Source organism: Nestor notabilis, unplaced genomic scaffold (genome assembly GCF_000696875.1).
Source record: "Nestor notabilis isolate BGI_N333 unplaced genomic scaffold, ASM69687v1 scaffold8116, whole genome shotgun sequence".
NCBI lineage: Eukaryota > Metazoa > Chordata > Aves > Psittaciformes > Psittacidae > Nestor > Nestor notabilis.
The window spans coordinates 1-72,089 of NW_009931417.1; the positions used below are offsets into that span (position 1 = coordinate 1).

A 72,089-nucleotide genomic window follows, 5' to 3' on the forward strand; every position below is an offset into this window, starting at 1 on the left:
GAGCGGGGCCTCGCCCGCCTGCGGCTCCGCGGGGTTCTGTAGCTCCGGAAGCCCTCAGCGCGCCTGGGGGAGGGTCTTTGTCGACCCGGGGGAACTGCGGCGCTTCTGCCCTTTAAGGTCACGGCCAACAGTATCACCGTCTCACAGGCCCGTCTGAGCCCACTGCCTGGCAGCCTCAGCCATTCAAGAGCTGTCTGTATGTACTATGGCCGTGGAGTTGCTCCTCAGGGGCTAGTGAAAGCTGCTAAGATTTGTCAGGGGGAGCGCATTCTGGGTTTGTGTTGGTGGCTGGTGATGCCTGAAGGACTGTCCCCAGATAACCCAGATGGGTATTGACAGGAGCTGTTCACTTCCGGTTTGTTTCATGAGAGACTTGAATTCTGTGTGCAGATGCTGAAACAATAAGTGCCACAAGAATTAGCAGGAGTCATCTGTTTTAACAATACCAACTGAGAACTGAGTAAGGGCTCAGGACTGTAAAGGCACTGCTGTCTCTCCTTACTCATGGATCTTCTGTGGTCCCTTCTGAGCACTGTGTGTCTCATACCATTCTTTTCCAGTAAGGAAGTGCTTCACGGATTTTTAAAGAAAATTAAGCTCCTTTTGACAGGGTGAAGAATTAAGCTTTATAGAGTTGATGCTTGCTATTTTTAAAAGACCTTGTGCAAAATAAAGGAGTATTTCTATCCATTGTTCCAGAGAGAAGTTCAAAAAGAAACAAACATGGCCAGCAGTCACAGACCTTCAATAGCTCGTCCTTCTTCAAGAGCAGGAATAGGGCTGACCACAAGGCCTACCAGTTCATCAAGGACTCCATCAGCAACCAGAATAGGAACAGGGGTATGTTAAAAAAAAAAACACAACCACAAAACAACCCAAAAAACATTAACTTTGATATATTTAGTTTTTTATCATTATGTTGGGGTTTTTTGTTTGTTGTTTGTTAGCTTTGGTTTGGTTTGGTTTTTTTTAGTACCATGGCTGGAGTGATAGTTTCTCAGGAAGAGTTTTAAGATTTCAGTTTTGTGGAGAGTTTTTGGTTTCGTATTTTTTCCTAATTTTGACTGAAAGGGGTCAAGAGGTCAAGAGAACTCTTTCATCAAAAGTTCAACTGGGAGACCTTAATAGCATTAATGTTGCAGACAGAGGGAACAATAAAAAGCCCTTCAAAGGTAATCTCTTACCCTTCTGCAGCAGAAATTTGACTCAAGCTTTGTTTTTCTGAGGAGATGTAAATACTAAAGGATTCTTACAGGAACAGTATAGAGACTAGCTGAAGTTTTCCATTGCTTTGACAGTTGCATAAGGATAATAAAGTCATAATTCAATGTTGGGAGGTTTATAGTTTGGTTGGTTGCTTTTTTTTATAGATGCCTCCTAGTACATCAAGACCTGTTTCTCGTGGTGGCTCTTCAGCTACTGGAGGAGTCTTATCATCTCAGATCAAAGTTGCAGACCGTCCAGTGACTCAACATGGTTTAAGTGGAATGAAAACTGCAGTGAAAGGTATTTTTTACTGAAAGTAGCTATCAAGGTGTCTGCAGACATTTTAAAGGAATACGTAGGTTTCTAAAGGCAACCTTTTCCTTGCTGTACAAAGTGCAGAGCGAATAGCTATGAATGATAGGAATGGGAGAAAGGAAAGGAAGATTAAAACATCCCTGTTATTTTCTTTGCTCTTAGAAGTCATAGATGACAAAGGCTTTTCTGTGCCTGAGCTGTCTTTCAAAATCATTCAGAAGCATAGAAGAAGACAGATTGTGTCTTCCATCACTGCAGAATAATTAAAATACCGTGTTATGTAGTAACTATTAGTACAGCTGAAAAAGTAATGTTTATCTTCACAACAGTGTAAAATTAATTTCTGCTTTGATTTGTTATGATGAAGTACTATCTTTTTAAGAACACTGATAAGATGGCAGTTCTCTGCCTGTAAATTCTGCAAATTATTTTCATAATTTACACTTCATCAAAATTAGTTGTTTTCTAACAAAATGTCATCTTACTCTCCTTTGTCAGGTCCTCAGAGACAGATAATGGATAAAACGTATTACCTTGGTCTTCTGAGGTATGTCTTAGCCACACATTAAAACTGCAGGAGGTTTGATGCTCTGTTCCCTTTCTGACATGAAATTTGTTGTGTTTAACAAGAACGTGAGATAAGCAGTGTTCACTTACAATAAAATGTGTCCTCTTATAAAAGTTAAGGTCATTTTGTATATAGTTTGTAGGAGGGAGGAAATTTTACGCTGATGTTGAAGTCCAAATATGTGCCTTTGACATTTTGTGACTAGAATTGCTAAATTGCATGCACTCCCACAGCGTTAGTAAAAAGATGGTCAGTGATTTTGAGCTTCCATCTCAAATGAATGCTTGATAGGTCTGATAGCTACATTTGGAACAAGTAGCATCACAAACTGAGCACTTGTAGTGTACATTTCAGGTGGTTTACTTGGATTATGCATTGAATTAATGCTAACAAAGACAAGGCTTCGTGGAAACTGTATAGTATGCAATGCTACTTTGTCAGTTGATCGTATTGCAGTATTGAATGATCAGTCCTAAAATACATCTTTTTACATAGGAGTGATATCCATATTCTGTGAAATACTATGATATATACCATGATATTGTAATCTTTTTTCCTGTCCACTTGAGAGTAATTCACATCTATTTCACCAGCAGGGACACAGCTAATTAAAGCATTTTATTTCATATCTGGGTTTTCTAACAACTGGTTACTATTTTATCTGATAGAATCAGTCATCTTTTTTCCTCACTTATCCAGCTCTTCTTTGAAATATTGATTTGAAACATCATGCAGTGTGAGAAAGAGATACTGATTGCACAGCTAGAATACAATATAATTTCTGTTCTGTGTTTTAGTTGTACATTCTAATATTTTGTTTATTTTTTTGCAGAAGCAAAACAAGTGAACTGACAACAGAAATTAACAAGTTGCAGGAAGAAGTAGAAATGTACAAGCAAGAGAAATCTGTCTACTTGTCATATGAAAAAAGGTGAGATATATTGCAGTTAATGCAGTGCTAACTTTCTCAGTAACAAAACTATTCTCAGGTATTGTGCAGCATTCAAGGAACCATTAAATTTTTTTTTTTTTGCATTATTTTATTTTTGCATATACAAGTCTTCCATGCTTAAGTTTGACTTTGTTTTATATTTAGGGCAGAGGCTCTAGCTGGAGAAATCAAAGAATTTCAAGGTCAGCTAGCAGACTACAACATGGTATGCTGCTATCAACTTATAATACTGAATGCTCTCCCTTATCTCGTTTACTTTCTATTGCTTTTGCTTTACATCTTTTTTATTAACTTATGTCTGTAAAAACATATTGGTTAGTACAGCCTCAGTATTAACAATAAAGTATACTGGTTAATACTGCCTGAGTAAATTCAGTTATTGGAAAGTAAAACTATGGAAACTAAGGAAATCATAAAAAAAAAAGTTTACTATGCATTAGAAGAAGCAGTTACATATGGATTTAAGAAATTACTGCAGCATAATGTTTGTGGGTTATGTACAGCTACGTATGATGATAATAATTTCTGAAAACTTGGAGTACTGTGTGCAGTTCTGGTGTCCTCAACATAATAAGGACATGGAGCTGCTGGAGCAAGTCCAGAGGAGGGCCACGAGGATGATCAGGGGCTGGAGCACCTCCCATATGAAGATAGGATGAGAAAGTTGGGGCTGTTCAGCCTAGAGAAGAGAAGACTGTGTGGAAACCTCATAGCAGCCTTCCAGTATCTGAAGGGGGCCTACAAGGATGCTGAAGAGGGACTCTTCATCAGGGACAGCAGCGATAGGACAAGGGTTAATGGGTTTAAACTTAAAAAGGAGAAGGTCAGGTTAGATGTAAGGAAGAAGTTCTTTACTGAGGGTGGTGAGGCATTAGAACAGGTTGCCTAAAGAAGTGATTAAGTGTTCCATCCCTGGCAGTGTTCAAGGCCAGGTTGGACGGAATGTCGGGCGACATGGTCTAGTGTAAGGCATCCCTGCCCATGGCGGGGGGTTTGGAACTAGATGATTTTAAGGTCCTTTCCAACCCAAACTACTTTATGATTCTAAAACTGCATGTATTCAGATTCCCAAATAATTTTTTTTCCATTTGCAGTAACACAAAATTGTTGTGTTTTCGTAAGTGCTTTGTGAGTTACTACTTGTCTGGGTTTTTTTTGTGTAATTTAAAGCATAGAACAATAATAGGTTGGAATTCTGTCTCATTTCAGGTTGTGGATATACTTAATACTAGTACAGATATGGCAGAAGTGATTCACGATTACAATATGGTAAGAAATAAGATATATGCTATGTTTGAAGGGTGAAATAGTGTGTTGCTTTCTTGGAACTTTGAACATATAACGTATCTAAAATGGCACAGCACTAATTTAAAACTTACCCATTTTTCCAAGTTCAATTAACCATAATATTGGCAACATGTTTGCAATGAGACAGTTGTCTGAAGTGTTGCATTAACAGCCCCATGATATTTTTCTTTGGTTTAGTTTTGAGAAGGCTGTCGTCTCAACCCAAGTTTTGGGTGTTAAGATAAATTCTTTATTTGACTTGGGAACATAGAACACTATTAGTCTTATGAAAGGCAAATTTGCTAGACTGCACTGCCGTGTAAAGCCACCTCGTCTTCTGGAAATGTAGTTATATTGTGTCTTCAGCCTTTTAAATGACTCCCATGTAATAAATATTAAATAGATCTCTGACATGGCCAACCACAAAATCAGTGAGCTTTGTTTTTCTTTCCTTTCTTTATTTTCTAATACAGATAGAGTGTTCCTGTAAGTCTTCAGACATGAGTGTCATTAGGCATTTTCTGTTTCTTAGAATAACTTTGTCTATAAGCAAAAGAAACTAGTTTGATTTTAGAATAGGTTATTTTGGTCAAAACAATATTTCCCCCTGCATTTGATTGCGCAATAAAGTCACAATGTCTGTGTCATAAAAAAAAGAATGCTTTGCAAGTGTTACATTTTCATCCTGTCTGTAGGCTTAAACAGTATTCTATTAAATGTGCAGGAACAGATGCCACAGTAATAGTAAGTGAACTGATTTGTGACAAACTTGATTGTATTTTTCAAACAGAGAGGTGCCTTCTTACTTCATTTGGTTTCCAGTAGAGGACTGCAATTTCAGAAGGCCTTTCCTTAGTATCAACTGTGAAAAACCTCTGGAGCAGGTGACCTCTGCTGCTCCTTCCTCTAATGCATTCTCAGCTGCTTCTTGCTCATTCAAAGGAAACTTTCTGTATATGTGTATAGAATGTGTATCTTTATTACTGTATAGTATATCAGAATATCTTTTCTTTTTTTTTAAGTTAAAGGTTCAGAATGACCGAGACACTCAGAGTGTGGATAAAATTTTCACAGAAAGACAAACGTAAGTACATGAAGCATATGTTTCTCCAAAGCTGTTAAAATCATAACTCGACTTGGCAAAATTGAGGTGTTATCTGATTCAAAAGTTCCTTAACAATTGAAAGCATGCCACATGTGATACCTGAGCAATTTCAGGATGGTATATTAGTGCCGTACTGCAGCTGGGTTCTAGCTTTAAACTCTTCTGAGCAACTGCTTGAAGGAGATACTTACCATGTCATCCAAGAGGAGTTAGGTGGCAGTGGAGACTCCTGTCTTTTGGAAACCTGTTTCCAAGGTCCTGAGTTTTGGGGATTGTGTTGTGGAGTACAGAGTGGGAAAAGTAAGCAGAAGCAGGAACTAGAGCTGAGTTTCCTATCTGGTTAGGTAGGGGAAGATGAGGATGGCAAGATGCTTGCAATAACAATTTGTACGCCATGAGAATGGCTTATGTAGTGATAGGCTGAGAGGCTTAGTTTCTGACATGTTTCATTTAGGCACCAGAGATGTGCAGGAGAAAGAGACACAATCTTGCTTGTTGCAAGCAAGAGCAATCTCAGTTATGAGATTCTATGTATAAGTAAGCACTTTTAAAAAAGTTTGCCGTTTAATATGTCACTTTTCAATAAAATTGCAGTTTTCAGCAGCTCACAAATTGTCTGTTTTATCCCTGAATGCATTTTTAAGGAAATATGTATGAAAAGAAGAAACTTGGTTCAGTAGCATACTATGGAGTATAGGCATCAGGTATGCAGTAGTGATAACGGTGTAATGTATGTAGGCTCACTTAAGGGAATGGAGCAGTTGGTCTTTCCTGCTCTGCTGATTTGGGTAGAAAGAAAAATCCCAACAAATGCTCTGTTCTCTTGATGGTGTTGGTTTAGCCTAGTAGACTACTGAGCTGTGACACCATTGATTTGGATTCAGTCCCCAGTCTGCCTGTGATCTGCTGCAGCATTTTAGAGAAATTATTTTTCCTTTCTGGACTTACTTACAAATAAAGCATTAGTGATTATGCCAGCTTTACAAGCTACTTTGTAAAGAGTTCCTTTTAGGCAATATATGTAAGCTCTCCCGCTTCCATAAGTAACCAAATAGGTTTTTATAACGTGTGGGTTCTGAGTATTTTTTGCATGTTCTGAAATACTTGTGACACTAATGCATGCACATATCACCACATTTTTTTAGCTTCATAATTCGTGCAGCAATACCTTGTTATGGATTTGACAAGATGAAAGGAGATGGACTGTTAAACTTCCTTCTGTATTGTACATAAGTAATGTAATATAGAAGTACAAGTGTACTACAGTTTTGAGAAGCAAGTTCATCATCCATTAAGACATTATTAACTCTTCTCAGTTACGTAAGAATCAATGTATTTATCCTCAATAAATCCATCTTCCCCGGGCACAAATGTATGAATTTTCTCAAAGGAAATGGGATCTTCATTGTTTATATCCGATACTGTAGGAAAAGAACTTGTGTCAGCTGAGAATTCCTGTTCAAACATCTCGGAGTCATTTTCTTCCAGACGACGGTGGCTGTAGCTTATCAAATAGCGATACCATGTTGGGCATTTTGCAGCAGTAAAAATCAGGAGTGTAGTGCTTAGGACAAACCCTAGGACACCTGCTAGGAAGGTCCAGCTTTTGCCAGGAAGTGGTAACTCTTTAAAACAGACAGAAAAAAAAGAAGAGTCATCTTCATGAGGAGTACCAGCAAGAACTCTAGTATGAATTTTTTCACAGTTGAATTGGCAACTCACAAAATAAACAATGATTAGGAGAATTACTGAGTATGTCCAAAGCTTCAGTAGAATTTTATTGTTACATTGTTAGGGAGTTAGCCACGTGACCTGACCAAAAAATGCATGTACATCTCATATTTTTTAGCAATATAAATTTATCATGCATATTTATAAAAAATAATAGTTTCAAAATCAGATAAAATTCTGGGGACATATAAACTAGAAAATAATAAAACAAAATTTGAATTCCAAGGTTGGGCTTTGGGAAAAAAAAACAAAAAAAACCCAAAACAAGAAACAAACAACCCCAAACAGTAATTGACTTCAAATTCTATTTCCCAGGCTTAAATTTCTGTATGGTGGTGATGTATGCATCCTAGAATATTACATCTTTTGTTTGGCATATCCTTTTAATTGTATTTCATTTAAAATAAAGATTTTGATAGACTGTATTGCCAGGAGTCTTTATTTAGAAGCTGGTTTTGTGTGCTGGCCACTGTCCTAAAAAAGAATCTGTGTGTTATGGTGAAAGAAGTGTACAGCAGTGGTGGTTTACTGTTTATGTATGTATCTGGAAAATAATATTTCTTCTGCTTTAGTCAGAAGCAAGAAATAAAGCATTTCTGTATGGAAGAGTAGAGATTTGCATATAAGAAAGAAGGAAGTGACTTTACCAAAAGAAAAGCTAGAATATTACAGAGTGATTGTGAAATTAGCATTAAAAGGGGTAGAAAAGTAAGGAGACTGAAATTTTGAAAAAATACGGGATGGGCACATCTGTCTCCTTTACACTGAACACAATTGAAGACAGTATTAAAATTATTGCTCACTGTTGCTTACTATTTCACATTGACAGCTACTTCTAGAAATCAGTTATTTTCAAAGAAGTAATTGAAATTTTTTGAAAGATCCTTCCCCAGTTTTGCTAGGTAGATGTGGGCAATTACCTGAATTTCAAGACTTTGAAATGTCATCATCAGTTTGTAGTATCATTTGAGAATTCAGGTGTTGTTTATCAGTTTTGAACGCTTACTTAGCAAGGCTTAACATTCATTATAGTCTGTATACAGTCTACCAAAACCTGAAAATACACCTTTTCCATAATCCCAGCTTTTATTGAAGAATTACAGCATATGAAGTGTACAAATGGTATGAAATTGTGGAATAGCAAATCAAACAGCTTGTAAGCAGTAAAGTGGAATATCAGTATATTACCTGCATGTGTCCCATTGTTTTCAGTGATGTTTGGAGTCAGAGCTGTTAGGAAGACACTACTTTTAAGCTTAATGGCAGAAATGGAAGTTACAGTGTTTTCTAAAGAAGCTTGTTTGATTTTGCAGTCAGATGGTTGAATAGCTGCCGTTTTGATGGAGAAATTTTCCTCGGTGTTTGGGAACGTACATGTTGTGGTGTTTTCATTTTCTGTGAATGTGAGCAGTGGAAAGGCTATGAGATATTGTTAGTTAATTGGCACTCTGATCTAAAAAAAAACCATAGGTGACTAATGTATTATTGCAAAATACAAATAAGTTGGTAGTGGATATTATCCAGATCAGGAAAAAATAAGATAGGGCTGTTGAACGTAAACAAGTGTGAAATGCTGCTCTTACCAAAACTTACCCATTGTCACATTGGAGGCAGTTAGCCATATCTGTAAATCAAGGAGGTTACAGGAGCAGATCCAGGGGTTTCCAGCTAAAACAATTTTGATCAATTTAAAGGATGATTTTATATGAAAGTATTTCAAAGAGTTATACTGTAGATTTAAAACTGTCAGACTTTTTAGAGAAGTAAATATATCTGAATCTAGTTGAGCAATCATGTTATAGGATAAATTCAACACTGACAGTTGATTTAATCCTGCAAAGGCTGCCTTATGAACTGTGCTAATATGATTGCTGCTGATATCCAGAATTACAAGTTTTGTCAGATTGCAGAAGCTATTATTATACAGTACAGTAATCATGTTTTCATTCAGGTAAAGTTCAGTGAGGTTAATAAAACTTCGAAGAATCTCTTTGTCGATATCTTTTAAAGTGATTTTATTATTTTTGAGGCTTAATATAGTAACATTTTGGAAAAGGTTAGTGGGTATATTAGAGAGGTTCTTTCCAGACTCCTCACAAGTGACCTGTTAAAAGAAAGAGGAAGGCAACAATTAAATACTATAGGGAAGCCCAGTGAAGGTGTCTTACTGATGTCACTTAAGGGCATGAAAAATCTTTCTTGTATTTTTTTAATGCCAGCACTTTAAAAGTTCTACTGCTCTTCATACAGTTTTATTTCTATTTTTTTTTAATATACTCATGGTCTGGTGATAGAGGGGAATGAATGCTCCTAATGTATAGAGACCGGAAGTTTCAGATCACTCAGTGCTTGAGCAATGTTTGAGACACAAGGTTCTTTATGTGATGATTATCCAAAATATATCAGTTTGGCATGATATTTTGGAATTAGTAGGGCTCTCTGTTTTAGGATTCTATGTGAAGATTGGCTAAGTAGAAAAAGGATTCATTTCCCACATAATCTGGAAGTAGGTGTCATAGAGGAAGTGGATCCAAGGCTGAAAATTAATTCAAATATGCCTTTTCGAATGTATTGTTTTATTTTAAAAACAGCTGTGTTTGCTTTTTAAAACATGTTTGGAGTAGACCTTCAACATAACATTTAGTTCGGTTTTTGTTGTTGGGTTTTTTTTTATCATAACATTTAATTTTGGTTTTCTGGGTTTAAGTTTAGGATAGCTGCAGTCTTTTCAGGTTTGAGAGTGTTAACTCTCTATATCTTGAAGGACTTTTGTTTACTGAGAAGAGCAGATTTCTTTATATGTACATGTATGCATCAATGTAAACACTAGTTTAGTGTCAAGATGCTTGAACTGGGTTTAAAGGAGATTCTAAGTATTGGAAACAGATTAGTTGTATTACTTCACTTCCTAAATAAGTAGCCTACATTCAGCTTGTTACTACTATGACCAGGTTGAGTCCAGCTAGATAGCTGGTTTAAAAACAAATGTAGTGGAGTGCCTTTTCTACACTGTTCATACCCACTGAGTGGTTTTTTTGTTCTTTGTCTTTGTCCCAAAGATTAACAAACAGTAGATACAGTGCTGAACCAGTGGGCAGTGAGTCAGAGCAAATAGTGCGATACCAGTTTTATCATTTGACTGTTAATCAAGTTTTCTTCCTTCCCCTCCATTCTTCAGTAAATAAAAGTCCATTACATTTATCTCCAGAAAAAAAAAAACAAACCAGACCTTTAAAATTTCTTATATACATTTTAACCTGACTTGGGCAAGTACTAACTCTCTCAAACTTGAGCAGTTTTTGGCCTTGTCCAAATAACTGTTGCTTTTTAGGTCTATTCCAAAATAATGTAAACATAAAGGAAGCACTCCTGTTGACAGCAAAGGGATATGGCTGAGATACAAAGCCATCTCAAATATGTTTCAATGTTATTCACCCACTTAAAATGACTGCCAGCAGCTAGTTGTCCATTTCACAGAAAGCCATGTAATCTTACTTGCCTCTATGCGCTTCTTTCTTCAGGAATTCTATGTTTACATGGTGGGTTTTAAAATGCCTTTAGCTTCTAGTGTAACTTTCAAAAAAAATTACATACATATAAAACTTACAGTTGGAGAAGTAATGTTGCAGTCAGTAGTGACAGGGTTCAAAAACAGCGTTCCAGCACAGATCACAAGCCAAGAGAGTGTCATATTTAGAGCCTAGTAAAAGGCAACACTTTTGTATGCCAATATGAGAATACCGGTGTCTTCTGTAGTGGTTTCTACAGTGGTTCTGAGTTGAACAAGTTAATAGGTATAGTTATTTCAATGATAATTTAATAAATTTTCTTCTACACAAATACTACGAAATGCAAAATTAAGAGGAAAAACATAGGTTATCAGAATGAATGCATTCAGCTGTCACTTTGTTGAGCTAAACCTAAAATCCAGTGACTAGACTGTATGAGAAACTAGAAGAGGGATATACTAGACAGCAGTTTCATATATGGATAAAATGGATAGGCATGGATGTACTTATTAATTCCCTGTTAAAGCAATTGCGCGTACTGGAAGATAATGATAGGAGCATACTGCAGAAAGTATTCAGACTTGTGTGCTCTCCCTAAATAATTTCTTATGTTGCCACTGACAGAGGCAGAATACTGTGCTGGATAGATTGTTGGTTTATTCATTCAGATGTCCATTATATTCTTATGTAGGTTATTAAGCATTTTTTGTGATTTTTTTAGTTAGAAGATTGATCTTCTAATGTCTTTATTATCTATAACATAACATATATTATAAGATGTAAACCAGGTCCTCTGGTTATTATAAAGGTATAGTTGTTGCCCTGATCTTTGGAACTAAGTAAACATTGTTCAGTCTCGGTCCTGGGGGTTTTGTATGAACCTGAACCTTATTGTTTTGAGAGTTGGGAAAGCTTTTCTGACCAGTGGTGTTCACTGTGGCATTAACATCTCTCAGGGAAAGTGTCACTCATCCATCTGCTTTGAATCAGGCATTATTTGCAAGATCTCGTAGAACAGCCGGTTGGAAGAGACCTCAGGGATCATCTAGTTCTAGGCAAAGCATGGCCTGGACTAGATGTCCCAGCACTCTGTCCAGCCAAACCTTAAAAGTGTCCAACACCAGGGAGACCACCACTTCCCTGGGGAGATTATTCCAACAGCTGATAGTTATCACGGTGAAAAATTTCCCTGTTATGACCAATTGGAATCTCCCCAGGAGTAACTTGTGCCCATTACTCCTTGTCTTTTCCATGTGACTCCTTGTAAAAAGGGAGTCTCCGTCTTCATTTAGCCACTCTAAATACTGGGACACGGTGATACGGTCTTCACTGAGCCTTCCTTTCTGCAGGCTGAGCAAAACCAGCCTTTCCTCATACTACAGGCTTCCCAAGTCTTTTGATCATCTTTGTGGCCCTTCTCTGGACCCTCTCCAGCCTGTCTACATCTTTTTTGCATAGCAGGGACCAAAGTGCCTATTGTATCTTGAGCTGTAGAGAGTATCACTGAATTTAACAGAGAAGAGTGGGGGAAATTATGTAAGGAAGCTCAATTGCATGAACAATGCTAAATATAGGCAGCCAGGAGAAAAAACTCCGCAAATCTTTAAAAAGAGTGCCAGGAGGCCTTTGCCAGTCAGCATGGAGTACATAAGGTCACAGGACAAATTGGTCAAGTCTAACTGATTGCTTCTGTACATTCATGTGTCTATGGACTGACCTCATTCACCTAGCTGAATCAGCCTTGAAACTTACTAACTTCTTCGAAATAAGAAGATAAAAGCCATTTACACTGTTCTTATCCATTGTGTATTTCTGCTGATGTTGGAAATCTACATTAAGTACAAAAAGAATTCATAAACCATTTTGTTAGACATTGTCAGTGGCAGAGACAAGGCGTACTAGCAGCAGCAGCCACAAAATTGTAGAATCAACTAAGTTGTAAAAGGCCTTTAAGATCATCAAGTCCAACCATTATGTTCTCTATTAGGTATTGTTCTTGTCAGTGACAGTGCTGGTGAACTGAATAATTCAGTTTTTGAGCCAATTTGTATATTACTAGTAGAAAACATGTTGCAGTTTGAGAACTCCCAATATAGACTATGTTAATAGTTGGATCTTGTGGCATACTTGGACCTTAAAGATCCTGCTTCCAAGATTTTCAGAAAAAGAGTGGCCTTAGCCAGGCAGTATAGAAATAGAGATTAATAATATTATTGTAGTTTGCAGATTTCCAGAAAAGTACTGTCTCTAATAGAGTGGGAAAAATATATTAAAATATTATTTTAAAATTAGTCTGTAAGTTGTTAACAAATAGTTTTAAAGTTTTTTGAAACTTCAAGGAAAAAGTTAAAATGTCTGAATTAAGGAGATGCCATTAACTTAAAAAATCCTTTTATGGTCTAAAACTTCACTCTGCATAAAAATTTATTCTACGTATGTCTAAAACATAGTTCCTATTTTTTACTTTAGTATCTACTGAAAAGTTAGGGTTTTCTTTTTACAAGTTTGATTTCCTGTATTGTATGTGTGGGAACCTGTGGAAGAACAGTAGAATAAGAGGGAAGTAGCTGTAATTTTAATTGCAGTTTAGCTTTTTACTAAAACCAAACTTCAAAAATTGCTGTTTAAAGTAAGTACTTTGGAAAGAAACTGAGCCTGGCAGTACATCGGTAGTATCCTGTAATTAGAAACATTTTATTAAAAAAGTTTTCCTATAAGAATTTTTGAAGATTTTATTGTTCAGTAGTAATGTAATTCCTGTTGCATTTGTAAAGAAAAAGGCAGATTTTGGGAGGTAGTGGAGTTTATGTAATCGGCTAGGCTGTTTTCCGGAGAAGACACAGACTGTTCCCTGGCTTTCTACTGAAATACAATTTACTCAGCAACTTGTCATGTCCAAGGTTCATAGTAATTCCTGAACTTTTAATGTATCTCAAGATGTATTGTTTTTCCACTCTAGCAATAAAATTTTACTAATAAATCTTTGCCTACATTTTGAAAAAGATGTGGCGTCTTACCTTTCTGTTGCTTGTTAGAGCAGCATATGTACACAAGAGTGGATTTTTCAATGCACTGACAAGAAATAATATGATGCAACAGCACCTTGTTTTTGTTCAACCTTTGTACCTGATGAATAAGCAGGCAGTGTAAAAAAATAATAAACCTAGAAGATCCTTAGCAAAAGATTGACTAGGTTGAGCAACATCTTATAATCATCTTGGATTCAATTGGATCTGCAGCCAATAGGGAAGTCTAATAGTAGTATGCTCAGGTGTCAAGTTCCAGATCATATAGAAAGTACTGAGTTAAAATGCCACAAGGAATTTACAAGCAGGTTGGGTTATAATCAATTAAATGCTGGAGACAGCAAAAGACTTGCATTTTTTTTATGTGATCAGTCATCAAATGAAGAAAATGTCAAGATATTTGCATAGTGAAGTAAGGATCTCTGGTAGTTAAATTGGTGTTAATTCTTGTGGTTTGGAAAAATATCAGAGGAGCTGCAGGGTGTGATACGTAGAGTTCATTGTTTACAAAGAATTACAAGCACGTAAGGACATCTGTCTGTTTCATGTAATTTCTACTATAATTTCTAAGAAATTCCTGGAGGCTAAAGGAAATTTGCAAAAAATCCTGAGACTATGAAGAGTGTACCTTCCTTCCCTTCACAGTTCATGAAAGATTTTTTAAACTGTGTGCTTGTTTCCAAGTGATTTCTACAACTAAGAATGGCAAAATCAGCTGGGTACCTGCCTTCAGGATTTAGAATCATAGAGTAGTTAGAGTTGGAAAGGACCTTAAAATCATCTAGTTCCAAACACCCTGCCCTGGGCAGGGATGCCTTACACTAGACCATGTCGCCTGACATTCCGTCCAACCTGGCCTTGAACACTGCCAGGAATGGGACACTTATCACTTCTTTAGGCAACCTGTTCCAATGCTTCACCACCCTCAGTAAAGAACTTCTTCCTTACATCTAACCTGACCTTCTCCTTTTTAAGTTTAAACCCATTAACTTTTGTCCTATCGCTACAGTCCCTGATGAAGAGTCCCTCTTCAGCATCCTTGTAGGCCCCCTTCAGATACTGGAAGGCTGCTATGAGGTCTCCACGCAGCCTTCTCTTCTCCAGGCTGAACAGCCCCAACTTTCTCAGCCTGTCTTCATACGGCAGGTGCTCCAGCCCCCTGATCATCCTCGTGGTCCTCCTCTGGACTTGCTCCAACAGCTCCATGTCCTTCTTATGTTGAGAACACCAGAACTGCACACAGTACTCCGAGTGGGGTCTCACGAGAGCAGAGTAGAGGGGCAGGATCACCTCCTTTGACCTGCTGGTCATGCTCCTTTTGATAAAGCCCACTTTTTTTTTTTCTTCTATTTTTCATTAACTCTTCCCAAGTTGCAAGATTCAAAAAGTTTTAAATTGTGTAACCAACAGTTATCAGTTCAATGATTGCAGCCAAGAATGCCCTTAGGCTTGAAAGATGATGCACAATTTCAGGGTTAGGGAATACTGAAAAATTAATGGAAGCAGAGTAGAGCTGATATTGAAATGAACTTCTGACGTCATTTGGACCAGCCCTACTGCTCCTAGAGCAAGTTGTCAGTGAGGCTGGAGGAATACCAGAGTTTGAAATAGGTGCTTAAAACAAACATCAACTAGTAAAAGTTACAACTCCATTCTATTTTTACAGCACAGAAAAGTTAATTCAAACTGTAGAAGAAGATATCGAACGTGAAAAGGTTGTAGCAGAAGACATAATAAAAGACATGTCACAGGAAAATCAAGCTAAATATATGGAGATGAAGGCTGCAAATGAAAAACTCTCCCAGGTTAGTTGGTTTCATTGTACTTACCTAAAATGTTTCTCAGCCTGGCTATGTTGGTTCCAGGTACAAATTAATTATTAAAGCGCTTGAGAACAGAGTAATACAATAAAAAGTTTGCTGGTATCTTAATCAATTGCAGAATTGCCTTAAAAATAAATAGAGCAATTGGCTAAAAGAAAATACTTTGTCTTTTTGTATTTCTTATTTAGAGAACCATTGATGCTCATTAGTTTCCTTTTAAATTTGGGGACTGATATGCAGATTTGAAAAGCCACTGTAGTGCTTGGATGTTTCATCCTGTGTAAAAAGCAAGCAAAAGGGAAGAACAACATCAACAATTTTTGTAGTTCACTTGTGTAGAAAGTTTTCTTCCTCTATACAAAAGTGAATCTGGGTTTTTTTGTTCTCGTACATCTCAAGGTATCAGAAAAACAAACTGGGCTTTGTAAAATTTTTGTGACTTCACTAATTGTATTAGCAAAAGCAATAAGATTTCTAGGTTCTCTGGGATCATCTAGCTTCAGGCATACAGTCTTAGAAACTTCCTCTGTATGGTCTATGCAATGATAGATGTCTTTTGAGGTCTGTGCTTCCCAGCTGTTTTGGGATGAGCTGAACCACTGGTCAGGGCCTACCTGTCTCTTTCTGGATTATAAAGAAACTGAGGTGGCTAGTTCACATTTTAAAATCTAGCTTTAAACTTCTGATGCAGAAATGATAAATTCCACCCTCAGTACTAATTTTATGAAAAATAGTGGTTAAAGGGTAAACACGTTTTTCGTCATAGTCTGCAAATAATGGTAAGAGTTTATTGGAAAAGCTGGAGGCTGAAAGTAAGTGAATATTATATCTGGGTCACTTGGAGAAGCTGGACACAGTCTTTTAAATTTTTAAGAGCAGCAATAAGATGTTTTACAGCTTTTTACTAATACTAAGTTGCAGAATGAAAAAGTTACCAAGTAGTAATTTTTATGTGAATTTTGCCTTTTTTTTTTTTTTTTCTTAGTTCAAGAGCAGGAATTGGATGCACTAAATACAAAGGAGGAAGCTCTAAGAGCTGTATGTATGATAACGAGTGATCTCTGTACCAATCTTTGCTGAACTCTAGTGTGAAAAGTAATGCAGAAATTATTAGTGGAAATTTCTATGTTTTGGGTAAAAATTGTTTTTGTAGACGCCAAGTATAAAATTTTTATAGAATAGTGAGGTGTGTGATTTTTGATTAATTTGGAATTACTCTCTAAAGATAGACATGACATTATCATTCACATCCTTAAGGATTTGTGAGACCTGATTTTTCAATATGTTTTCAGCTTTCAGGCTGTGGGAGAATGGTTTTCTTCTTCCACATTCCATTTTAAAAGCAACTAGCACTTGAAACACAAAGTAGTACTTGCTAAGATATTTTTTATTCCACATGCATACATAAACAAACACTTCTTATACACTGCCATATTGCTAGATTGAGGAGAATTTTCTTATACTGGGTCTTCTATGGATAAAAGGATCTGTGAACTGAGGTACAAAGTCATGTATATATATTCAGACAGTATAATTTTCAGAAACTATTAGGCATTTTTCCAGTCCTTTTGAATACTGTATATGGTTCGTATTCCCTTAGAAATGATGAGATAGTAAATCTACTCAGAAAATTGGCTTGAGGATGAACTAATAGAGAAGAAGTAGCTGACTGGGATATTGCATTCCAAAAATTCCTTATTGAGAATATGGATTATCAAATTTATTGTTTATGCTGTCTCTGTGCTGTTTATAACAAATAAGCTTCGGTTTCAAAGTATAGGTAGGTGTTGCTTAACTAAAGCATAATTTCTGCAATGCTCTCTTGACAGCTGAAAATACCTGGTAGGTGTTTGCTTTTCCCAACAGGAAATAGAACACTCCCAGGTGAAAAAGGAGGCTGTGCAGATGTACGAAAAGCTACATGAGCTTGAGGAACGTCGAGATCAAATGATTGCTGAGGATAAGAATATGGAATCTCCGCAGGAGGAAAGAGAAAGGTTACTAAAGCAGGCAAGAATATAAAATGTTATCATGTAAAAGATTCTCTAAGGCAGTATTTTAAGGGATGATAATATTTTAAAATGCTTTGGTTTGAATCTTGCCTTTATTTGCTCTTTAAGCAGCAGAAACCATCTAAAATTAAAAACAATTAATGAATTGGCTGGATGGGATGTTTCAGGTTCAGGGAAAACAAAATCGGCACAGTCATCAGTCATGTTGTTACGGGAAAACTGATCCTACTGAACAGTTTCATAACATAATTCCAGACAGTATCCTTATGGGGTACTGAGCAGACACACTAATCCAGGAACAATTGAATTAGTTTATAAGCATCTATGCTGTGTTGTGTAACTCTCCATATATACTGTACAGATTATTCATCTGAACGACACTGGTGTGTCTGATTTTTCAATATGTACTTAGCAGGAGAAAGTCTGGAAGATGTAACACTTATCACTTCGGTGAAGAGACATTGTTGGACAATGTGGCAGCAAGTTTGTGGTTTCATATGTTGAGTCTCTGTTCCCTGTATACTGAACTAAAAAATCTCTTTTTTTTATTTTCCTTTTTTTTTTCATATGTAGATTTTGTTTCATATGTTGAAGTTGTTAAATTTTTTTGTAGGTTAAGGATGACAGTCAAGAAATAGCAAGTATGGACAGACAGTGAGTAATCCCATTATACTGTTGCTACAAATTGCATTTAGAGCCTAAAGACAGATAGCTGAATTCCATTATATGTTTCTGTGGACTTGTAGAACATCACCACATTTTCCAGCCTCTCGTAGTGTTAACCTTACACAGAGAATAGAAAATACTCTTCTGTTTCAGCTAAACAACTTTTGTAGTGATAGGACATTTCTTTCTGTATTGTAAGATTCCTCCTATCCTTATGAACATGCCTTAAGAATATAAATTGGCAATAGCATTGTCATAAACTTCTTCAATGCTGAAGAAGACATTCATCCATAACAGCTGCTTATCTGGACATCTGTGAAGTTGAGCCGACCTTACGCTGCAGTAACATTTTGAAGGCTTTATTTTTTATGTGTTGTTAAAACCTAAGAGTTATAAAGTTGCTTACAGAAATTCCATTCTAAGGAGTAACAGGGAATTGGTTCTTGATTCTTGGGTACTCAACCTTTCTGAAGATTTGCCAGGAATTCTGGAAAATGCTACAATAACTAGTAATGCATTGGCAGGGGTGAGGTGAAAGAGTACAATGTTTTTGTGAATTCAACCTTTTACTTTCTCTCTTTTACAGAAAAAATGAGGTAATCCTGAAATCTTCTAGAAACAATTTTAAGTTCTTTAAAGCAGTATTCCCAACTGTAATCATTCATTAATTTTTAATGCACTAACACCTTTGATTGGGTAATTATATAAGTTGCTTAACAGATTTTTTTTTTTAAAGAAACAATGACAGAGAATTATACTTGAGAATTTACATAGTTTTTTTTTAAGGTGATGATGTAATACCGAGTTTTACTTGGCAATTTCTGAACGGGTTTTAGTGAACACGTGAGCAATTTTTCAGGAATAGAGTTCCTTGCTGCATTTTACCAATGACGTTGTACCTCTGCAAAGTGGTATAGCAACCAACAGAGGGACCAGTTGAGTAAGTTAAAACTACTGAGGACTCAAAACAGAAAAGTGATACTAAACAGAGCAGCAGTACTTACATTTAATAGATACAGGGACTTCAGTGACAGGTGCTTTAGATAAATCTTTTATAATAACAGAAATCTTCCTGATATTTTTTTCTGTTTTCGTAAACCTAGGTTTGCTATTTTTATTCTTGATTTTTCTCTCAATTTTTGTGTAAATAAATAAGTATCTTACAACACATTTTTAACTGTGGATTTCGTTGTAAATTTTTCAGGCTGGCAGAAGTAAAAGAAAAAACAAACCACTTTAAAAAGGTCATTCAACGACTGGATATGGATCTGGAGAATTATCAAGGTAATATGACTAGAGTTTTAGCAGCCTATGCAGAGCTGCATCTGTATTATAATACATATTGTTATGACATTAGTTGCTTACAACTTTTAGGCTTAAGCAAATGTCTATTATTCACCATCAGAAGAAGGTTTTGTGTTTAGGAGTGCACACTTCTCCTTTCAGATATGAGAAGTGGGGAGTGCCCACCTTTAGTGGTCCATTCATCAAGTTCATATTAAGTAGTAAAAATACCCTATAAAATAATAATACAGCTGTCTGGTTTTCTGTCCCAGTTTTATTTTTAGGACTACTAGAGAAATAGGAGTTTCTCCTGATGGCAGAATTGCAGAACCAGCTCAGCTTTGGAACAGCTTTTATTTATTTGACCTTTTACATGATCTGATACACTGTCAGCAAATGTGGAGCTGAGGATGTTTAATAATAATGTGTAAAGCAGACAGAATTCAGTACTATTTTTATCTGTCTTTCAAAGTCCTTGAATTGATCTTTGCAAGAGTTTGGGAGTTGCTTAGAAATAACATTACCTTAGAAACTTAACATTCAGCAGACATATGCTATAGTACTTTGGGCTAGTTTAGGATGGGATTTGTCCTAGCACTGGACATACGGTTCTGGAGTAACCCCGTAGTTGAGTGTAGGCCCTCAGTAGCTGTGGAAGATTCTCCTTAAAATGGAAGTTCGTCCCATGGAAAACCTTGTTATAAGGAATCTTGATTAGATAGGTGTTGCATAAATATGTACATACATTCTGGAAAACTTTGTAGCAAGTTATATAAGTTCTGTAGGACAGATGAATTAATGTGTTTGTGTCCTTTTTAGTTTATACCTTTTCTCAGACAATCAGCATAAAATTTAACTGTAAATTTCTTCAAGGTGAACAAATACTTCTAAAATTGACCCTATACAAATGTCTGATACATCTGTTTCTCATCTTTTGCATTACAAAATGTTTCATATTTCTCCAGGTATTTCATTATATCTGTGCAAATAATTCATTAAGACTATCTTACTAGCTTTCTTATTTCCAGATAATGTCGTTGCCAACTTTACTATTCTGCTTTAATTCTTCCTTTTTGTTTGGCTTGCAACTCTTTTTTTTCTATCTTTGGAGAAATGCAGAAGGTAAGAAGTGAGTTGCTTTTAGCATTTTATAATTACCTTCAGACACAATCATTCATTGCTGGACTACATGTCTTCACTGTTGTAGGAAAACAGCTCTGTTGAAGAAGTGTTAAAAGCGTATGTAGGAGAAAGAGCATGCTTTCTGTCAGCAATCAGGAACAGACAGGATATTCGGAATATAGTTAAATTGTGGTATAATATGGAGGGAATTGTACTTGTTGATATCACATAGAGGAGATAAAGAAGATATTCATAAGGAGCTGCTTTAAGACACAGAAATCCAGACTCCCAATGTCCTTTTCTGTAGTGAGAAAGAATCCCAGAGAGCCATTCTTACTTCTGCTCTAAATCAGCACTTTGGTGTGTCCTTGAGATTGTCGTCCCTCCCTCCCACCCACCATCCCCACTCAGCTTACTTCAGTCAACTTAAATACTGGCTCAGTATTTAAACTGTTATATTACAAAGCATTCCCAAGACTTCAGCTCTTAAAGTTTTTCAATTAAATTTAAGGTAAAATGGCCAGTAAAATAATTACAACTAAGGGTTTTTTAATGTTTCAAGATAAACATTTCAGTGCTAGGAACATTTTTAAGCAGGAAAACCAAAATAAAAAGACCATTAATAGAAATAACATTTTTAGTTTTCACTTAAGATAATCTAAATTTGGAAAAAAATCACTCATTTATATATTCCATATGTTAGCAGTTACCATTAACAAAAATGATCAGGGGGCCAGAGCACTGCTTCTATGAGGAAAGGCTGATAAAGCTGAAGTTGTTCAGCCTGGAGAAGACTCCAGGGAGACCTTATTAGTGGCCTTTTGGTATTTAAAAGGAGCCTATAAAGAGGTGAGGAGAGACTTTTCAGTAGGGTCTGTTGCAGTAGGAGGAGGGGTGATAGTTTTAAACTAAAAGAGGGGAAATTCAGGCTGGATGTAAGGAGGAAATTCTTTACAATGAGGGTGGTAAAATATTGGCGTGGGTTGAGCAGAGAGGTGGTGGATGCACCATCCGTGGGGTCATTCAAGGCTAGGCTCGATGTTGCTCTGGGCAACCTGATCTAGCTGAAGATGTCCCTGCTCATTGCATGGGGGTTGGACTAGATGACCTATGAGGGTGCCAGACTATCCTGTGATTCTGTGATCTGGTAACTGATTAGTCAAAATCAACATTAGCTCTTAATGGAATAGACTTAACACTTCAAAAATTGCATGAGAGGATAAGACATTGATGTAATAATGCTGTATTTTAATGAAAACTTATCTGGAAAGAAATTTTTAAAGGTTGTGGGTTTTATCTCAAATTTTTTTCTTTAAACACTTGGCACATCATGTAGCTGTCTGTTTCATGATTCACTGTAACTAAACTTTTTAAGAGTAGAACAGACTGAGTTATTTAGTGTTGGAGACTTGCCTTGAAAAATGAGAGAGTCCAGCAAGGAACAAAGCCACAGCTGCAAGGAAGTTGAAGCAGAATCACAGTCCCCTAGGGACCCAAGGGTGTTCTTATTGTTTGTATATATTAGATAGGAAGGAAAGCATGTGGGTGTTCAAGTAAAAAGATCTAGAGAAATTTGCTTGCTCAGTTATATCTGTGTCCACTTCATTCTTTTTCTTTGTATTCTTTAAAGTTACAAGATCATGCTGAAAATTTATCAATGACAAAGACTCAAATGATTAAAAACCTAGATCTTTGAAATTTAAATTATTCTTAGAGGCAGAATTGTCTGATCTTGAAATCTGTGACATATCGGATCTCCTACTTTAATAGTACATTTTAATTAAGAGCTATTCGTAGTCAGTATTTTGGTGCCCATATACACAAAAACATTTGTTCTCTTATTTAAACTCACCTGACTTCAGAAAAATCTCGATCCTTTGTTTAAACCAAGTATTTATCCCCCTCTTATTTATAAAATATGCTAACCCCGAAAAGGTTCTAAAAACTGCATTGAGAATGATTTATTAAGCTTTTTTTTTAGTATAAAGATACGTATGACATAGTCAGTTGAAGTGATTACATTAAATGACATGGGGTGAGTCCTGTAGTTTCTAGGCATGTAGAATTTTAATTTTTAAAACTGACATTTTGCCTTCCTAAAGGAATCCAGGTCTCAGACAAGTAAAGTTAAATCCATGTTACATCCCTTGCAGGAGAAGAAAATTGGAGATACAAAGAGCTGAAGAAGAGGGAAGAAAGCATGGACAGTAAGTTCTCTAATATACTTTATTTAGGCCTAATTCCAGTAAAATACAGGTTTCCTTGTATTAATTTAGAGCTGAAAAGAACCAGTGCCCTGATCTTCACATAAAATTTCTGTGATCTGCCTCAAGACAAGATAATTGATAGCTTAGGACTTATAGGACAGTCATAAATATTTGGAACATTGTTCAAGGCTTTTCATCAGACGTTAAAGGTCTTAGGAATACAGCTTTATTTTATGAAAGCAAGGCTGAAATGAATTTTTAAATTAATTTAAATAAAAGACATGCAACCAGCTGTTCAGGTATGATTAAAAGCAGAAGTTAAAAGCAGAAAAGTGTAGACATCATATAATTCTTTAAAATTAAGGCTTCTCATATCTCTTTATTCAAAATGGATGCTACTAAAGCCTTCTTCCACAAGACAAAAAAGGTTAGTCAGACAGCTGTGATGAAATGGAGAGTTACTTGCAGAAAAACAATGAGATGAGATGTAAGTATGGACCTTGCTGAATGTTTCTAAATAAATTCAAAGAAGGTTTGAAAAAACAAAACCAAAAACCAAACACTAAAACAAACGATTAAAAAGGTCCAAAATGCCAAAGGAGAAAAACACTAGTCAAGTCATAGAGGTACGATTCTTAGGTCTTAATTCCACTCATGCTCAGTTTTATAAAATTATATATTTGTGGATGTAAAGAATTTTAGTTTCGTTCTCATTTTATGAATATGTCAGAATGCATTTCTTTCATGAAGGCACTTCACTCCTCTGCCTTACTTACATACATGTTTTGGAAGATTCAATATCCTCATTGCCTACAGCTTCCTTTGAAGTAAATAAATAGGTTTATCAAGATATTGCAGTCAACTTATTTAAGACCTCTTTACTGAGATGCTTCAAAGTATATGGCATCATCTGTTATGTAAAAAGAAGTGGCTCAGACCCCCAGAAGAGACAGACATTGATGAAGCTTTTGCTCATCTCTAGAGCACTAAACAGTTAAATGTGATTGAAAGTTTCGAGTTAGGTTATCTGAGTGATTCTCTTTTTAAAAATTGCCTACTTAATTACTTAAAAAAAAAAAAAGAAAGAAGAGCTCAAATGTTTCTAACACAAAACATTAAACAAAAATTTCAGTACTACTGTTTTCCATACTACCTTTCCCTTAGTTCTGTTGTGCTCAGATGTTTTCTTAGTGTAGAAGATTCCTGTCTGTATCTCACAACAACAGACAGTATGAAATACCCAGTAAGTGCTCTTTGAGAAAGGAGCTCTTTTTGGAGCTGACATTGTTGTCCTTCTTATTAAGGTATAATTGTCCTATCTTTAAGATCAAACACGGCAAGTTCATTCTGAAAGAAGAGAACATCAAAGAGAGAAAGTAAGTTCATTTGCAGCCTGGGTACTGGAGAAGAACAGACCTGGCGATGGTCTTATTCAGCCCTTAGGAAGTGACTGGCCTCTTTCAATTGCAAGCTTTTAAGCTTTGGTTTTAACTCTGTTCCTGGTTACTAGTAGTGTTGGGAAAAGGTACACTTTTTTACGTTTTTGACAAGTACTGTTCTCTACAGCTACTAGTCAGCATCAACTGGACCTAAACTTTATTTCAACTTTCTGAGCCAACTGAATCTGCATCAGAACTAGTCATTATTTTTAGCAGTCCACTGTGCACATTACAAATGTGTTGTCTAATGCAATGCATTAACTTCTAAGAATTCCTAGTGTCTTTAATCGTGAAATCTCTGCCTCAGAGTTAGTCTTTGTAGTATCTTCGTATTGTCCACTGGTTCAAATAATGCAAATTTTCCACTCTACAAGTTTTAGAAGCTGTGCTCTGTGAAGCATCTCTGTTAATTCTTTCATGGACAGCATTGCAGATGATGTCAGATATTACAATAGTTTGCTTATCCATGAATGTTTTATTAGTAAAGAATTTTAAAATCAAATATTTTTTAAAACCCCTGGATGCTCTGGAATCCAGAATTCTCTAGTCAGTCTTCAACCCTTCAGGATTTGTCAGTATTTCCATTAAGCTGATCCTCTTTTGTCTTTCTCCCTTCTTGAATTTGCTATTATCTAATCCTTCTTGCCCAAACAAGCACTCCTCCTCCTTTTCATTCAGCTAGAAAGTTTGCAAACTCTTTTATTTCCTGAGTGTTTCTGTGTATATAAGCCATGTTTCAGGAGGAAACCCAGGAGGGGAGGGATGATCATAACTTACAGCCCTGAATGGCATTTTGATAGACCTACGACTTTCATGTGATGTGTCCAGCACCCTTTTCTCAATATGCCTGTCATCAGAAATACATTGTAGTATGCCCAGGACACACATACAGAGGGTATACCACCATTACAAGTGTCTTACCAAATTCAGTTGGACACTTAATGGAATGAACATAAATTAGAGATGTAGCAAAGGGATATCATACATAAAGAAAGAGATGATACCAGTGAGTATTGGTCTCAGGTCCTTAGCAGTGTTTGGCATTTAGTCCAGCCCATTTGAGATACTCAAGTCCCTAGTGAAGTACCTGTTCCCTTTCTATAGTAGCCTATTTTGATAGCTTTCAGAAGAATTAAGACCAACAGCTGCTGGGACAAGCATTCAAAAAGCTGTCAGAAATTATTATGATGAAAGTCCTTATCCATTGGGTGGCAACCCTCACCTAAACAGTATCCAAGAAGGTGGTGACATTGTATCATTAATTGGTCAAATATGTGTCTCTGCAAAAATGTCCTTTTTTTCTTTCTAACCAGTTAATTGACATGTTTCAGGGACTCTTATCACCTGTCTCCTAAATAAATAATCAAAGTAACCTGTCTGAAACTGTACAGCTTATAAAGTTTTGTCTGGAAACTACAAGGTCTTGTGCTATACCCACACAGGCAGCAGCTTTCCTTATCATATTTGTTGATCTCTAGATTTTTTTGAGACTTTTGAAGAGGTGAAGAATCAGGAATTGGAACGAAAGGCCCAAATAGAAGCCAACATCGTTGCACTCCTGGAGCACTCAAGCAGGGTGAGCACATTTTCCTCCTCCCGTAGTAAGCTAGGAATTTAAAAGGACAGAAGAGGAGAATGTTTGATTAAAGAAGGGTGGTGGGTTTTATATATTATCCATGCCATATTTGCATCATAATCTCTTAAGAGGATTAAACATTAAATTATGTACAGCTGTAGTTAAAAGAACAAAACAAGTCCACAAAACCCAAGACATATTTGATTAATTTAACTTTATTTCTGGGAAGATACTTCTGTATATTAGATAATGCTTGCAACCAGAGTAAAAGAAATGTGTGCATAATTGCTCTGACTCATCATGACTGCTATAATGAACATTATTCCATTCATTATAAACATTTCAGAATACTGCAAATAAAACTGCAATATTTTGTTTACCTAAGGTCTGCAAGTACCAGTTCATGGGTGTTTTGTCACTACTGTTGAGTAACTGGCAATATTCCAATACCCTGCTGTGTAATATTTAATGTAAACACTTTAGAAATCGTTCTCATTTGCAGTCTGCTATTTTTTTGCACTTTCAAAACATTTGTTCTTACAACATTTTTAGTTCCCATGGATTTTTTTTATCTTACGGAAATCTTTCAGCTGAGTAATAGTTTGATTATGACACTACTTCATTGTCTTCTAAAACTTTTTCAGTATGGTATTCCTTAGGTACATTATAGGCAATGGCAGTTTAGTAGGGATTGATAATGGGAACATAGTATACATTTGTTGCATTTTTATGTTATATACTTGCTGCATTTTTGTTTCATCTTCAGTGGGCTGTCAGTACATCTTTTATCAAAAGCTGGCAGAATGAGAATTGTTCACATTGAAATCACTTCAGAGTATTTCCAGTATTTTCAGTCTTTGCAGAAGAAAAGCCACATAACAGACAATGTACGGAGATAGGAGAGTATTTTTACTTGTCCAGTTACCATTTGTTGTTTCAAAGATACATCATGTTCTCTTTATTTTTATTGGTAACACACAGAATGTGAATCGTATGAAACAAATTTCATCTGTTACCAATCAAGAACTGAAGATTATGCAGGAGGACCTCACTTTTAAATCAAATGAAATGCAGAAATCACAGAGCACTGCTAAGAATCTGATTACAGGTGAGATCAGCAATGAATTTTCAAATTCATTCCTTAAAAAAATTAAAATTACCTGAGTTGTTATATTAGTAATAAGTACAAGATCAGTGATCTCCAAGTATCAAAATACAGTGACAAGTTAATAAATTCAAACTCCTGTGGGTAAGAAGTTATTTATATAACTTAGGAATATAAATATTAGGAGTATTTAACTTACTATTATGATGCCTCTTTGCACAGATACACATTAAACATACGTGTTTTAATACTAGAGTACAAAGTTCTTTGATCTAGAAGTTTGATTTTATTAATAGTCACCTTGAATATAAACAGTTTTCATTATCTTAAAATAGTGTTTAATAAATTGAAGTAGAGACTTTCTTTGATTATCTAACCATGTATTATTTGTAAATGTAGTTCTCAGAATCACTTAGTTATGGTTTGCGCTTTTCTAAAAGGGAATGTACCATGACAGAATAATTTGCAGCAATAGTGAATAGCTCTCAAATTATCAGGCTTTGATTCTGCAAAGTGAATATTCATTTTTACTTCATTTTGGAACTACTCAAATAGATAAAATTAAGTGTAAGAATCTGCAGGATCTTGCCCATAATTTAAAAAAGCATACAGTATTTTTCTTTCATTTCCATGGCGAGTATCTGTTTAGTTCTTTCTTTCATTGTTTACAGTGGAATTGTTCTCGTAATTCTAAGACTTCACCAATATCATTATTGGTTCAGCAAGTCTTTCCTTGTTTTTTGGCTAAAAAGAAGGGGCAGGAATTAAGAAACATAAATAATTTTGTTAGAAGGCTACTACATGCTTTAGTTGGTAGTGATTTTCAAAATAGGAGCCTGTGTTGTAACTTCAAAGTAGTTATGTGCAAGTAAGTTGTTATGCACACAGTGTTAGAGTAATAGATTGTTCCGTTGTGTGTTTTAACATTTAGTGTTTGCTTGTCTGCAAATACTCCTTTTGCCATTCTAGCATAGTTTAAGAGCTGGGCCATACATTACAAATTCAAATCTGACTTTTTATTCTTTCATGTAAGCATCATTTCTTATTACTTTATAAGGCTATTCTGGAAGCACATAGCACTATAGAGATATACTGAAAGACAATTTTTTTCTCCGCATAGGGAGAGAAGGAAGTTACAATACATAATTTTCAGTAGGTAATTTATGTGATTCATAAGTAAACTCCTGAAGGCAAGGAGTCACAGATACTGTATTAAACAATGTAAGATTCTTTAAAAACTACAGCGAATATTGAGTTTGCACAGTTGAAGTTCTTCCTAACCTTTGAATTATAGCACAGTCATCATCAGGATTCTTTTGTTGTGTTTAAAAATCTGGCTTTCTGAATTTTATTGCTGTAAAAAAGTCTACCAGCAGAACCCTTAAACAGGAAAAAAAAAAATTAAAAAAGAAAAGGAAACCATGAAGAGTAAACAAAAGTGCTGATGGCATAGTTTCCCAAAAACATTTCCCTGGGTCACTGTAGTTTGGTCTGGGAGTTTGCTACTGTGTACACACTGCTTGCTAGACACTGCAACTTCACGGCGTATCAGAAGGAACTGGGCTGCATCCTCTTCCTGTCTCTTCCGCTAGAGAAGTTTTGAGGTTTTTTAGTTTTGATTTTTTTTCATTGTGGCTGTTGCTGGATAAGGGTAAAATTCACTCCTTCCAGCTTCTTCCCTTTTCACCAGAAAACATGAAAGGGTAGGAATAGCCCAGTCCTGTCTTAACATAGTTTTTACCAGTGTATAGATAGAACAGTCTTAAAAATCCTTTCTGGCATCTTGGCATTTATACTGTTATGACTCTTCACATGTAAAATAAATTCCAATTAGTCAACTATGTATAATTTTAAAATAAAAAATAAAAATATTGGAACAGCTATATGAAGACTGAAAATGCTGTGATTAGGCCTAAATAAATGCTTAAGAAAGTCAAAAGTTGTTGTCTGCCATTTCTCTCCAATTTGAAGTCTTTTTATTTTATAATCCTATTTTTTACTGTGTTTGATCTTAAATTCTTGACTTACTGAGGTCCTTAAGCATTTGTCTGTCTTTAAACTACAGTGGCAGGAACAAAAGAAGCAGAGCTGTGGTCTGTTCAGTTGTGCTTTAGGATCTGACACTGACAATAGCAGGAACTTCAAAGTGAAGCTATAGGCAGTTACAAAATACTGTAGACACAGTGAAGGTGTTTTCTTAAGTCCTTTAAGGTGGATTCGTACTCTACACAAAAATCTTGGCTTGTCTTTTTGCTATTTTAAGCTTCCTCAAGAAACCATCAAAGCACTCTGTAATAAGCCAGAAATGTTAATTCAAGCAAATATTTCACTCTAAAAAACCAGTATATGGCATAAATACATAAGAGAAGTGATGACTATCAAAATCTTGCTATGATGGGGTTTTGATCAGGTGAGATTTTCCAAAATAATTTCACCAAAGAAACCATATCCACAGGTTTTGGAAAAGTGAACTCATCTTCTGTCACATATGCATATCCACTCCCTTCTGCCATAAAGATCTATACTGCCGTGGTAAAGTTGGGAGAAAAAAATCCTACCCTTTTTCCAGGAGATCAGCACAAACCTAAGTGTGTGAGCAAACTATACAGTCTATGCTGATAGAAGTTTCTTTGTGGTGTCCCATGCCTCCCAGTAGCCCACTTTGCCTAACATTTTAGAAACCCCTGCATTATTTGTATCATTATTCTGAGTTAGACACTGCTCTGAAGTGTAAGGTTATGTAGCCATGTGTTTAAATGTTCAGGAAAATGAAGAAAACACAATGACAAGGCTACAGGTCAGAAAACCAGTCTAGCCACATCTAGTTCTTCCACATTCAGAGTGGATAACTTATCCCCAAAACTGGATCAAAGTATATTTTTTGTTTTGTGTATCTTTATTCTGTCCTCTCTTAAGCATCTCATGACTGAACAGTTTCAGTATTTTCATCTCTCTTCATATACGAATCCATCCATATTTCTAACTCCTTTAATTATCTGTATCTCTTTTGTTTCTTTTTAGTGGATTGTCAGAAGTAAATGCTGTATATTGTAGCACATGATCATTTTATAAGCTATGACAGTACTTATTCTGTTGATATATGGAAGTGTTTTCCTGTACAGAGTGAATGCTTAAAGCAGATTTGGCTGTTTACTGTCATAGAACTAAGTCTAATCATAAACAAGCACAATGAATAAAAACAACATAAATAACAACAAAAAAAAAATTTAATTGTCTGCATTATTGCAGTCAAGGTTTTGTAGGGTATCACCACAGCTTTAAGCCTTGAAAATTATTGATGCTGTTGTAAACAACATTAGAAATACCACACTGTGATACAGAAAATCAATACTCTTCACTTACAGAGTGTAATACACTAATTGTAATACAGGAGTCTGACTTACAGGATGATTTTGAAGATCACATTTTTTTCTTTCATTCACATTAACACTCCTGTGCGTATCAAAATCAGAAAGATAAGCAGGAGCTGTTTTTATTGCTTAGACATAGAATAAACCTTTATATAGTAGACAGTGTATTATGAAATAAAATGCTGTGTTAATTGATTGTGTGCTGGTGATCTAGAAAGTCAAAAACTTCAGATGGACCTGCAGAAGATGGAACTCTTGGAGGGCAAGATGGTTGATGAACTAGCTTCTCTTCAAGACAAAATAGAACAAACAAAAATGGATTTGAAGGTCTATAATAATTTGCCAGCTCTGAAAGCATCAGGAGAAGAGAAGAAACAGGTAATGAAAAGAATGAATCCTTGCATATGCAGACTTTGTGAGTTTTTGAGCACCTAATGGAGGGGAATCCAGGTCTATGACTGGGAATTCTGACTGATAACTGAAAACGGGGCTTGCACTCCAGGGCTAATGAATCCAGATGTTTTTCTGCTTATTTGTATGACTGGGTATTTGTAGCAGGCTGTCAACTGGATAATTTTGATAATTTCCTTCCACAAAATTTCTCATTTAGTGATTCATCTGAACTTTTCTGATGTAATTGTATCTACCCATAAGTTTGAATTTAGCAATCATGGAATCAAAACACAAAAATAAAATTATTCTGCATATATTTGCTCTAAGACAGACTCCATCTAAAGCAATTCCCACTTCACAGGTAATAAATTTCCTACAAATTCTTAACATTAGCATTCCCACTTGCGCTACAAGACTACAACTTGGTCATAACCATTGAATAATATTTTTAGGATAGAGCATGCATGCTAGAGAAAAGCATTATGAGTTCTTTAAGCTTATGATTATGTTCTGAAAGGAAGAAAAAGTAGCATCTTGAGAGCTAAATTAGAATAATTTTTCTGTAACCCAAAGTAAATTTATTCATCCATTAATTGGTTTGTGTTGGTTTGGTTTTTTTTCCCAACTAGAGACTCCAGGATGACAAAGAAAAATTAACAAAACGTACCCATGCTTTCAAGAAAATAATGGAACACTTGAATACAGAGTATGAGACAGTAAAGAGAGAGCTGCAAGAGAATGAGACACATTCTCAGGTATAGCTCAAGCTACATGCTCTTTCTTCAGTTTTTGTATTGCATTCAGTTTTCTCACGCACATGAAGCATTGTATTGACAGAATCCATTTATCTCTTCTCAGGGAGTTTTCAAAGTTATGTACTATAAATGTTTTCTGTTTTCAAACAAAAGTTAATACTGTGCCAATGAATTGCTCATAAGCTTTGGATTTCAAAGTTACTAGCAGAGGTCTCTCTGAGCTTAAAAATTGTATGAATCTTTAACTGTTTTTATTAATCTTACTCAGAACTCTCCCCCTTTTGCCTTTCCTTTGCTTGGGGAGTTTGGAGGACCAACTTAAAAAGAAACTACAGAAAAAAGAGTCACTGGTAATCAGATAAGATCCCTTTTGCTTTTAAAGTTATGGCAGTAAATTTTTTCTTGCAGCTTGTACTGTTAATTCCATTTCACTTTTTCCAATCCTTCTGCTCCTTGCAGAAGACTGAATTTTTAGGGTTTGATCAGACTTTTTAAACCCAAGGAACTTTGGTATATGAGTATATTTACTTTTACATTTCGAAAGTGAATCAGGAAACATGATGTTTATAAACTTTTGAGCAGCTTTTATTCTTCCATTAAAAACACCCATAAATCACTGTCATTTTGGCAACAAAACTTTAAAGGCATACAGGTTTGAATGCACAGAAAGAAAATGGACAACATCAAAATAAGGTGAAAGAATGGAAATTGATGATTTTCTCTGCATTTCACAGATTTTAGTTGTTTCAGAGTGTTGAGATCTCTTTAGAACTGTTACTTTTTTCTGATTCAGTTAAAAGCTGGAGGTGATATTTGTACATGTTTAAGTAAACTTTCTTCTGGAGTGAATTCTATGGAGCAGATGAGAGGGCATAGCTCTAAATGAGGAGGTATACGTATACATTCATAGCATATGGTTATTGTGGGCTAACTCTAAGACGATGATATAATCCCCAAAGCTGCATGCCAAAGTCTGCAAGACTTCTGTTATTGTTTATGTTTTATGCCAAAATCAGATTCTTATTCCTAGAGGTTATGTAAATCAGACCAAGATACCCAGCCAGTGTTAAGATATGCATAATGATGCAAAAAGTTTATGTAAAATAGTAGGTATACAGCATTTTTTTAGTTCATTAAGCTGTGGCAGTTTTATTTCAATGCGTGCAAAAGGATTTGTTTCCTTGCTTTTTTATGTCATGAGTGCAAAAGTCATGAGGGTGAATAAATATAAAATAGCTGACTAGCTGACATGCATCAAGCATTTTGAAGTACAAATAGCATTTACACTGCTTGAACGTTTGAGCAGTTTTGTAAGCAGCTGACTGTATGAGCTGTGGCCTTCAAGGATTTACTTCAAAAATGCACTGAATATATCCTATGATATCTATCAGACGGGCTCCTTTACTGGCTGTATTGCATGTAGCAATATCTACAAAGGGGGCAATAAATATAATTGATCAGAAATACCATATCTTGGAAATAAATGACTGGCATGTTTGCTGTGAACCAATACACTAGATAACTCATTCTTCACTGTGAGATTTATTTTGTGTAATATAGGAACTATTTTCATATCAACTTCTAGCTGAAAAATAAGCTTCTAAGTAAAATCTTACAATATTTTCCTAATTTATTACCTTAGTTGCCACTGGAAGTTTAGTCTCAGAATGATTTTCAGGTTTTGCATTTAAAAATAACATCTGCATATCTTGAAATGCAGAACCTTGAACAGTAGCATCAGAAAAACAAATATAAAATTGTATTGTAAGGAAGCAGCCATCGATATAATGTCCACATCAGTTTCCTGTTGATGCTGAAAGTATTGAAGAAGTGCCAGCACTTAACCCATACTCCTACAATCTTCTTGCTGCAGTGCTGTTCTTATCACAGCTTCTGGCATCAGGCAGGAAACTAAACTATGGAAGTAAGGAAGTTTCTTCTGTATAGCTAAAAGTCCAAGACAGTGTCAGGAAATATTGTATCTTTGGTGATTTTAGATTTTACTGATTTTAAAAAGAGATCATTTAAATGATATGAACTATAATGAGAAATAGTATCTCTCTGCAGTGTTTACCTTTTTTTACTTCTGACTTGCTTACATATTTCCCTGTATGAGAATCTTGAATTCTTATCTGGTTTTTTTTTTCCACCTACCACTGCAGTTAAATGCAGTGCTTTTATATAGATAGGTGTATGAAGTGCTAAATTATACATAGGTTAATCATTGGCAGTTTTAAAACAATTTTGCCATTGTTTCTCATTTCTGTGGTGTTTGGTTTTTTTTTGTGAAATAACTTTGATCTTATCAGGTGGTAGGATACAGGGTATTGGTACAACCTTTTTTTTGGGACATTCTTTGTATAAAGTATGTGTGTAATAATAATAGTTTTAATTTTTGTCTCTTTTGTGTTTTCAGCTTATAAATTTGGAGAGGAAGTGGCAGCACCATGAGCAAAATAACTTTATGATGAAGGAATGTATCCTTTTCTTTAAGAAATACACTAAAATTCATGCAGTGTATTAATTGAGGAAGAAGTCTGTTTCCTCCAGCATAATAAGACAGGACGGAATGGGCAGCAGAAGACAGGGGAGGAGGGGAAAGGAGACACTTTGCAAATGTCTGTTTAGCTTAAAGATATTATATATAGCAAAACTTTCATGTGTTATCTGAAACAATTTCATGTGGTCCTAAAGCATGAGATTGGTCTTGCAGTCCAGAGTTTTTCCTGTTGGATCAGTCTTGCATTAAGTTTCATGCAAATATCATCCTATCATCTGTCCAGTCTTACCTGAAATCATCCAGCAAGTGTAGCATTGTTGGAAAATCTGTATAGCATGGTGACTTTGCATGGTCATTTGCAATTTCATAACACCATGAGTATCAGTGATGAAAAAGTAAACAAAAAATTATGTGCATTTACTGTGTTTTTTATCAAATAAAAGAGGAATTGTATATTAGAGGGAAAAATCAGACAAATATTGTAAGATATGACAAGAGATGCTTTTGCTGCAAAATGGGCTGGGATGGGGGAAGCGCATTGTACGTCTATAATTACGCGTTGCTTACTAAAAAGTTACGTTATGCTAATCACAGAATCATAGAAATGTTTAGGTTGGAAGGGACCTTAAAGATCATCTAATTCCAACCCAGTTCCTTCCACTAGACCAACCTTCCACTAGGTTGCTCAAAGCCCTGTCCAACCTGGCCTTGACCACTTCCCCTGATGAGGCATATAAAACCTAAACCATCAGCAAAAGCTTGTTTGATATAAGTGATTTTCATAAGGTAGTTTTTGAAATTAGCAAAAGCACTGGAGATTTTTAATTAGAATTGGTCTCATCTTGTACTGTTCTCTGTAGTTATTGTAGAGATCTCAGTAGGGCATAGTTACACTTTTATATTCTAGGGACTGCAACACATTAACTTCTTTAAAATGAATCAGGTGACAAAAAATCTGTAAGCTCAAAGATGCATATAACCACTGTTATATGATTATTACAGTATAAATATAACTGCTAAAAGTAACAGCAAAACTAGACCACACCATAAAGTGTTGTGTGTTGGACGATGTACATCACTACATGTCTCAGAAAATGGCACAAGAATGTATTTCAGGCAACTCTGTAACAGCCTAGCCATCAGGGAAAACAATAACAATACAGGATATGCATATAGATTATCTTTTTCATATAACAAATATCCCATTTCTCATATCTGATAAGTGCTCTGATTCTTAAAAAAAAAATCAGAAAAAAATCGTGGACAATGTAATTTAATTAGACCCCACCTCCTCTATGAAGAAGGCTCTATAGGAATATCTTACTAAGGCAAGAATCTTAGATCCTATTTTTTCTAACACAAAAATCTCTAAAACAAACCAACAAAAAAAGTTTATGTTAAAAGCACCTCCTTACTTGCTACAATGTTATTACCTATCCAACTGTGACCCCCCTTTGCAGAGTTTTGTATCTGCTTGAGCTACTCCTGCTTTCTTGGACTGGGACTTTTATAGGCAGAGTTCTAAAGTGCCAAACTGAATATAGGGCTGTAAATAGCTGAGTGATTTGAAATGATTTTGTTTGCAGTGTTACAATGGGCAGAGTCTTCCACAAGGGAGCTATTGCCTTTGTACATCAAAATAAAACTAACTTGGCATGTACTCTCTTTTTATTCTTTCACAGCGCTTGGCATGAGATTGCAGCTAGTAAATTAGTGTAAATCTTTTATAAAACAATTTGAGGTTTTTCCATTATTTGCACCCCTTGACAGTTTTCACAGAACGAAACTTACTGTATTGCGGTTTCCTTATGGTCTCTAATTATCCTAATATTAATACTGGCAGCTTATTTCCTTAATTCTTTTAAATAGTCATAGCAACAAAAAGTCAGGAGAGTGACTATCAGCCAGTAATGAAGAACGTGAGAAGGCTGGTCACAGAATACAACAAAGCTCTCATAGAAGCTTTACAGAACACCAAGAACTGAATCCAGGCGCTTCCTTCCTGCCCCAGTGGACCAACAATGAAAGATGTGCACAGGCAGCATGGAAAACTAGATTGCTGAACTCATACACTCACCACTATGGCAACAGACTCTTAAAAGTAGTTCTTCCAGGTTTTTAGAAGTCACAGTTTTTAATACTATTCCTCTTTTGCAACAGTTAAAAATTTTAGAAATGAACTTCTGAATTTTATAAACTTGTAGAAATAAAAAAGAAATACTGCACAATGAGTGTAAAATCATCAGAATATTTTACTGAGGCCCACTGCTGGATTGAAATGTGAAACTTTAGTCTGCTTTACACAGTGGATCTCTAATTGTCTTGTAGGCCTATCCCTGCCAAACAGAACAGGAGTTTTTTCCTTGAATAAGGGCTGCCTGGCAGGATCTAATACACATTTTCTTAAATGAAAGGTATAAGATTAATGGTGATATCAGCATACCATCCCTATTTAAACAGCAACTTATGACAAGGAAGGAAAACATCTAAGGAGGACAAGCAAATATACTTTATATCTGTTAGAAAATTTTCCTTTCCCAATGATTAACTTCTTTATTTTATATTTTTTTAATAAAATTGTAAGAGGAGAACCATGATATGCAAAGTGCAGCATAACTATTACTGATCTTGTGCAAAGCATTTTACTTTTGTAGTATTTACCAATAAAAGAAATAACAGAGAAAATTATTTGTATTTTCTGCAATTTTTTTTTATCAGGTTTCAAGCTGCAGTGTCATATGCAACCTTTACTTTGAAAAAATACGTAGTAAGAGATTCAACATTATAGAACAAAACAAGGACTGATGCAGAAATAACAATGTGCTTTTCAGAAATTTCAGAAAACATTTACATAAAACAAAATTTCCATGTGGGGATTTCGTTCATGTTCTACATGTATTTGTAAACTACCTATTGATCATTTTCTCCACCTGGTATGTTGTAACCTAGTCCTGATCAAAGAGAAAAAAAAAGCACAATTGACCGTAGATAAGAATCTTAGTCAGACAGTAATCTAGCCTTTTCAAAAAAGAATAACAAAAAGCAGGGTCTGGATTTATAGTTGTCTTAGTCTCTTAGAATAATTTTCCAAAAAAAAAAAGTAGACTGTATGCTTCACTTCATAGAACTGGAGTAGACCAAGAATTAAAAAACACGCTGAGTCCATTGAAATTAAAGTTCTGTATTTTTGTCAGTAAGTTTCTCAAATCTGTGATTGTCATTGGGAGTATAAAGAGGTATGTAAAAAAAAATAAATTGAATATTCTCCCAGAGAAGCACCGTGTTTCCGAATTCAGCACAGTAAATGCTGTTGCTCTGTATATTTATGTCTGAATAATATTTAGAGATAATGGAACAGGATTTCTATAAACCAAGGACTGTTATCTAGGGGAAATTCCCACTAATGTCTCTTCCTTCCTGTCAAAGTTTCAGCTATTCCAGAGAGAGACCATTATTTGCTGAGATAAAGTTGAAGTCTAATATTCTCACCAACCAAACCATCAGCCGGAGAGGTTGCCTCCTGAATTCCACTTGCGCTACAATAACACATTTTAATGAACAATGGAAAAAAAGCTGCAGACTGAATAAACAGACTGCTTTAAATTCGCTTTCACTCATGGCAGGGGATAGTTTTATTCCTTGGTAGTGATTCAGTAAGATAGCATGGCAGAGTTTGCAGATTTTTGTGGTGTTCCCATGAGATGCTTGTCATAAAAGTCGTCTCTCCAGCGTGCTGTTCTTTTCCTTGTGCTATTCAGGGATCTCCAAATTACCTGTGCCTGTCTGAAAATCTTGTCAGTTGTTCTGTCTTTTAACAGCTCCTCTTTATGGTCCCGGATTATGATCATAGTACCCATGGCTGAAAAGAACTGTATGGATTCTGAATGCTGAGGTACACACCAGGCATTTCATCTCTCTTCAGGAGATTAACAACTCATTCCCAGAAGTGAGCTGAGTAAATTGTATCCATATCTAGCTCTCAACATCTCAGTGAAAATAACTTTAATTCTTTTTATATTTTCTTAAACACAAGTATAAGTACCAGACATAAGGCATTTTTTCACCAAAGTTCCTGTGTGTTTATCAAGACAGTAATTCAGTGACACAGGTTTCTCTCCCCAGGCAAGCTTTTATCCATTTTATGTGATGACTTCAAACTGAGAGGACACTGAGTGGCAACATCTATCGGGTGAAGAAATCTAAAACCTTTTCTGCTCACCTGTCTCACCACGGCTGATTAAACCATGCAGTGAGCCAATTTTCAGTCCACCTCACTGTCCACTTACCTAACCTATATTTTGTCAGCTTATCTATGAGGATATTATGGAAAACCGTGTAAAACACCTTGCTGATGTTGAGGTAAACTTCCACAGCTCTCTCCCTGCTCACTGAGTTACTTACTTCATTGTGGAAGGCTATCAGGCTGATTAAGCATACTTGCTGCTTCATGAATTCATGCTACCTACTCACAATCGCCTTCCCATCCTTTATGTATTCGGAAATGGTTTCCAGCATAAGTTTCTCCATCACCTTTTCAGGGATTGGGGTGAGGCTGACCAGCCTGTAGTTCCCTCTCACTCTTCCTTCTCTTCATGTCTTCATGACGTTTGCTTCCTTTCAGTCTCCAGAAGCCCCTCTCGTCACCATGAAGAAAAGATAATTGAGAATGGCCTCACAATGCCATCAGCCAGCTGCTTCTGCACATGTGGGCGCATCCCTACAAGCCCATGGGTTTACGTATAGTTTGTTTAAAAGTTACCTAACCTGGTCCTCCTCCAGAAAGATGCCACTGAGGCATTAGAATGCCAGGTTTGACAGTGTCTGTGAATCCAAATCCCACTTCACTGGCACACTGCACAGAAATCAGCATTTCAATTTCAAAACCTTCAACCAAAGGGTCTGTTGTTTCTATGTTTGTGCTTTGCATGTTGAGCGTAGGAATGAATGTCATTATTCTCAGCTCATGATGGGGTGACATTGCACCAACCTTGTTCCCCTATTCAGACATATCATACATCCAGGCAAGCTGTACTTTTGCTGCAGGTGAGTCCTCTGCTTGGTCTTTCTGCTTCATCTTATTTCCATTGCTTTTCATTGTGATCAAAAAAAGTTACTTTTCTTTCAAAATGAGTTGATTTTTTTCCTTTCTGTTAACGAGCATTATAAGACAACATGCAGCATTTCTGTGAGAAATCCCAAGTGGGCAGAACACTGAGATTCTTTTTTAATTCTTTCTGCCTGATATTATTTAACGTTTCTTAGTGCTGGTATAGTGTGTTTCACAACTGGAGGAAATGTGTTTCCAAAGTGAAGTGGTTGTAAAGTCTTTCTGGTTTTTTAAGTCTATTTTTCTGCTGCAAGTGTAAGACAAAAATACAAGGCATAAGGCACACCTTATGATGAGGTACTAGCCATACAATACCTTAGTTTGAGGAAAAATATATTAAAATGCTTATTTTATTCTGCAAAGTATCTGCTTTGTGTGAGCTCCTTGGAAACATGTCTCAGTGATAAAGCATCGGGGTGGGGTGGATGTGGCAAGTGTCTGAAGTGAAAAAACCCCTCAGATTCTAAGATCATAAAATTGGCATTCACTTGAGCACATGTAGAGTGGTGGATTCTAGATGAGCACTATGTATATTAGGTGATAATTCCAGCCAGAGCAAGACTGTGGAGTGCATGTTAATCTCCTCAAAGGGGAACTGAATTACTCTCAAACAAACCAGTTGTCGTCTTTCCCTTTTTCGGTTAAGAGGTAGGAAGCCTTTAAGGATTTCATAACTGCAGAGAAGATCTGAATTCAAAATCCCAGCTTTGATCAATCATTCATTGGCATTGGCAGAAGTTTGAAGCAGAGGAAGAGTTGTTCCTTTCCCCGGATTGCAGCGTTCTCCTGTCAGGAAGGAGGAATGGCTGGACAATATGCCAAATGTGTGAAATGAGGAAGCCTCCCACATTTAAAAAAAAAAAAAAAAGAGCCAGAAATGTAAAATGATCCGCTCTTGTTTCCTCTGATAAAGCTAATTCCTTGAAAGCTACAAAGTGGCTGAGCTTGATGCACTGAACACTGGAGTCTTTGGATCAGGCTCAAGATTTCTGCTGTGCAGCAAAAGATGAGTAAGGTGCAAGACACCATTGTCCAAAATACATCACAAATTTGCTGATGAATACTATTTCAAGTGGTGTGAGAGGGACTCACCACCTCTGAAAATTAGAAAATTAAAATAATGATTATAGAAGAAATTATCGGTAGAATCAGTCACACCAACAGTTATGCATGAGAGAAAAAATTCCAAATAAAGCCTTCAGATCTTCTGTATTCTATCTGTCCCTTCTTTTTCTTCCAAATAAAATGAAAAGAAGGTGTTTACTGGCTTGGACTTTTCGTGTTTTCTGTATTTGATAGTTTTTTAGGATTATTGAGCTGAAAATTACTGAAGTTTTTTACCCATATGCAAATCTACATTTTAACTTCTTGCCTTAAGATGAGATGTGCATGTCTCTAGCAAACTTCCATATTTAAAGAATTGCAAAAATTATATTGTTCAAACACTAAAATAAGTATGCAATTTAGAAAACTTTCTCTCACAGAGAAAGAAAGAAAACTGAAGTTAAAGCTGTAGCGTTCAAGAGAAGGAACAGTTACACTGCAGCTCACCAGCAGTGCACATCTGGTTCTCCTAAATCAGAGTGAGATTTTAGCCAGTCCCAGTGTGACATCAATTTGGAAACTGAGCAAGGTAGACAGCATACTTGATGAATACTGGTTACAGCTAAATAAAATTAAATGATGCAGTCATCAAATAAAAATGACCATTAGAATCACATTAACAGTGAGAGGTTAATTCAGTGAAAGATAGTGGGTCCTGCAAACAGGATTTTAAGAGTGATTTTTGGTAACCTTAATGGATGAAAACACTAACCCTGAGATCTAATGACCACGACCCACTTCCTGGTCCTTGGAAGCAATAGTCAGAGCTGCAAACCTCATGTGCAATAAGTGGCTTGCACAATTAGTCTTTGTCTCCAAATTGCTCAGATATGAAATTTGCCTCATTAATGCTAGGCTACTTTAGGCAGTCATATCTTATTGCTGTGCACCATTTGGGGTGATTCAATGATAATATCTTAAAGACACTTAGATGTACAGTTGTTAATATTAAATATATATTTGGATATACACTTGTTACTGTTAAATACACAGACTTATTTGTCCTTCAAAATGTATTGTAGAAAAATTAAGCAGAAAAGCAGTAACGGAACAGAGGAGAAAAATCATGAGCTCTAGATTTTGTATGAGCTCTGCTTATCTCCCACTGGGTAACACCTCTTCAGGCTGGAGAATCTCATTCATTTCCAGGCTTCTTTTGACTTTGGGGCAGCAAATGAACATCACTTATGTTCGTGCTCCCAGACCCTGACCAAGTCTTGGCAGAGAAACAAAAGCTTAATTTGGGGTTAATTTAGCACATAGTCAGAATCACCTCTTCTATCAGATCTTTTAAAAAAACAGAGTGGGTGTGTTTCTAAAGTATGAAAACAATGTGCTCAAAAACAATGACAACAAGGACTCAGTTTTGTTGTTTTCATAACAAAAACTAAATGGGATATAACTAGATTGCTTACTTCTGGCTCATGTGATTTCATATATGTGTTTGACATCATCAGGGACCACCAGTGCTGCTGGCTCATAACTTCACTTCTCACACATTCTTCCTCCATCTATTTTTTAAAAAATAGTCCCTTTGGTCTATGAAGAATTGGGAAACAAAAGTGATTATTTTGATCTTCTGTTGACAACAGATTATTGTAAAATCTACATAAAGCCTATTTCAGCAAAATGCAAGTGACTCGCAAAGTAAAAGTTTCCGGAGTAGAGCCCTTAGTCAAACAGCCTGATGTCCTTCACAATGGCTTTACTGATACAGAGGCCCGAAAGTATTCCTGTGTTGTTTCATCAGCTGAATTTTCCCCTTGAAAGAAACCTGAGATTCCCATGAGATCTTGTGTTCAAGTCTTCTGTAGTCAATTCCATTTCATTTCAGTAGCTAGGAAGATAGGAAAGCGACAGCTCTGGCTAAGGCTGTTCTGTTGACTGCTCAGTACTCATAGACATTTTCAAGGCTATGGTCTCCTGAAAATCCAAGAGAAGCTCTTTTGGCAGAAGAAAACAAAAACTCTGAGCAAAAAAACCTGATGCTAGCTACGTTTGCAATCCTGAGTTACCTTTTGAATATGCATATGCAGGAGAGGCAGCAGAAAAAGCAATAAGTAGCCACACCTCCTCAGCATGCCAAATTAAGAGAATGAGCTGCAACAAAAACCAGATTCTACTACCTTTTCTACTCCGCCTTAGAGGTTCTCACAACCACCTATATCACCACTCCTCCGTACTGTCCCTTCCCTGTTATTATGGTTTATCTTTAGCTATGTACCACAGAAACCTTTATCTCCCCCCAGTTTCTACACTGCCACTGCATTGTGTAAGGATGGTCGTCCTCCCGACCGCTTTGACCAGCCACAGCACCTGCCCTCTGACTGGCCACTTGGATCCTACCTCTAACTTCCAGGTAACATAGATGGCTTAGGGGCTGTGGCTGGCCTCAGTGGCATAGGCTGTTTTGTAGGGGAGAACAGGATCTGTTTAAGGAAAGAAGCTTAAACTCTTTTATTTATGGGCCTCTGCTCCACATTAGCTGATTGCAGTGAGTAATAATTCCTAAAGTTCCTTTTCTGCCACATATTAACATCATGTCAAGGCCAAAGTAATGGCTTGTTTCCAAAAGGCATAATACAGACAGACACTGCAAGAGGATATGTGCTTTCTGCTAACACATCTACCTGATTAAAGAAGTGCAGCGTGGCATTGTTTCTTTTTCCTCCTCACATATTTCCATGCGCTGCAGCGTGTATGAATGGATTGAGACAAGCGTGCTGCTTATCTAAAGAGGAAAGCCTGGTGTCAGGAGTTCAGGGCACTTGGCATATCATAAAATTAGTGTTCAGCAAACAGTTATGAAAAGCCATGTTTAACGCTAGGATTGTGTTTACATGTTGAAAGACAATTTATTTCCTTGCTGTAGCTAATTTAAAAACTCATGCATACCATTGTGATGGGCATTAAATTAGGCGTGAATGCTGACGTGTGTTAATCAGCAGTTAATCACCCACAAAAACGATGTTCCTGCAGGGAACACTTTAGAAATCACACAGGGGTTGGACAGCCTTTCTGAGTCTTTCCAAGTACCTTTGGAAAAGATAAAGGGTGTAGTCCGTGGGGCCCAAATATCCTCATGAGGATGTGCCATAGGCCTGCTCATTGGCCAGCACAGTAGTCAACAGCCTCTGCTAGCCTTACGAACAGCAAAAGCTGGAATAACTTGGTATAATATTTTACTTTTCCTGCCATTCTCACTTTCACCTCAGCTTCTTTCATTGGCAATCTGGTTTTGCCAGAAGGCTATTTCCAACTCTTCTGCCCTTTTATAGTCAATGAAGGCTGATTTAGGATCATCCTGATCGTCAATCTGTCAACATAAGCTGAGGAGCAGACAGCAAGAGATGGACCCGTGCATGGGATCCTGCTGTGATATCATTGCTGCTTCATGGAAGGAATAGACAATTTTACTGCACTTCTGTGTTGTTCAGTAATCAGATGATCATATCATAAAGGTTTTAGTTCATAGAAGAGAAAATTGATCTGACCTACTTTTAGGAAGACTTATAGTCTAATAGCACAGAATCATAGAATTAGAAAATGGTTTGGGTTGGAAGGGACTATAAAGATCATCCAGTTCCAACCCCCCTGCCACAGGCAGGGACACCTTCCACTAGGCCAGGTTGCTCCAAGCCCCATCCAACCTGGCCTGAATACTGCCAGGGAAGCTGTAGCCACAACTATAATGATGAAAATACAGAATGTAGGACTGGCAGATACTTCAATATGAGTAAGAATGTGCCAGAACAGTGAAATCCTTTAATTTCCACAGTCCATCAAAAGTTTATTGTGTGATTAATTTTGACATCAGTGGAAGCAATTATCAAACTGTGGCACTTAAAAACCTTCCATATAGAAACAGAGCTTAACCAGTTATTACACATAAACAAGTACTTAAATATTTGCTGAATCATAGATGCTATTATTTATTTCTTCAAAGTGAAATCATATACTGAAACACAAAACAAATACACGAGCCTCCTGAGGCTGGTATCGCAACCAAATTCTGACCTCGGTAAGTATGTATTTCCTTTTCTCTGGCTTCAGCAAGTGTTTGCAGCCTTCTTGTGTTTCAGGAGTATTGCATATTTAGGCTGTCTACTCTCATTCCAGAGACAGGTAGCTTGTCATGGCATATGACTAGCAGGCACAAGCTGATTCTTCAAAAAACAGTGAATAGCTCACCTGGCCAATTATGCATATTGCAAAATCAGTATCAGCAGCAGTCCGTATGCATTGCTTTGCATTTAGGTGCTTTAAAAATAGAGACACGAAGCATTTCTTGTCAGTGACCTGTTTATGCCCTGGGGAGTGAGATTTAAGTGAGAAGTTTAAAAGCCTAAGCTCACAATAACAATCTGGAGAACCAGAGCCTTGACTGAAGTTGTTTAATCCTCTGCATCCAGCAAATCAAAATACACTGAAAAAAATGTAAAGATAGGTCATGTTAGAAGTAGGTTAAATGAGAAACAGGGCAGAGTTATTCACTAGGTAGGAATTATGATAGTACTTACTATCAGCTAATACACTGAGTGTTCTGCTAATGTGCAATTGGAGTGTGGTTAATCACTGCCTCTCTGTGTCTAAGAGTAGAAGAAAATGTTCACAAAATCAAAGATGGAGAAAAGGCCAGCCTGGACAGAGCCTTGGGCATCATGGTCTATGTGAGGTGTCCCTGCCGATGGCAGGGGGGTTGGAACTAGATGATCTTAAGGTCCTTTCCAACCCTAAGTATTCTACAATTCTATGTTTATTTTGGTCTGGAACAAGACAAGGTAGGTATCTTATATTCTGCCTTCTGTAAGCCTCAAAATGGGATTTTAGTAAAGGACAAATCGCTGTGTTTTTGCACCCAGAGGGTATTTTCAAGTTTAAGTTCCTAGTTGGTTTGGCTTTCAGTTTTGTTTTGTTTTGGGTTGGGGTTTTTTTTGGGGGGAAGAGCAGCATGTAAGGAGCAGCTCTAGGTTAATGCATTAAAACATGTTGATGGTGAAACCCTCCTGTCCACGTGGCAATAGATATTGAGTGTAAAGGACTTCCTCTGTGAAATCTACACCAACTAAAGGCTTAAAAGGTCTTTCTAAGGAAATCAAATCAAAGTAGAATCAACCCATACTTCATTTCCAAAATGATGCTGAACATTCACTTTTCTATACTTCTGTAAAAGTCACTCTGGGTGTTAGCATCTTGGCAGAACTACAGGATTTTCAAATGCTACATTGTCATGGGTTATATTTAGTCAATGGGTAAATAGGATTGCCCTTTATTTGCAATTCTGTTTGTATAGCTGAGTGCTGCCTTTCCTTTTTTTTTTTTTTTTTTTCTTCTTTTTTTTTTGGTGTGTTTTTCTTTGTATTTTTCCCTTAAGTTTTGTTTTAACTTCTGCCTTTTGAGACCCCCACTAACTGATGTGGGCATTTTGATCCCACTGAAGTCATAATAACTCTAACTTGGGTGTGATTTATTATTACAACAAGTTTTCAGTCTGTTTCCAATTGTCAAACATAGAGAAGAATTGTTTCCAGTGAAGCACACGAACTAATGGAGTAGTTTGCTGGATTGTGGTTGGTTTTGATCTGTACTGGATTATTCTGGTTGGTTTGTTACTGTTTACTTCACATTTTCATTACTGTATGCTGAGACACATTGCAGCCAGCAGCTTACACATGGATTTAATAAATAAGGGAAAATATGATAGCATCATGAGAAATCAGTAGATCTGCACTTTGAGGAGGGGATGACACCTTCCCCCTACTGTACCTAGGTGGAGGAGCTTTTATTTGCACTCTCCCGCCTACTGGAGGATGCCATCATTGTTCCTATTTTGCTGACCGTGATCAACAGCAGTCCCCTGCTTCTCCAGCAGCTCCAGATAACTGTTTTGATGTATTGCTGGATGGACAGGATTTGCACAGCCCTGCCGTCCCACTGATACAAAATGCCTTTAAGATCCTGCCTTTCCCATCCTAATCTACAAAGGAAACAGGAAAAAGGAACTTAAACTCCCTGTACTCAGACAGCAATGAGACTGTTCCAGCCTGCGCCAATGCTATGATTTCTTGCGTGTGACTTGTAAACAGCGTACCATGCTGGAGAAGAGTAACCGGTAAACGTCCACCCCGAGAAAAGGATACTCCATGAGCGACTGTAAGAACTGGATGGATATATTTTGGAAAGCATGGACACTTTAGCACATCTAGTTCTCTATGGATTCAGCCTGATGATTTCAGGTAAGCCTAACATCTGTGGTTGACCTGTCATGCCTCTCTTGTTTCTCGTGCAACATGCAGACAAAGCGCAAGACTCCCTGTTCCTTACAGATTTGAGTACTCGCATTTATTTCAGTGAGTCCACTTACCTCTGTGCAGCCCTCTTACAGCAAGTGAGGGCAAGACTGTAACCAAGCTGCTGGGGATGGTTTAGCCACATGTGGAATTGACTGCTACCTCTTTTTAATTGTTGAAGTAATCTGTTGAGACAGAGAGAGACTACAACAGGGTTTCTCTTCTGTCTAATGGCATTAACTTTTTCACAAAGCGTACAACTTTGAAACCATTGGTATCTTCCCCAAGAATATTTGCTCTGTGTCTGACTTCATGAACTGGCTGTGTGGTGGGAAATGTGACATTTCTTGGTATTCCAGTATCTGATTTTAGATGAAGTTTTAGACAGACAAGATTCCAGAACTGGAAACTATATGAAAGTCAGTGGAGAAAAAGGACATCTTATATAAGATCAGTTAATAACACTTCAAATACAGCTAAGGAATGGTTCAGTATTACCAGCAAATATCATTAGTTCAGCAAGTCAGCATTTTGTCATAAAACATCTGCAGAAAAGGTACACAGTAAGACTATACTAATGTAAATTTAGTTTACAGTATTATAAGAGAATTAATGTTAGAGATGCTTTGCTGAAGGTATCACAAGCAGAACCCCGAGGAAGCCTGTTCTCATGCCATCAGATTCTTAGTTGTTCAGCATTTGAGTATTGCTTTCTCCATCCATATTTTGACTTTCTAGACAGTTTGTTCTGGGTAGTATACCAAGCAAAATCTGTAAAACAGAAATACAATTTACACAATAACCTTAGACCCTTAACTCATTCCTAACCATTTCATTGAGACATGTATATGTTCTTCCAGTCCAGCAAAAAGGTAATGTGCTCTAAAGCTGCAGGTTGTGCTGCAATGAAAACAAGAAAGCAGCAAGAAAAAGCAGAAGTCCTCATTGCTGTGTAACTAGCTTTAAAATTCCCAGATCTTCTGGATTAGCAGCATGTTAATAGCTAAGTGAAATTATAAAAAAATGAGTTTGCGATTTTACTTTTGGCACCCATAAAAGGCTAGAGATTAATACAGGCAAAATACATGTTTAAAATCTGTTAAATATATGTTTGGTAGTATTCTTATCTAGCCATTGCTATAATAGTCTGCATATTGTATACCAGTTCCTCTTGTGTGGCTTTTGATTGTGCATGTTGATTCAGCCTATTTAGCCCTCAGATCACTACAGCTTTTCGCTTGAAGGAGACAACCTGGTGATGTAAGTGGCATGAAAGATGAGAAAAGGAACTCCAGTTAGCTCAACTCTTTCTCCTTGTCTCTGCTGTTTCTTTACATGAAAACATACACCTAATGTACACAGCAGGCAAGCTACACTTGTTAAGTTACAAGTAGGGGAAGAACAAAAGTCATCTGCAGAGATTAGCTGTAAACATGGGCAGTTCAGACAGCTCAGTACTGAAGAGCTGCCAGTCAGTGCCTTTTCCACAGGGGCTGAGCAGCAGCGAGGTGTGTGCTGTAGTCACACCCATCTCAACAGATCTGTCAGCTTTCCCGCTTTTGTTTGAGAATGATATCATGTTTCCTGGGGCGAGCGGTGGAAGACAATGTGAGCCCGCTTTCCTCTAGATACTGCAGGCGGAGTTCAGGAAAGCAGGAATGACATTCTCTGAGCAGGGGAGGCTTTACGCTCAATGCAGACGGTGAACTGGCTTAACCTCGTCCCCAGTGATCGTGGGCTTCTCTGGGTGTGTTCCTGGGTAGGCACAAAATCCACTCCACCCTTTTCCAAAATGAAGACTTGCCTCCTGTTATGAGAAATAGCCTTTGATTTAATGTCTTTTTTTTTTTTTTTTTTTTGTTGTCATTGTTTTAGTAACAGTGCTCCATTTGCAGCTAGAGCTAAAGATCTGGTCTGGAAGGTAACATTCAAAATACACACAAATGCTTACTTTTGCACTGTATATATGGCCACAGCTTGCCATAGCAAATGTTCAATTACACTGACAAGGGGCTGAATTTAATCCTGTTGGGATTTGTGAAACTAGACTGAGCATCACCATGCGCTTTTCTTTTGGCTCATTCTACTCCCGTCAACATTTTGTAGAATCAAAATGATCATGGAATCCATCCTGAAGTACTGATTCAAACCCCAAGGCTGCAACTAAGTATGATCTAGTTAAATTAGTTAAATCCTGACCAAAGAGAGCTGCAGACTCACCTATTCCCTTGGAAGGCAGAGGAAAAAGCAAGGAATGAGCGTCAGACCTCACCTTTTGCCTTTTAACATCCTCAAATGGTCTGATAATTTGCTTTCAGCTTCTCATAGTGGGCTAGGTCTCAAAAATGTTCATGTGTAAGCCTTATTTTAGCAAGAGGGCCTCTATCAGTTAGAGATTTGTGGAAACCAGCAACAATTAAAACCAGCTTCAAGCACATTTCTTTGACTATTTCTGGCAGGAAACAAATACATTGTCCAATGTCTCCCTTCTGTAAGACAGACAGAATCTGTGCCATAGCTTTGCTCTACCAATAAACTTAAATCTAAAAATACCAGATTTCTTTTTTTGTGTGTGTGATTTAGCTTTGGACCCATATATGGTAAAAGACTCAAAAGTTTTATACTGGCCTTTTAAGAAAGGGTAACAGTGGAGCTGACAGTGGAGTGGCATTCAGTGGTAGCTCTCTAACATCCCTGTTGATGGCCGTGTTTTCTTTGGGATCAGTATGAATAAAACCCTGATAAATTGTGTATATTAACATTATTATGTGACACATTTACATGTTTAGAAAGTTAAGCAACTTTTAACATACCTTACCATACACACAAGCACCATTATGATGCTGTAGGCTCTTCAAATTTACAAGAAGTCATAATTGTTAGTTAGACTGCAAAAATTCTAATAATAGTTTCAAGATGTGCTTTTCTCTTCCTAAATTTAACTTAACCTAAACAAAACCTGTATTAACCCCTGGTTAATACACACCTGTGACCATGAACAGGCGCTCATGTTAGAATTTTATTCTTCTCATAATTAAAGGGACTAGGCCTCTGTGAGTGTCTTCAAATATGCTGCTGTCAGACCAAAATAGCACCTAAACTTCAAAGAGTGTGTCCTATGGCTGCAGTCCTGGGGTTTTGAGCCTCTCCCCAGCCAAGGAGTGGACACAAACTATGTTAGAGTTTTTAACCTCATTTAAACTATGCTGACTAGACATTACCCTGACACACAACCTTTCAGACACCTAAATTATCAAACTACTAATGTGAATTGCAAGAGGAATTTAAAAATGGATTTCATTTCTTGTTCCTGAAGTGTATCTGATTTGTGAGACAAAGCAATCCCATCTGCCTGCTACACTTAGGTTATTTACCAAGAGGGAAGAGTATCTTGGTGCCTTTTTCATGAGTCTGAAATTTATATGTAATTTAGACTCTTCTTGAGATACATCCTTCATCTAATCCAGAAATGATGGTCCTGTCACAGGAATCACTGGTTGAATCTCTGACTTGCTGAATGTGTGTTTCTGCACAGTTCTTTTAGGACAATCATGATTTACAAAATTGATGGATGTGTCTTATGGGATAAAGAGACCTGTTCTGGTTTAGTTACCTTGCTGCCTATATGTTTGCAAAAAACCAAGTACCAGCTGTGAACTCATTGCTCCCTGGCTCTGCAGCTAGAAGGCAAAACCAACAGCAGGCAGCTCTGTGCACCGACACTAAATGAAATGACAAAAGTGGTCTGATTCTTTCTGGTTGTCCTTTTATTTTTTAGTTTTACAGTTTGCTTTCGGTGTATACCTGGTTCAGACCCACTGAGAGGTAGAGTAGCTATAGGAAGCCTGTGTTCCCAAAGGCCATTTCAGCAGTGGGGAGTAATCAGGAGTGAAAAGACATTGCATCAGACCCTGAGGAGTAAAATATAAACGGGTGAAACGAAATCACACTACATTCACAAGTGTTAATATATGTTATTTTTTTAGATACAGGTTTCATATAAATATATATACATATATATTAGATTTTGGGGGTGCTTAGTAATAATTAAGCTGGTTGGATGGATTTTTTTTTTTTGTTAAAGTTTCATTTAATGTTAAAAATGAAGTTGTAACATTTTGCAATAGTCTGACACAAGAATTTCATCTGGAAGGCATGAGGTAGACAAGGGGGAGCATAGAAGTCAGAGAGATCGACTGCAGCTAGCAGCTTGCATTAGGGCAAGGGATGTGGAGTTGGTCCTGCACAAAGAGAATTACCTGGGTTGGAAAACTGATCTGTATCGGTCATGTAGACCTGAGCCTGCTTGGCCCAGACCCATCTCCTAAACACACAAACCCCATGTACATCTTGCTATGGAAAACCAAGAAGTCATTTTGGTGTGGAGAGTGTTGAGTAGGCACAAAAGAAATGAATCAAAAATGGATGCACCTTCCATTTGTGTGGGACAGATGTGTATAGTTCCACAGTCAGCTCCCACTGTGATGCTAGATCTGTCTGGGACTGGATGGATGAAAATCTTCGAGAAACTGTAATGAAGACCTGTCTTCCAAAGATAGTATCAACCCTGTGCTAGTGGCAAGATCATACTTAGGATGCTGTTCCACTGCAGTTTCAGTGGAGACACGTGGGGAAACTTGAGACTTTCCTGTTAAGAGTTCAAAATGCTGATTTTTTTTTTAGGGTACAGGTTTGATAATTGTTCTTCAACTAACACCCAAACTAAGAACATGCACTAATGATGTTAAACAAGAGTCGTATCACAGAGAAGTAAAAAAATCCATCAAAATTAATTTAGTAATTCATCACTAGGAAAGGCAAACACTTCCAGGGTGTGAAGATATTAGGCATTTACTGTGTTCTGAAAGGGTTTTGAAATGTTTCATAAATGACATTTCTGGATTCAAGAGTAATATATATAAAGTTTTTACTTCAAGATTGGTATTTTGCTTGCCTGGTATTTATTTACTTTTTTCATTCTGTCAGTCTGTCTAGTGAAATAGCTTGATTAAATTCCTCTTTGGAATGCAATAGGTCCCTCTTGACAGTGCATTTCCATCTGCGCTTCTGATTGTGCTGATGATTTTCTTTTGTGTTATTTTCAGGCTGCCACTAGTCAGGCGCTCAAGCCTCATTAGTCACGAAGTGTGCTTAGCACCAGAAACATCTTCCATTACTCTACTCGGAAAAATCAGTGGCAAAGTGAGAGTACTGTACAGGCAAAGAGTATACTAGAGTACAACAGCATACTAACAGTATGCTAAGAGTATACAGCAGCCAGCACTCACAGGCATTTCCAGATGGTTAACCTTAAGCACATTGTATGCACTGACACATGCTAAGAAGACTAATTGATGACCTATGTTATTTTGCATACTTCATCTTGGTACATGCACACAAGCAACATACAGTATACATATGCAGTATACACAGTAGTTTCATAATGCAATTTATAAGCACCACCCTTGTTATGGACATAGTTCTTGCTTGCAAGTACTTTCTTGATGGTGGTAACCATATTTGGCTAGCTGCAAACCCAGCCAGATGTAGCTGAACTACAAGTTTGTCCTAGTCAAGCTATCCCACATTCCTTATCCTTTTTCAGCATTACCTAGCATAATGTCAGCTGTTTGTTACATGCAATTACTGCTGACATGTTGTTTTCTGCTTTACTTGCTTATGGTCAACAGGAAAAGTCATGAGAAAGCATCTTTCTACATTTTGGTTACTTACACACACATTTAGGCACCCTCACCAGGAAAACTCTAACTGAGCTACAGCAATGATTCTTTTCTAGCTTTTACATCTTAAGAGACTGTTTTGATGAAATGTAGAGAAACTAGTTATACACTATTTTACAAGAAGGCATTTGCTTCACCTGCTTCAGATGTACCCAAGTGCCTGTAAGAAACCATTAGCTTTGACAGACTATTTTATTTGTCACACTTGTGCTCTGGTTTTCCCACTTCTGCTAAGTAGCAAAGTGATGTCCTGTCACTAATTTTTTGTCTCTTTTTAGTTTCACAGGACTTTCTCTCCATAAATATTGCACTATTTCTAAGGGCAAGAGTTCTTTGTATCTGAGCTGTGAGCTGTTCCACAGCTGCCCGGCAGCATCACATAAGATACAAGTAGTAACATTCTCTCCATGGACAACAAGAAAGGTTTCATTGGAAAACCTGATTTTTTGCTCATTTATGAGCTGTTTTCCAGCAGTATTTCTGGCTCTCTATTTTTGCCCCGCTGCTGCTGTATGGCAGAGAATCTAGATCTGTTTGGGTAATAATAACTTCAGCCCTGTTTTCCTGTGGAGGACTGAGCTGTCAGAGGAAAACTTGACTCACTAGGAGAAATTACTTGAACTGCTGCTATCTTTGCTTTCCAGGACACTAAAAGACTACCGAGCCCATACAATGACTATGTGATTTCAAAGCTCCCCCTCACTGCTTCCTACCCCAATTATTCACTTTTTTAAAGCATGAACAAAAAATAATCAAGATAGATAGATTGATAAATGTGGAGTGCACAGAAAAAGGGAAGTAAAGATTGCTAAATTCTGGTCCGGTATATGTTCCACTCACCATATGACAAATATTGCCAAACAGCTTGATTATCTTCCAAATTAGCTAATTACTTAATAAAAAAATAAGTTTAAAAAAATCATTGTAATTTATTAAGCACTTCTGTAAGAATTAATCAAAAGCTATACCTTTTTGGCAAAATTGCTTACATGATTGCCAATTGTGTTCCTAAATAGATAAATTCTTTTAAATTGGCATGTGATTTACACAGAAAAATACCATTGAGGAGGGTACAACTGATCTTGTAACTACAAAATAAGACACGTTGAGAAATGCTGAGACGCAGGCTATTTAGCAAGTTAGGTTTGTTCTAAGTCAAACCGTATTCTTCCAAGCAGTGGAAGTGCCTGGTGGTGTTTCTTAAGAGACTTGAAGGAGGAAGGGTTGATGATTTGATAGTCTGGGACGCATGTTTCCATTGGTCTCAAAATGATTTTTAAGTCGTGCAGTGTGTGTCATATGGAACTGACTGCTTTACTTTCAGCAAAACACCAAACCTAAACTAAGTACAGATTCCATTTTTTCCCCTTTTTCCTTGCTTCACCTGATGAAAAAGGGGTGCAATTTACTAGAATTTTCTGCCCTACCTTCTTCTATTAAAGACTTCAAAAGTATTAATCTTTCCACTTACCTCTAACCACAGCTCTTCTTTTTCCTCTGTTATGCTCCAAATACCAAGGGAAGGACTTCCAGCTTCAGGACAATCACAGAATCATAGAATGGCCTGAATAATCAAATCATCACTTCAAGCAATTAATAATAAAGCTTTAAAAATATAAGGAAAACAAATACATAATTAGATGTGTAATGTCTAAACAATTTACTTTCTTTCACTAGTAGTCAATTAATAGCTAGAACATTTACTCAGAAATTTGCATTCTCAATACACCTTGCAAATATGGACTAGTGATTAAATATGTGTTTGAGGGCAGTGGGATATGGTTATCCTTTACCTTGATGGAGTTGATCCTGCTGGCTGCTACAGTATTGAACACTTTTGCAATTACAAGGCAACTTTGCAAAGGCCTCACATTAGGTAGAATTTGTTTCTAATATTTCCATGATTATCTTGAGGACAGGCAAGGGTTACAGAATAAAGCTGGAAGTATTTGGGCAGGACTTTCTGAGACAAAAGGGCAAATCATAACACTCACCTGCTCTTGTAAGGCTTGTGCTGTGTGCACTTACCTATGGCATTAACTATCTCAGATAAAGATTGCTGCATGGTTTTATTCCCTAACTGGTGCCTATCACCAGTTCTGATCTAGGGAAGTGATGTTTTAAACTTTATTAGAGACTTTCTTGCTCTTTGAGCAGACCTGTGTCTGGAATGTGTTAACAGGTAATTTCTGAAAGCTGTTTCTTCCAGCTGGTCCTCGCTGAGTTTTGTTGGTGCACAGCACAGGAAATATGATGACTCTGTGCCTGTATGAATGGCATTTTGATAGGGAATGAGACCACAGAGGGGCTGCAATGGCAGCGGGATACACACTCATTCTCTGTTCAGCACAATTTCCCCAGGAGAACGCATACTAAAGAAGTTGTGAAAAATACTGCCAGGTATCACCTAGCAAGGGAGAGCACAACCCTGTAGTTAAGGGTGAGCCAAGAGGAACTGCAAATGTCTCTCTGCGTTCATTTTGCTGTCTGGGTTACACTGGGTGTGCTGTTATTTAAACTCACTGATTTAGAGGATGTCATTTTCCCTGTGGTAGAAGAGCCCAAAGCACTGCACCACAATGAGTGTGTGTCGTAAATACTGGGCAATGAATCCTCTCTGCATGTTATCTCCCATTTCCAGCATTAGCCTTTTGCAAGTGCTCTGTCTTCTTAGAATCTATTTGCACGCACAGCAAATTGCCTTCCTGATAAGGTCAGTTCTTCAAGGACCAGGGCAGCAGTCAAAGGAGTTTTTCAAGGAAGCACAGAGAACTGTCACGGGTACAGGAACAGGGAGTTTCCTGCCTGTATTTTTTGTGCTTTTCTCAGAGAGCTAAATCCTGCTGTCCTTATTTAGTCCTTACATACTCAAAGTCTTTATTAACATCAAGGGTAGGATTTGCCTAAATTTTGCTAGACTAAGTAAATTCCTTTTTAGCAAGGCCAGTTGGGTTATTTTAAGTTGTATTACCAGAAAGAGGTGGTTTAGGAATCCCTAAGCATACGTGTACTTTACAATTATCTGGTCTTTTTTTCTCCCAATCTGAGGGTAGCAGCTCTCAGTGGAGACAAAGAAAGGCTTTCTATCACGTCAGAGGCTTAGGTTGACTTTGAATTGACAGTCCTGCTAGATTCTGAGTTGAACAAGTGAGTTGGTTTCAAGTTCCTGTGCTGCTAGGGTGCTTTTTTTCTTTTCTTTATTTCTCTCCACCTCCCCCAACACCTAAAGCATAGCTTTTCTTACTGTAAAGATTTCACTTGGATATATTTTAATTTCTGCTCGCAGTATATTCCAGCTGTGAAACCTTAGCTGTCAAATTATGCCTGGCATATAATTCCATAATTATGCATAGGTATTACTCCCTTTTAGACAAATAAAGGCCTTCCAGTGTTTCTCCAGGAAGACAAGAAACTCAATCTGTGCTTTGTCTGCCTGATTCAGGGGTCTAGGTTACTCTGCAGTGCTTAGTAAGGCAAACCCCCACATATATTTAGACAGCCAATCAGAACACTATCCATCCACCAGTGGCTAGATTTTGGTTCATATGGAATAATCACAAGCGTAAATAAGCAATACACCAGAGTGATGGTTGTTCTACACCTTGATTACACAATTTAATTACTACAAAGAAATAGAAAAGTTTTCAGCAAATGCCCTGAATCTACTTTGCTATGTCTTGCATGGGGATCAAAGGCAACATGAAAGCTAATCCTCAACTCAGACTTCTACTACTTTTTCTCAGTGTACTGAAATGCTGAGATGCAGGGGGAGAAGAAGTGTTATTTTCACCTTCCAATCTGTGTTGGAGTCAGAGGCACAGAGAAACACTAGAGAAATGAATCTTGAGCCTTGGATGAGCAGCCAACCTCTGCAGGACCCTGGCAACTTGGGCCCATACCTTTGTACTGGAAAAAGAGTTGCAGCTCTGTGTTCTGTGGACGCTAGGCACAGTCCTGACCTGCAGCACCCTGCCTAACATCAACACAGATCAACACGTCAAGTCATGGAGTTTGGATCCAGATTTGATTCTGAGTTTCACAGAAGTCTGCAGAAATTAGGATCTTCCAGTTTACGATTTTAAGGTGCTTTACCTGGCATGTAATCCTTGCTGAAAGAAACTGCAGCCCTTTGCTTTCAATGTTGGTGTCTGTTGAATTACATCTGACTTCAGCTGATGCATCAGACCCATAGGGAGAGCGCAAATGTTCCTCATAGAATCATAGAATAGTTAGGGTTGGAAACGACCTTAAGATCATCTAGTTCCACCCTCCCCTGCCATGAGCAGGGACACCACACACTAAACTATGTCACCCAAGGCTCTGTCCAGCCTGGCCTTGAACCCCGCCAGGGTTGGAGCATTCACAACTTCCTTGGGCAATCTATTCCAGTGCCTCACCACCCTCACTGTGCAGACCTTCTTCCTTATATCTAACCTAAAGTTCCCCTGTTTAAGTTTAACCCCATTACCCCTTGTCCTACCACTAGAGTCCCTGATGAAGACTCCCTCCCCAGCATCCTTGTAGGCCCCCTTCAGATACTGGAAGGCGGCTATGAGGTCTCCACGCAGCCTTCTCTTCTCCAGGCTGAACAGCCCCAACTTTCTCAGCCTGTCTGCATATAGGATGTGCTCCAGCTCTCTTATCATCCTCATGGCCCTCCTCTGGACTTGCTCGAGCATATATAAGTAAAAACGTAGAGATAAATGCCGTGTAAAATGAATGCATGAGTGTGGCTCTGTTTCTATCACTTAGTTCTGTAACTTTGTTTGAATGATTAGTTTTTGTCATGTGCAGCAGGATGAACTGACTTCGCCGACCTGCACCTTTATGCAACACGCAACTGTAGCGGCTCTTGTATCCTTTCCAGGAGGCTTCATTTCTCCATTATGTAAGGGCAGGTTATCTGGGCTGGCACATTAGAGGGTGGTAATTGTGGCAGGCTGGCTGGGTGTGGTAAGCCTCAGTGTGCTGTCAAGATACTTTGGTCCCCAGAGTGGCTGCTGGCATTGAAAGCAGAGAAGGACCTCCTCCCTTGGCCCCAAGCACTAGAGAGACACACGCAAAGACTGCAGTCAGCACTAGGACCTTCCGACCTCCCTTATCTAGGATTATACCCCTTCCTTCCAATCAGAGGAAAATTTGGAAGCTGAGTGGCGCTAAATATTAGGTGTCTCTGTGTAAATACAAAACATACTTGTATCCAAAGCAGGAAAATAGATGTAATGAATAGAAGAAACCAAGTATTCTTCCTGTTTCATCTGGAAAAAGTGTTAGTTTCCCTTCTCCTTACCCTGAATTTCAAAAGTAAAGGGAAATGCCTGTTATTTGCAAATTGTTGGTTATAGGAGAGCTGTATTTCCCTCCTGCAACAAGCATTTCAACAACTAAACCTGTAGCACTCTGCCAGGGACTGTTTTAATTAAGCTTGTAGCTACCATTTTCAAATCTCCATGTATTTCTGACAGTTCTGTTGAACAAAAGGAGCCATTTCAATTGATTTAAACTTAACCTTATAAAAAAATGGTTTTACTAGTGCTGCTGACTGCTCTCTGTTTCTGAGAAAGCTTCTTTATGCCACAGTTCTTGCCACTGTCTCTCAGGGCTTCAAATGGTTAACATGGGCATGATCATGAAATCACTAATCCAAATTCATAAAACAGCTGGCAAAAAACACAACTGTTCAAAGCACTGCCAGTTCCTACAACCAAAAGATATATCTGCTTTACATCAATTCACATGTATTAAATCCATGTAAATAATGTAAAAGAAACACTATTAAACTGATCCTGAAAATGATCCACAGACCCTGTTACCAGCACCAGACTTCAGGCATTTACGTACATGTCTGACTATTCAAAGATATATCTGCTTCTGCAACCCATGGTTTTCCAAAAGAAATTCCATAAATTTGTCAACTTATTTCCTCTTCTGAGAAGAACAAACTCCATCTGTTTATGACATAAGATGTAAAATCCTTAAGTCAGTGTAGCGGAATATTTCATCTACAGTCCTCCTATTCTGCACAAAAGCTGTGCAAGAGAAACCCTGACTAGTGGATGAAACAGCTTATCTGGTGATTTGATAAGCATCATATACGAACTCTGCAGTAAACTTTTTCCACTTGCTGCTTTTTTCCTTAGGTAAAGTGGAAGCGGCACTGGACCTCATACTGATCAATTCATTCCCTCTGGTGGGCAACTCTGAGACAGCACTTATCTGTATCACTTCCAAATGGCGTTCCCGTGAGTCTATCACAATAGACCGAGACCAGGAGGATGTGACAAACCAGCACCGGGAACCACTGGAAGTTAATGAAGATCTGAAGAGAGCAACAGCCAAAACAGTGGTGTGGAAGAGGGAACAGGCCAGTGAAACTATTGGAGCATATTACTGTGAAGGGAAACTCAAGGATGAGGTGACAAGGATACACACCATGAAGATGCCGCTGAGAGGTACTGTATGCTGGTCAGATCAGGATTCTGTGTGTCAGCGGTTGCAGGCTGGCAATTATCGCTGGTTGACACAGGTGGGCACCAGCATGGCAAGGCAGTCTGGAGTCAACAAAGATATACTTGGCTCAAGCTCATGTTTTTTAATGAAATGCAGAAACAACTGGTTGATACTAGCTGCTAGTCATTTCCTCATGGAAGTCAGTCAGACATCTGTAGGTATTCTGCCTGTGTCTGGCTACTGCCAGGAACATAGTCAGGCAGCAAACAAGGTAAGCACTGGCCTCACTGACCTCATGAAATAGTATGATAACTCCTGCACTGGACTTTTCACATCCCAGACCCTTGATTTCTAAACATGCTTCCATTTTAAAGTCTCAACAGGTCTGAGGTGTAGACAGCCAGACATCACTACTCCTTCCTTAATAAATAGGCAACCTGAGCCTAGAAAATAACTACCTTGCCTAAGGTTCAGTAAAACTACAGACCAGCAACACTGGATCAGCAGAGTCTGTATCAGTATGAAAAAAACCCAGTCCAGCTCAACACTGGAAAGAAACTCCAGAGAGGTTTTCCAAAATCTAAGAAAATTATCCACAAATATACGCTATGCATCTCACTATTGACTTGGTTTTGGGTTTAAGGCTAGGTACTGTAGAAAAGAAAATATGGCAGGGAGATGGCGGGATGAGAAGGTGGGATTTCCAAGGTCCAGCACTCTAGCTGTTAAATTACATCTTATGTGCAAGCTTTTACTTGCCTCTGGACCATGCTGGACTTCTGGGACAAGTTCCAAAGCAGAGATCACCATAAACTACAGATAAGTGCAAGAAATGTTGGTTAATTTTCTGCAGAAAATCAACTTTTCAAAACTTCATCTGATTTTTAGCAGACTTGACTGTATTTCTAATGTTTTGTGCCATGGTTTGTGAGGAGACTTGACACTTTTAGTCTTTCTTTATAAGGTTTTAGTAAGAGCAATTACCATTGTCGGTATCTTCTGAAATCATATAGCAAATTCAGAAAAATAGATTTTTCATTTCTCAAAGCTACAGGTAGTGTCTCTTTGCATCTTACCGTATGGGAATGTTAGAAGCAAGGTTGGCAGGGCAAGCGCCTTTTTCTCTCACTTATGTTTTCTCTGACAAGTCACCAAGAAAGCTCTGCAGGTGCAGCCTGACAACTCCATTGTTTTAAAGGAGGCTGCAACGAGAAGGAGATAAGATAACAGTCCATGGAAATTCAGTGTGGCCCTGCCTATGTGGCAGAATGCCAATGAGCTGAGCACATCTCTGACTGTCATGCACAACAGCCTCTGTGAGTGGAAGAGTGTCTTTTGAATCAATCAGGTTTTTGCACTTGGTATCTCTGGACCTAGGAGCAGGGAAAATAATCAAACTCTGAGAGCATCCTATGTGACTGAAGTTGTTCCAACTAGAAATAACATGACCCTCACACCATCGGTAAGTAGGCTCCTTTGAATAATTTCTGGGTTGAATCCATTTCTCAGACTTCCTCTGCAAAAGCTTCCACTGACAAAATTTGAGCTAGCAACTTGTTGGTGAGAGCGTATAATCTAATCAGGCTAGATGGGTGAGAAAGAAGCACAACAGAAATTCTCAAAGCTATTAAAGTGCACAGAGAGAGGAAGAAAAGGTCAGTGAAGGACTGTGAGGTTTGGCAAAGCATCTGTAGTTGGAAAACAGGCCTTTTTCCCTTTTATGTTATTGTCTGAATAAGTTTTAAAGGCAGAATGTGCTTTTTAATGCCAAAAATTGAGCAAGAGTTGAAATGTCCAGTTTCCCATAGACGACACACAAGGCACGGGAAGGAGAAGCACTTCTGAAAATCCAGTCACTGTTTTGCAGCCTCAGGGCAGGAAGCGGCTGAAACACTCACTAATTACTAATCATTTGGGTAACCCCACTGATGTGACTGGGAACTGTTATCTGCCTAATTATGTACTTCTCAGTTACAGTGAAGATTTTTGCTGTATAACACAGAAATATAACAGGTTAAATTCCCTAATTTACTCTATACATGTGCCATTCTGAAAGTAACAAGTCCATTCTCCTGCCTTTGAGCAGCCTGGTCTAGTGGAAGGTGTTCCTTCCTGCAGCAGTGGAGATGGAACTGGATGACCTTTAAGGTCCCTCCCAAACCAAACCGTTCTATAATTCTACGATTATGGAATACTCATATACACAATAAGAAGGAACAGATTATGTTTTATATATGTCTGGGGAGTAATGCTTATACTGTTTACAGCATACATATCTAGAAAATAACAATATATAACCTGTTCTGCATCTAATAAAATATAATTTATGCAATTTCTCTACACAATGTGTATTTTCACACATGAAAGTGAGTTTCCCCCACACAAACTCTCCAAAGTGGGCAAAGGGACAGTAATGGAAATGCTAGCAACAGAGTAATATGGCACTTGCCCTGCAACTCAGTTCATTATGTCTCTATAAGGAACTGGCACACTCGAGATGTGAAATAATGCAATACAAGTCACAATCTAAAAATACGTTGGAACTGAGCCCACCAGGGAGTGTGCATTCCTTTCCATTGCAACAATATTCTGAAGAAAAAGTCTTGTGGTTAAGCTAAACAACATACAAAAAAAAGAAAATGGGAATGAATAAGTTTAATAACTTGTTAAAACAATTAGTAATGCCTCACTAAATTTGGTCCAAAACCCACAGCAAGTAAACCACTTAGGATCATTTGTAACTAGCAATTCATTTTTGGGCAAGCTGTTGAATTTTCTTTTCCTAAATAGATCATGATTTTCACCATGCGTTTGGTATTCATAAATAACTTCTAAATCAGGGATTGACAATAAGTTTGGACTGCTTTCAGTTTTGTTTGCTGGTTTCTAATAGATCTTATTTAATTATTCTGTATTAGAATTCTATGTTTGTTTAAGATGCAGTTCAGGTACCAGTGCCTAGGTAAGATGTCAAATGCTGTAGAGATTCCTATCCATATGCTTAGTATCATGCAGGCACAGTCCTGCTACACTTACCATGGGATGAAAACTCATGGCAGAGGCTCAGAGCACAAACACTAGAACTGCACAAAGGATATAAATTCCATTCTGCAAAGAACTGTGAGTTTTCAATAGCTGTTTTATTTCTAAGCAGAAATAAGACATTAATATGTTCAAATTCTCAAGGTAATAAAATTTTGGGAAAGCAGCTGGCTTGGATTGATAGAAATGTCTTCATTTTTACTCAATTTTTCTTTCTTTAATTTTACATCACATAACACAAATATTTTGATTTTTAATTAAAATGCCATTCTAAAATGGAAGAATTAAAATGTTCTTTCCTCAAATATTGCACAAATAAATACTATCCTTCTGTCCTCCTCAGGTTTTACTGGAGGTACTAACACAGTTTCAGCCTTACACAAACTGCATGTAGCATCTACCTACTTGTTTTTCACAGCTCTGTTATATATATAGTGTAATAGAAAGTTAGTTCATATTTTTTTCTCTGCTTTCTGATTGTATCTCTGTGTATTTCTTTGCCACCAAACTTCAGGTAGAGTCTCCAAATTTGTTTTCTGCAACCACTGGTATGAACCAAAGTATACTTTATTGACAGTTTTCTAATAATGAACAGAAAAAAGAGGTATGACTATAAATAAATGTCAACCTTTTATGAAGAAGTTGTTTAAAAGTTTGTACTAACTTGTGCATGTGTTACTTAAATAAAATATTCCCAATGAAATAAATATGACTCTAATAGAAATGGAACTTGTACAAAAATGCAGAGCTGACTAGAAGCATGAATGGCTCTTCAAGGATTCCTTCCAGCAGAGGCTCAGGTGGGTCTTTCTGTCAGAAAGGTCCCATTCACCTTGCTGGGAAAGCAGCAGATCCAGGCTCCCAGGACCAAAGCAAAAACAAGATGCAGGACGGACTTGCCCAAGAGGAATTTGAACAGGAGGAACTCTAAGGCTAAACAGCCTCAAAACCAGAAGGACAAAAGGGGCTGGTGAGAATCAATGCCTCACTTCCCCTGGGTGATGTAAAAGGGAAAGCACAGAGGTGTGACATTCTCACTCAGATAAAAAGCTGAAGAGTTTGGAAGATAACTCTTTCCTCATTTTAGAGGAGTTTCTATGTTGTTTTTTTTTTGCTATATGACAAATCAATGACCATATGACATAACAACTCAGAGCTAAAAATACTCAGAAATCTGAATTTATTCTCAAAAAACTTCATAGCTTTCCTCCAGAATTTTCCAACTAAATGAAAGAAAGCATTCTTAACTTCTAACTTGTGTTTGCCAATGACAGCTTGTTCCCTACAATATGTTTTCCAGTGCTTTACTCAGTCTGTTTAAAAAATGTATCAAGGGATGAAGAAACTTGGGAAGTGTTATACAGACAGTTGGAGCCCCTAGTTAGCAAGTGTTTCCAGTTGCTCCACCAAAATCCAATTATTTTTTTGTATTTCATGCCCCATGTTCTGGTGGCAGCCAGAACAAAGAGTTGAGGTTGCTGGTGATAGAGTCAGCATGTGCTCTAGAGAAATTAAAATGTCAAAATCTGAGTCAGAGCCATGCTGTAAACCATTCTCAGCGTTCAGCCCACAGACTAGATAGAGATAACAACTGCTGCTATTATTCCATACTTCTATCCTGTTCTGTTTTCAGCCTCATTCCACCCGGTGGCGTTAACTGTTACAGCAAATAAGGGAGAGCATGTGAATATTTCCTTCATTAGAATGGCAGCAAAAGAGGAAGATGCAGTGATATACAAAAATGGTAGGTAATTAAGCTTTCTCCCTTGTCTTTTCTCTTCCTGCTATGAGTCTTAGCCAAGTGCTAACTGTTTTAAAGTCATTGCTGATGATGCCCATGCTGTTCAACTGGCGGAGACATAATTCCTCATGCATTTAATGTTCCCTAAAGGAGCCACTTGCCATACCCAATATAGTGAACTGACTTGTTTCTCTTCTGAAAGAATGTCAAATTGTCTCTTTATACCTTTGTTTTGTTTCTCATTTCCTTTTTTGATTTTCTTCTATATTTGCCTGGCTTACTTTAGCTTTTGTTTTGATATGTTTTTCTGTGCCACTGTGAAGGCCTAGTACTACCTCTTTATTATATTTCTACTGCTTTTCAAGTGCATATTTTTCCTTCCTTAAATGTCTTTCAAAGGCCATTTAGCTTCTAGGAAGTTCCTCAGGCTAAGAAAATTAAGCACTAGTAATCTACTATTAGAAAGCCAAAACTGTCAACAAAATCTAATCCTTATTTCATTCAACCACAAAAATTAGTCAGGTTGTAAAATTTATGACATCAGCTTTTCTAACTTACATGTTCCTTAAATCACATTTAACTTATTGTTCAGCTATGTACTGCTACTGCTTGACACTCGTCACCAAAACTCACAGTGCCTTCAGAATGTTAGACTGCAACAAATCAATTGTAGAAAGTCCACTTAATGTATTGGTCCATCTTTATCTACTGATAGTCTAGCTTACAGTGATCTATCAGGAAATAGGGAGTAAATAGAGCAGGATGAGGTAAGGAAGTGGCAACACACTGCAAAAGAATGCATGCAGTGGGTCAGCCTCAGCGCCAGTTACTGAAGCACTTCTTTACTGGTTGAAAGAGAAAATAATAAAAAAATAAACCCAAACCAAAAACGTGCCTTCTAAAAGGTCAAGATGCAAAGCAGAGTTTCTTAAAGACATGTTTCTTTGCTCTTCAGAGGTTCAACTGTGGCAGTGCGCAGTGGAGAAAGTTTGCCATAATTTGTCCTTTCAGGGTCCCCAAGGAAATTCTATGACCTCTTGTCAGCATTTTCTCATACAAGAACCAGCTGCTATGTCAAATCAGAAGTGCTTATATCATGGTGCTGCCTCAGCTGGGATTCCAACTGGAAATTTGGCAAAAAGCCTCAAATTAACTATGACTCTGGACAGTAGGTCAAGTTATCCACCTGAGATTACAGCTGAAATAGCATCCCTGAGGATTCCTGATACAGCTGTTGGCAAAGAAAATACTTGTCCTGCTATATCTAACTGTTGCAGTCTTCCACTTCAGTGATTTAAAATACCACTTCCCCCGTACACACCCTCACAAAGGCTGTCTAGAGAATAAAACTGTTCTGCTAAACAAGATTGCTTTAAGACATAACATGTGCCATCTTGGAAAACAAGCCACAGAAAGTGAACCTTGCAAACAGACTGTGAGCCTAAGGGCTTTCTTAATACTTTGCTGCCAAGCTTGTTCTGCAGCTTGTAATTCAAAAGATATGAACCCCCTACCCCCCCAAAAGCCAAACCAAAACAAAACAAAACTAGATGATCTTAAGGTCCTTTCCAACCCTAACTATTCTATGATTCTATGAAAAACCACCACAACTCGCAGTTTCAGACATAATCCCTTTAATTCTTTGCTCTTTTTCTTTGTTCCAGTTTTCTTGAAGAACTGTTATGTGTTGTCATATAAACTGACTCAAGATATTTTTGCCATTTTGGTTATGATCCTCAGCATAGTTTTACATTTCTAGCCTGCCTGATGTTTAACTATAGTGAAACTGATAGTATGACAGTATGTATGATCACAGACAGTAAAGGTCCTGCCTGATGCTGTTTACCTTCTAAATTATTTCAGCAAAGTGAAAAAAAAGTTGTTTCATTATCAGTTTAACTGTAAGGGGATGTAGAAGGTAGAAGGTAAGGGCATCTGATTTGTGCGAGTGTCACCTAGTGAATTGTCATTCAGCAGAAAAGGTTAAGACAAGAAACAAGAGAAGTAATAAATAACCAGACACACAAGCCTTAAGGAGTAGCAGATGACAGAGAAAACATCAAAGGGCATCTTCTGAGGGCCACTGTGGGAACAGCACAAAACTCTGAGCAGCTTCAGTCAGACTTTGTAGGTGTAAGTGGGGAGTGAGATTATCATGGGTCCCAGGGGGAAAGAGCAAACTCACTATGGAATGATTGAGAGGGACCATGAAGATGTGTGAAATAATGGGATATTGAAAGAAAGAGCCAAACAGGAGAAAGGGAGGGCTCAAAGTGAACGGGAAAGGAACAAGCATGGGAAAATGGGGCTGGAGGCAGGTAGAAGATGCCACTGGTCCAACCAAGTTCTACGCTACAGCTGGTTTGATCTTATTAAACTCTATTATTAACTATTCTTCAGCATAAGTGTGCTGTCTACCTGGTAGTCATATGTATAATCTGCTAGTTACCTTCAGACCAGACTAGAAGGCACAACAGGTTTGACTCCTAGTAACTGGAAACACATGGCAGGGCTTGTATGTCTAGGGCCAGCAAATGGAGATACTGTCTAAGGCCGGTTACATCAGAGACCCATCTGTGTGTGCAAGTGTGTATGTGGCACACTACTGAACTTCAAGCTAGCAAGTAGGGTAAGACGTCTGAGAGCCATTAGAGAGGCTGGAGGTCTGGGTCATAAGACCCACTTTTGGGTGTGTGAGTATATGAGGCTTGACTAGCTGGCAAGTGAGAATAGGATCAGGCTGTCTGGGTTGTTCATGTGTGTGTCTCATGTGCACATGCAGTAACCGTAAAGGTACAGTTCTGTTGCATGGGTCTGGTAGTGGCTGGTTTTATTAACATAGTGAGTGTGAGCATGTGCATGTATGTTTTGGTGATAGTTGGCTGGACCTAGTGTTAGCCAACTACAGCAGCCTTGCTCTGGCAGACAAGTGGAAGGAATCCCAAGAGTCCTGAAGTTCACTGGATGCAACTTCTCTTTGACAACCGCCAATGTTCAAATGTAGATACTTGGTGATCCAGAGCAATGGGAGAAGACAAAATGCTATTGCACTACTTATCAAGCATATATAACCAATTACAGCAAACCTAGAATAACTTAGATAAGCTTCCCTGGTGAAAAAAGAAATAGAAGAGACAGAAAGACGTGAAGCCTGGGCAGAAAAGGTAAAGCTGAGCTCTGTTCTTCCTGCTTTGGTCTGCTGTGGAAATTTTTGTGCTACTCATTAAATAGGACCTGGCTGACATTTGCTATTTGACTCCTTAGAGATTGTTACCTTTCACTTCAGGAAACCTAAGAAACAAAATCAACCCTTTTAACCACTACATTAGTAGCAACATTTCTGTAAAGAAACACTGAACATGGAGCTGTTTGTCCCATTCATCTACTAATTCTCCTCAGGATCTAGCTTCATTTTTACTTGTACCTCTCCAATTATAAAAGCTAATTTAGCTAAAAAGCTGTCAGAAAATTCATAACTAACAAATAGATTCTGTTGCTTAGCTCATCCCAGCTGTCCTTCCTCAATAACCACTGCAAACTCACTTCTATCTTTAGAGGGTAAATATCTTTTGTGCTCCTTCCCCAGGTTCCTTCATCCACTCTGTGCCCAGGCATGAAGTACCAGGGGAGCTGGAAGTCTCCTACTCTCGAGTTCAACCACAAGATGCAGGGGTTTACTCTGCCAGATATATAGGAGGAAACCTCTTCACTTCTGCTTACACAAGGCTTATTGTAAGACGTAAGTTCTACTAATGTGTGCTGGCAAATAATTGTTTAAAGTCATAATGAACATGAAATGAAACTTATACTATGCCCAAATAAGGGCCAAAATCTTTCTTAACATAAACTGCTATCAGATTATGTCAGAAGAATTTTTTTCTCAAGGATCTTTGGTAAAAGCTGGTATTAATTTAAGGAGCTGAGAGAGAAAAAAAATCAGATTTAGGTTCAATTCATCTTAGCTATTGCCAGGACAGCTTGCTCTCTTCTCAGCATCCCAGCTTTTCAAACATCAAGTAAGTATGAACAAAGTGGCATTGGGTCTCCCATGAATATGAGATGTGGGACTGATCACAAAATAGGAATTTCAAATGTCTCTGTTCCTTATGGTGGGCTGTATCCAAACCCCATTTATCCTAAGATTTATCATCTCTAGCACACATTATTGTAATTTTACTAACTATCCCAGCCTTAGTTAGCTCCTAAAGTTCACCTCCCAATGGATGACAGGACCAGTTTACAATGCAGATGGATAGTTTCCATTAAGCATTCTACATGTCTAACATAGGAATATAAAACTGACTTGTAAAAATAAATAGCTGCTCAAATATCTTACAACATTTCTGATGGTAAAACATGTTTTACTTGCTAACATATACAGGATACTTCCAGGAGTCACAAATCAATATATATAATGCACCAAGTTTGGATGTTGAAGCTATTGCCACCTTACTAAATGAAATGATCCAAGATCTGTTCTCTACTCTACTGCCAAGCTGCACAGCAGAAGACTTAGCCATAAATTCTGCCACTTGCATTTAAACAGGCTTTTTTTTTGCCTATCCTAGCTACTGGGAAAAATCTTGGGGCAAAGTCTGGGAGAGTGGTAGGGAGCACACTAACAGTAAAGATAATGGGTGATGCTACTGCTCAAACATGTCCTGTCTTTCTTTGATTTAGCATTATAGACACAGACTGATGAATTTTAGCAAAACCCTTTTTTTAAAGCATCCACATGTAAGAATTTCATTCCAGGAGAAGGAAGATATAGAACTCCAAGTGCCATGTTGATTCATTAAATGCTTTCTGATAAAAACCCGAAAGCTGAACCAAGTCTGGATTACTCATTTTTAGTGAGCCTGCCTCAGGACTTTCCAGTTTATTACCTTCAAAGAATTTTGCATCCTGTAGGGATAGATAAAGCATTTGCAAGATGAAGTCATATATACTTGTTTAGAGCTTAAGCTGTGCTTGTATCAAATCAGTAGTAAAATTCTCACTGGCAAGATTAATGGTAGTAGTATCTTCTTAAATTATGAAATGTGAAAGAAAATCATGAGAGGCTTTAAAACAACTGATTGCTCTTAGTCCATTTATTCCAGAAACGGGTCATCAACTGATTGATCATTGTTATAAAGACCCAGTGATGACAGAAAAGAAACAACAGATGTAAATCTGGTCTAACGAGCTTGCAAGGAATATATTGTTACAGACAAAAATCATGACTTGCCAAATGCTGGTACAATACCAGTGATGCCAAGCTTGGTCCTGCTGGCTTACTACCACCACAACCAGGTCCAGGTGAAGCCTGGGCCTATTGTAGGTCTCAGATCCCTGCTACAAAAGTAGAAATCTTAAATGCGTCATATTTTTCAACTTACAAACTTACTCTTACAAGCTAAAAAATCTATATCTAGTTTCAAATAAGGAAGACATTTTCAGTTCCTTCCTTGATGATGTTATGTAGTAACCACAGTGAAAAAAGTGATTCCTTACATTAGGTCAGTAGGCTGGGTTTTTGGAGGGTCCATATGGATCCCATTTTCATGTATTTTACTGTTTGTCTTAAAGAAGAATTTTACTACTTGATTTGTTACTGAGCAAGAAGACAAAAAATATGTCATTATATTTTTCCATAAAAGGATGTGAAGCTCAGAAATGGGGCCCTTCCTGTAGCTCCCACTGCCCTTCCTGCATGAACAATGGCATTTGTCATGAAGATACTGGGGAATGCATCTGTCCTCCAGGTTTTATGGGAAAAACATGTGAGAAAGGTAACCAAATATTATTTTCACAGATTGCTTATTAATTAGTTCTCAGTGGGAGAAGTTAGCAGAAAAATGAGGGAAGCATTCAAATGGAGTAGCCTTGTTTTATTCTTTATACCTATAGTATTTACAGCTGGTGCTGGAGACAGGACAGTGTTGGGTGAGATGAACTCTGAATTAATGAGGCTGTTCCTGTAGATGTGATTATTTAGTTTAGATTTGAAATCAGAAAAAAATTCTTGACTATGAGAGTGGTGAGGCCCTGGCACAGGTTGCCCAGAGAAGCTGTGGCTGCCCCATCCCTGTCAGTGTTCAAGGCCAGGTTGGACAGGGCTTGGAGCAACCTGGTCTAGTGGGAGGTGTCCCTGCTTGTGGCAGGGGGGTTGGAACTTCAAGGATGATCTTTAAGGTCCCTTCCAACCCAAATCATTCTATGATTCTATCATTTAACTTCTCCCTCTTTTCTCCTAGTAGAGCTTATATTGTTATGGAAATTTAAATGTTTCCAACTTTTTTGATGGATATGTACTTGGACAGTGTGCTAGATAATCTCATTTAGACTCCTTTTCCCACAAAAGGCTGGACCAGATAGTCTTTTGAGGTCCCTTCCAATCTGGATTGTTCTGTGATTCCCTGGAGCTACTGACTGGCTGTTAAATGTATGGTCGAATAGCAGATCTTAGGGGTACACTAACACTGGGAAATGAAGCCCTTGGGTTAGAGATTCCCTGGCTACTTCTGAACAAGGTGCTAATATGCCCACAGGGTGATTTGTGTCTGCAGGGGTATATCAACAGTATATATCTATTTCTTCATATCTTTGTAACAATTAGTTTAGATTCTGAAAGAATTACAGCAAGCATAACATTGCTCTGATCTCCCCAAGCAATTTTGGCATTCAATGCTTTATATGTATTCTAATATTTTGACTGAATTGCAGTGCTGCAAATACTAGAGCTAAGCTGTTGGAATAGTTGACATCTGAACCACTCTAATGTAGCACTGATCTTATCAGAAAAGCAAAACTTTGAGCTTAGCAGTTTCATATGCACTGACCTCTAAGAAGAATATTTGTTATTTATGGCACTATTTACCCATTTTATATTACAAAGGCTTATAAAGAGGATTTATTGTTGAAGTTCATTCCCAACATATCCAAAGCAATGAGCAATTTGCTGATGGATCTTCACATGGGAGAAGGTTATGTTTGTTTCTGCAGCCTGAATTTATCCATTAGCGCAGCCATGGCTTAAATTGTTATGGATGTTAATATTACTGCTATCTGAAAGTTAAAAATGCTATTTTTTATTCTAATTTATGTTTTCTGTTGTCTAAAGCTGTATTATTAGAAGCATTATATCTTTTGTGAGTGTAATACAGTTGGGCTAGTCTTTCCCTCTCTCCCTTAAATAGCTTGTGGAGCAAATACATTCGGCAAAACATGTGAAGAGAGCTGTAAAGAAAACTATGGCTGCAGAAACTATATGTTCTGTCTACCAGATCCATATGGTTGCTCTTGTGCCACAGGATGGATGGGCCTGGAATGTGATAAAGGTATAGCAAAAAATACGAGGAATAGTAGAGTTCTTAGTCTGCTGCACATAGGAAAAAAGAAGGGAACTAATAGAAGAGATTAAATGACAGGGGTTTTTACATTCTGTACAAGAGCGATAATAGTATTTACCCATCTCAGATGACCATGTCAGATTCTTATCATACTAAAGATGAAAACTATTCAGATTATTCTGCAAAATGAACTGATGTGCTACTGAGATGTTAAAAATTCTCTAACAGCTACAGTCCTGATGTGTATATATGTATATATACAAGCCAAACTGAGCAATTCAGTGCCAAACATATATCCACTGCTGAGCAATACTGAGCATAACTAAGCTTGTTCTTTTTTATTAGACCGCAATCTCTTTGGGGTGCAAGGCACATCTTCCTTTATGAATATGTGCCGTCTTGTTCAATGGTAACATAACTGATGATGCCTTTGGACACTATAGCAGTATGGGTGATAAAAGAGCGGAGATCTGAAGAAGCTTTCACATTAGCATCTAGTCTACAAATGACAGATGTGGATACAAACGTGCTCTACATTTTTGATGTTAGGGTCATCTCAGGATGCTTTGGGGATGATTTAGTGCTAATACATATAGTTTCAAACTCAAACCACCTGGGGTAAATAAACCCTATAGGAGAATTGATGCATTAGATGATTGAAAACTAATGGAAGACATTTTCTAGTACCTTTACACTAACTGGAACATATATACTTTCAGAATGCAAACCTGGTTTTTATGGGTCAGATTGCAAACTCAAATGTAATTGTCAAAATCAAGGGACATGTGACAGATTCAAAGGATGCATCTGCTCCCTTGGATGGCATGGTCTTCAGTGTGAAAAAGAAGGTAAAGCAAGGTAACACGGTAGTAAATGGCTTTTCCCAGTGTAACTGAAACAGATCTTCATGCTGGTACAGCACCACCACTCCAGGCTAGTATCCCTACTCTGCCAATTACATTCCAGGGGTCCAGACACTTGTGTATATTCTTATTGCCTCTGCCCCATATGCTGCATTTAACAGGCTAGTATGTTAACATTTCCTCTGATTTTGTTTTCATTAGAGGTAGATTTTCAAACCTTACTCCACAGGATTTGACACTGACCTTAACATCAATTACCGACAGAAGCTGCACATCCTATCTGCTTGGTCGGTTTTTGGATAGGCTAATGGTACTTTACCTACCTCTTATTCTTCTACATAGACTCCTACACCATATAGCTTATGGCCTGAAATTGATAACTGAGACACCAAGACAACCCCAGAGTTTAAAACTGCTCTGTCTCTCTGAGAGACTTGCTGAACATTGAAAGTCTCTCCCTCTCTT

General features: G+C 37.5%; 2 protein-coding genes across 2 annotated transcripts in view; both read left to right on the forward strand.

Annotated features, from left to right (window-relative positions):
* The first annotated feature begins 723 nt into the window (after positions 1 to 723).
* On the forward strand, positions 724 to 35,937 carry IFT74 (intraflagellar transport 74). The gene is made up of 19 exons (XM_010015874.1): positions 724 to 840; positions 1,371 to 1,506; positions 2,020 to 2,068; positions 2,922 to 3,020; positions 3,186 to 3,246; positions 4,251 to 4,310; positions 5,351 to 5,412; positions 15,366 to 15,508; positions 16,508 to 16,560; positions 17,389 to 17,532; positions 18,148 to 18,188; positions 19,405 to 19,484; positions 22,760 to 22,813; positions 25,731 to 25,828; positions 26,810 to 26,936; positions 30,519 to 30,682; positions 31,327 to 31,452; positions 33,869 to 33,929; positions 35,822 to 35,937. The coding sequence occupies exons 1-19, from the start codon at positions 724 to 726 to the stop codon at positions 35,935 to 35,937; spliced, it is 1,791 nt and encodes a 596-aa protein (XP_010014176.1).
* Positions 35,938 to 47,886: 11,949 nt separating this feature from the next.
* The window catches only part of TEK (TEK tyrosine kinase, endothelial), a 38,268-nt gene continuing 14,065 nt past the window's right edge, over positions 47,887 to 72,089 (forward strand). The window contains 7 exon segments of the mRNA XM_010015875.1: positions 47,887 to 48,061; positions 58,302 to 58,646; positions 63,320 to 63,430; positions 67,014 to 67,166; positions 69,070 to 69,201; positions 70,609 to 70,749; positions 71,481 to 71,609. Coding sequence (XP_010014177.1) covers positions 47,887 to 48,061; positions 58,302 to 58,646; positions 63,320 to 63,430; positions 67,014 to 67,166; positions 69,070 to 69,201; positions 70,609 to 70,749; positions 71,481 to 71,609 — 1,186 coding nt within the window.

Excerpts from the sequence above, each read along its gene's own strand:
- IFT74 (XM_010015874.1), top strand. The coding sequence starts at position 724 with ATGGCCAGCAGTCACAGACCTTCAATAGCTCGTCCTTCTTCAAGAGCA. Across the intron at positions 3,247-4,250 it reads AGCTAGCAGACTACAACATG|GTTGTGGATATACTTAATAC; the intron begins GTATGCTGCTAT and ends GTCTCATTTCAG. Across the intron at positions 31,453-33,868 it reads AGAATGAGACACATTCTCAG|CTTATAAATTTGGAGAGGAA; the intron begins GTATAGCTCAAG and ends TTGTGTTTTCAG.